The following is a 66,539-nucleotide window of genomic DNA, read 5'->3' as shown; positions in this document are numbered from 1 at the left end:
AGGAGGAAGTGGGTAAAGGATTAGCAGGGGATCAGGTGAAGCGATGGATAGGTAGGTTAGCAGTTAAAGATCAAAGTGAAAAACAAAGGCAGATTTCAAACGGCCCGGAGAGCTTGGCAACAACCCGCAGCTCCTCTGATAATACTTAGATCTATAAATGTTTCCTTTTTTATTTATTTATTTCCTTATTTATTTTTAAAATTATTCATCGCCATAATAATTTGGGCCTAACAAGCACTTGAGGGAGAAGGCTTCCTTTTGCATCTTTCTCCCCCATTTCTTTATTTCCCGCTCCATGTTGCAGGGAGCTTGGGGATTTGGGGGCACTATTAGAGAGAATTTCTTTTATTTGCTGCTAATGAATGATATGCATGCTATTTTCTTTTTTCTTGTGAAGTTTGTGGGGGTAACTGCAAGGATTTGGGGCAGGAGCTAGAGAATTAGACTCTTTTTCAAGGTTTTGTTTAACCCTCTTCCTGCCTTTCCTGCGAGTGCTCAATGTTGTTATCATCACTTTATTATCATTGCAAATGTTTTATTTTCTTTATTTTGACGTGGGTAATATGTTACAGTTTGTCATTATTTATCTTCATGTTTTTCTATATTATTATTGGAGTTGTAAATAATTCTGAGATATTAAACCCAGGGGTCTTCAAGAGGAGGACATTATATGTTACTATATACTACATTGGAGGTATTTGATTATAGTCTAATGCGATAAATAAGCCATTTGAAGTGACTTGTTGAATAATTTATCTATTTAATTGCTGCCAATTATCTGTACTAGTGTGTAGCAGCCCTAACCAAGCAATGCTACCCTACACGCATTTCATTCTATAGTGTGATTAGTATGATTATAGTATCATTCTATAGTGTGATTAGTATGATTATAGTATCATTCTATAGTGTGATTGGTATGATTATAGTATCATTCTATAGTGTGATTAGTATGATTATAGTATCATTCTATAGTGTGATTGGTATGATTATAGTATCATTCTATAGTGTGATTGGTATGATTATAGTATCATTCTATAGTGTGATTAGTATGATTATAGTATCATTCTATAGTGTGATTGTCACGCCCTGACCTGAGAGATCCCTTTTATTCTCTATTTGGTTAGGCCAGGGTGTGACTAGGGTGGGAAATCTATGTTTCTATTTCTTTGTTGGCCTAGTATGGTTCCCAATCAGAGACAGCTGTTTGTCGTTGTCTCTGATTGGGGATCATACTTAGGCAGCACTTTTTCCCACCTTAGATTGTGGGATCTTGTTTGTGTGTAGTTGCTTTCTGCACTGCATATAGCTTTACGTTCGTGTTTGTATTTTGTTGTTTTTTCCGGTGTCATTTTTAATAAAAGTAAAATGTACGCGCACCTTGGTCTCATTCCAACAACGAGTGTAACAGAAGATCCCACCACAAAAGGACCAAGCAGCGTGGCCAGGAGGAGCAGACATCCTGGACATGGGAGGATATCTTGGACGGAAAGGGATCCTGGACGTGGGAAGACATCCAGGCAGGAATGGATTGCCTTCTATGGGAGCAGACGGAGGCAGCAAGGGAGGATCAATGGCGACTCCGAAGTTCACGACCATGACGGAAGCCCGAGAGGCAGCCCCCCCAAAAAAAATTTGGGGGGGGCACACGGGGTGGTTGGCGGAGCCAGGTTTCAGACCAGAGCCAACTCCCCGCACTCGCTTTAAGGAGCGTGTGACCAGTCAGGCACTATGTTTTGCAGAGATACGCAATGTGTCTCCAGTGTGCATCCACAGCCCGGGGCATTCTTTGCCAGCTCCTCGCACTTGCCGTGCGAAAGTGAGCATTCAGCCATGACGGGTTGTGCCGGCTCAGCGCTCCTGGTCTCCAGTACGCCTCCTCGGTCCAGGATATCCTGCGCCAGCTCTACGCACTGTGTCGCTAGTGCGCCTTCACAGCCCAGTGCATCCTGTGCCAGCGCCCCGCACTTGCCGGGCTAAAGTGAGTATCCAGCCAGGACGGGTTGTGGCAGCTCTGCACTCCAGACCTCCAGTGCACCTCCATGGTCCAGTATATCCTGCACTGGTTCTACGCACCAGGTCTCCAGTGCGCCGCCACAGCCCAGTACGTCCTGTGCCTGCTCCTTGCACTCGCCCTGAGGTGCGTGTCACCAGTCTGGTGCCACCTGTCCCGGCTCCACGCACCAGTCCTCCAGTGCGCCTTCCCAGTCCGGAGCTTCCGGGGACAGTTCCCAGTCCGGAGCTTCCGGCGACAGTTCCCAGTCCGGAGCTTCCGGCGACAGTTCCCAGTCCGGAGCTTCCGGCGACAGTTCCCAGTCCGGAGCTTCCGGCGACGTTTCACAGTCCGGAGCTTCCGGCGACGTTTCACAGTCCGGAGCTTCCGGCGACGTTTCACAGTCCGGAGCTTCCGGCGACGTTTCACAGTCCGGAACCTCCTGAAACGGTCCACTGCACGGAGCCTCCAGCGACAATCCGCGGCCCGGAGCCTCCAGCGACTTCAGGAGATAAAATCACAATAATTTCTCACATGGTCATCCCCTGTGTCTACTGTGTCTCTTTCATTACTACCAACAAAAACCACAGCTATAGCAACAACACACACACACACCACCACATAAGGTATTTTGGCTGCGGTGGATGCATGCAGCAGCAGCAAATTCCAAATGTTAAAACAGCAACAGACATCAGTGTCTGGACGTAAACATGGACCCGTAATGACCTCCCAGCTGAATAGAGAGTGCTGCTCCTGTGGTGTCCCTCCACTGTGATATGTGTGGATCTGGACCCCGGGCCCTAACTTTGAAGTTTCCTCCCTGCCATCTCTGTGTAAATAGGTTGCTTTAGTGAGAGAGTGAGAGCTGGAGAGGCAGCATTGTCTCCCTTTGGAACACGCTGCAGGAGAGCTGTGTAATGAATGTTTGAGCAGCGTTGATAAAGCTGCATTTTCCCCTGCTGAGAGTCATACCAGAGGCTCCACACACAGACCCAGGGCTCGGTCAGGAGGAGAAAGCTGGGTCTGCCCGCCCTGATCTGCACCTCCTAGGGTTGTAGGGGTAGAGAGGTGAGAGGGCAGCAGTGTACAAGTCCAAAACTGACATGGTAGTGGACCTCATAAACGTGTGTGTGTGTGTCTGTGTGTTCGTGTGTGTGTGTGTGAAAATACACGACTATTGGGCTGACCACACACATAAATGCTATACTTTAAACATGCATTCGAGTTAGGAGGTAGACACAAATTCATTTTTAATTCATGTTGATAAATAACCATAAATTATTATATATGAATTTATTAATATGAACACTAAACTTCAAAGTCCTCTCCGTGTTCCATGAGAAAACATGACACTTTTAATCTTGCAGGGCGAGTGTAAACACATGCTTAAAATGGGAATTAAAACATACTACAGCTCAAGGCATGACATTTTGTTACATAAAAATATTGCACTTGTTTACTTGGGAATGATATACAAATATATAATAATTATGTTAGTGCCAAAAGTGTGATTGTACATACTGTCTCTCAGTTCTTTCTATTTTGATGTCTTCCATTGAAAATGAATGTCGTCAAATCACACTGTCTTTGTTTGTACACACCACAGCTTGTTGCTCCCCATACCATAACATCTGTGTGGCGGAGGTGGGAGGGGGTTGATGGCAGCCCTCTTGGGGCGGGCCCCTCTGCCTCCCTCAAGTCTGTCAGCCCACCTGACTGCTGCTATGGCAGGCCTGCCCAAGGCAAGACCACAGGCTAGGAGAGGAGGGCCTCCTGTGGGCCTCCAACAGGCCCTGGCAGCCTCCCCAAGCCCATTAGAGCACCCCCTCCTACCCCTACACCTCCCTGACACCCCCTTCCTCCAGCCCTCTACCCCGGGATGCCACCGCTCAATCCCACTCCGCACCAGAATAACTCTATTGTTTCCAGTGAGCATATTATCCCGTTAGGAGGGTTTGGGGGGCATAGTCCTCAGGCAGCGTGGTTTGAGATGGGTTCCTGGGTGGCTCTTCTTGGTGTAAAGAGTATTTTTAGGGAACAAATCCCAAGTATGCGGTTTTCCAGTCATTGTGCTAACGTGGTGTGTTCCTTATGTGGCTCCTGGTCCCCCGCGGTCGCCTGCGAGGCTGGGAGGCACGGAACCTGGAACCTGACCCCCCCCTCTCTCTCTGTCCTGCGCAAAGAGGAGAAATCTGGGGATGTTGTTGTATTTTCTCTCACTTCATTTTTCTCCCCCTCTGTTATTTTTTCTGTAATTCGAGGATCAGCTTTAATGAGATGTGCACGGCACGGGGCTCGGGTAGAATTTTCAAAGGCAAGGTAAGGCGGAAACTATCAGATATGCTGGAAATCATCTGATTCTCCATCTATTGGAGTCTTATTTTAAAATCTAAATTCAACTACAGGGTGCTGTTGAATCAGAATGGGCCCTGCATGTGAATAAGCCAGGCCCAGAGAACCCTGCTCCGCTCTGGAAGCAGGACTACCCAGAGATCACATCTATCTGCAACCCAGTTATGGATGCAATTTGTGAACGTGAGGTTCTGAAGCACGCTGCTATAATAGTTTAATTTATAATTAATCATATCTGATTTGCCTGATTGCCGTAAACTTGGGAAATATACATGGGGGGGTTGGGGGGGGGCAGCTGACTTTTTTAAAGCATTAAGTATTTATGATGCTTGATAGACGTATAAACTGCGATAAAACCATCGCCTTGAGTATTGATTATCACTAATTAAATATGCAGTTTGATAAGGAGGTTAATATCCAACAGCTTCCTCTGGACAGCCCTCCTTTTCACAACACTCCTATTCATTTTTTCCTCTGCCTCCTCGTGGCTTTTCTCTGCCTGTGGTTCAGTTTAGCAATTAGCTGTGGAGAGCTTAACGAGACAGTCATTAGTTCTAATTAGGAAGTGGTTAATTGCGATGCATTAAAGGCGAGGACCATCACGGTGAAAGATGGTTGTTGTCACCACTAAAGCTGACTGGAAACAGCTGTTAACTTTCCTGAGAGGGTCACGCTCACAACAAATACTCCCCTGGTGCAGCAGAGGCACAGAGAGAGAGGGGAAGTACCTGTGATAAAGTGCCACTGCTTTCTACCTTTGTTTCTATATTGGCTTCTCTCCCTCTTTGTCATGTTAGGGCCTCAGTTTTTTATTAACTTCTACCTGAAGCTCTCCTGTGGTAGAAACCCTCTCTAGTACAGTCATTGAGCCTCCACAGATGGGAGATGCAGTATCATTAGACTGAGTCTGGAGTCTAGAACATTGGCCATACATCTGCTTAACAGGGGCGCAGGGTGGAAGAAGGGTACACATGCAACAGAGACTGAAATCATTCAGTGAGTCTCTCCACGTGGGATCGGGGCTCTGCATCACCTTGTGCTCAGTCTCTAGTGTGCTGTGGTACGGTGGAGCACGTCAGACAAAGACATTAAAGATGGCAGTTAACAGGGAAACACAGACTTCTCTGGGTAACACAGCCCTAAGAGAATTTGACAAATTGATTTAAAAGGATGAAATAAGTACCCCAACCCACAAACGTTCCCTTCACCTTTTAAAACATATTTATCTCATTGTCTCTCTCCATCTGTCTCTTTGGGAGTGTGCACGCTGTGTGTGTGTGTGTGTGTGTGTGTGTGTGTGTGTTGATGTATTCAGTATTACTCCATGCATTTTTAATGTCGCAACAGCACTTTCATCAACTGCTGCTATCAATCTGTATATTTTTTAGAATTTTTTGCACTGGCATGTTTGTGTGAGAGTGGGTGTTACTAAATTGCTCCGTCCCACATGTGCAAAGTGTGTGTTTCCAAACGGGAGACTGTGGCTGTTCCTTTGTTGCTCTTCGCTGCCCCACATTAGGAATCAGCATTTATTCCCCAGGCAGCCCACGGTTTCAGAGGCCCCACTAATTGGCTGTAATCTCCTTTAAAACTTGAAAGCCTGCTAGCCTCCAGTCTCACAGTTTACAAGCAATTAATGTGTGAACACCAATGTCGCTGGTCGCACCTGTTGTCTCGTTATTCCTGGACTTCCCTGTGATCTGATCCCTGCCCATTTCTGGGGTGGTCGACTCTTTCAACGTCATGGACCTAGTGTAAACAGACAGTCAGTGGGGGCTGATGGGGGAGAAGTTAGGCGGAGGGATTTGGTCGGAATCTTCAAGTGTCCGTGGGGACTTGGGCTTTTGGAACAGAGGGACTCTTCCTAGGCGCTGATGAAATAATAATGCACACAGAGTTTGGCGGGGCTGAAATTTGCACATGGAAATCGTCTCCCTTCGCGCTCCTTGCGTCTAATGTGCCGCCGATGACAATCCCTGCCTCTCACAGTTTATATGCAAATGACTTCCTCTCTGCTTCTCTTCCTCAGAGATTCATCAGCCAAAAGAGATAGAAGAGAAATAGAGATAAATTGGAAGAGACAGAAGAGAAGGGCTTTTTTGTTGTGTTTTGTTTTTGTTTGTCTTGTTTATTTTTAAAAGGATATTTAAGAGATGATAATATATTTAAATTTTTCCCTTTGTTTTTCCTGAAAGGAGATGAAAATATGCAGATTCTCTCTAGATTTTAGGAATGCAAGACTTTTTCTTTGTGTTTAATTGGAACATATCGCTGGACAAAAAAAAACTAAATAGATCTGTTGTGTAAAGTAACTGTTAAATAATGATAATATTATTTTAGGCTACAAACAAGTCTCATCACCACTGTTTTTTGTCTTTCTTCCTCTTCTGTCCACTTGTACTTTGTCTCACCCTCTCTGGTCTCTCCAGTCTCTCTTCTCCTTCCTCTGTCCCTCCATCCACCGCCATCAGCCTCCCACTAGGCCTTCCTGTAGAGTTCTAAAGCCTACTCTCCTCAGTCACAGCTAGTTAGTTAAAGCAAACACGGATGGGCCCCCGACAGACCGCGGGGTGGAGAAGAGTGCCAACCACGACCATTCTCAGGGCATTCCCAAGCAGCACTCCCTTGAGCAACTTTTATTAATTTATTAAACATCCCAGAGCGATGGCCTGGTGTGGAACCACATTTGCCTCCTCCACTCTGACACCAGCCAGCAGCCACCAGCCACCACCAACCTTCAGCCACCAACCACCAGCCACCACCAACCTTCAACCACCAGCCAGCAGCCACCAACCACCAACCACCAGCCACCAACCACCTTCCACCAGCCACCAACCACCAGCCACCAACCACCATCCACCAGCCACCAACCACCAGCCACCTTCCACCAACCACCAACCACCTTCCACCAGCCACCAGCCACCAACCACCAGCCACCAACCATCAGCCAGCAGCCACCAACCACCAGCCACCAACCACCAACCACCAGCCACCAACCACCAGCCACCAAACCAACCACCAGCCACCAACCACCAGCCACCAGCCACCAGCCACCAACCACCTTCCACCAGCAACCAACCACCAGCCACCAACCACCAGCCACCTTCCACCAACCACCTTCCACCAGCCACCAGCCACCAGCCACCAACCACCAGCCAGCAGCCACCAACCACCAGCCAGCAGCCACCAACCATCAGCCACCAGCCACCAACCACCAGCCACCAACCACCAGCCACCAAACCAACCACCAGCCACCAGCCACCAACCACCAACCATCAGCCACCAACCACCAGCCACCAACCACCAACCACCAGCCACCAGCCACCAACCACCAGCCACAAGCCACCAACCACCAACCACCAACCACCAGCCACCAACCACCAGCCACCAGCCACCAACCACCAACCATCAGCCACCAGCCACCAGAGACAACAATGAACCCCACGGATACAAACTGATACACACTCACGCATACTGTCTTTCTTTGTCTCAAAAACACGCACACACGCACACGCACGCACGCACACACACTAGATGTAGCCAACAATTTTAGATTTTACATAATCTCTGAATTATTACACTCCTTTCTCACATACACACACATTTACTGAGCAAGTAGACCGTCGTACATTCGGTGAAACAAACTCACTTATTTATCAAAAACCTCTGACCGTATTCATTATAATTCTGTGGGCATTGTGTTATGCACCAGGGGTCCGACAGAGAGCACGTAGCATTAGGAAAATAATAATGATCTCACTTACGGGGATGTTTTCTTTTTGTCCTGGCTGCTTTTGGTGGGTGGCAGTGGCAATGGGAGTCATTAAGGAGGTAACACACCTCTCAGCTGATAAAATGAGCAGGAGCAGAGGACCATGGGAGTGTGAGGATACAGCATGCTAACAACCAGCACAGCAGCACACACACCTGCACAGGGGAGACGCAGCCAGGCCCCTGTCAAACACTGGAGGTGCCCATTCACCCTGTAATATGTGTGTGTGTGTGTGTGTGTGTGTGTGTGTGTGTGTGTGTGTGTGTGTGTGTGTGTGTGTGTGTGTGTGTGTGTGTGTGTGTGTGTGTGTGTGTGTGTGTGTGTGTGTGTGTGTTGCCATCTACATTTCTTTTTTTGGCGCTCTGTGGCCCTCTGACAATATCTCTTCTTCTCGCCTTTCCCATTTCTCTGTTTTTTCTTTGTCTTTCTGCCATCTCTCTTTCTCTATTTCTCACTGTATCACTCCATATATTCATGAATTCCTGTTTGTGATGAAAACTTATGCATGAAAACAGAGGGTGGAAAAAACAGAGTGAATGTTGACGCAGGTTTGTCTCGTCTGGTGCCGCGCTGCACAGAGTGGCAGAGGCAGGGTGGTCCTGAGGGACATGCCAATGCGGGAGACCCTGATTCCATCTCTCTCTCCATATTCTTTGCCCTCCCTCCCTCCCTCCCCCTCTTTCTTTCTTTCTTTCTTTCTTTCTTTCTTTCTTTCTTTCTTTCTTTCTTTCTTTCTTTCCTTCCTTCCTTCCTTCCTTCCTTCCTTCCTTCCTTCCTTCCTTCCTTCCTTCCTTCCTTCCTTCCTTCCTTCCTTCCTTCCTTCCTTCCTTCCTTCCTTCCTTCCTTCCTTCCTTCCTTCCTTCCTTCCTTCCTTCCACCCAACCCGTCCTTCCTCCCCCATCTTTCTCTAACTCTCATTCCCCCACCTTATCCCCCTTTCTCCTCTCTCTCCTCTCTCCCTCACAGTGTCAAAGCAAGTTACAGGCAGAAGAGCACTCCTTCTTAAATAATTCACAAGTTGATTAATAGACTCACAAGGGTATAATTAGACAGGGGAAAGACAGTGGCTAGTGTAACCAGTACAGTGCTTAGGGGAATTGGAGAGGGAGCGGGGTTACTGAGGAAATGGAGAATATCAACCGGTAGCAGGGTATAAAACCGTGGTGGTGTTGGAAGGACTAGGGAGGGGGGCTGGGTGGGGCACCTTTCTGAGGCTAGGCAGTGTGTGAAGCAGCCTCTCCAGGAGCATGGAGCCATGGCTTGTTTGATGTGGAAATTGGACAGTTTGAATCCGTCTCCTTTAATTTTTCACAATTTACAGGGCCCCCTGGGTAATCCACCACTACTCTTATAGGAAATAAATGATTTTTTTTGTCCTCTCATCTTCTCATATTTTTTCTATTAGATGTATTATCTCCATCCTTTTCAGTTATTCTCCTCACTGTACCTGCTCTGTCTACTCTCACCGAGCAGAGTAGCAGTTTCACCCCTATTCGTGTCATGCAGCCATCAGCATAAAAATGCACTTACATTGCCTCTGAGGCATCTTTTGTATTCTGAAAGGGATGTGCTTCCACTGCTAGACCTGTCTTCAAAACAAAACAAACAAACAAACAGAACAATGAAACAACAGATCTCACTTTTCAGCCCAGACATCATTTTGGTTGCTGCTGATCTCTGTCTGCTTCACTTTCACTGTTAAAACTAAATACAAAGAATCTACTGAAATACACCCAGACAGATACACAAAAACAGTGTCTTTCCTGGGGTTTTCTCCCCTTCGGCAAAGTCACTTCTGACTAACTTATGATACTCATATCGGGGCACATGTTGTTCTTCCTCCCCGTTCTCTCCTTCTTTGGTGTTTCATTGTCAATTTCTCAGATTGCTTCTGCAGACAAACAGACAACCCTCTCTGGTGTGTGTTTTCAGAGTTAGGATTGTGGTATCCAAACAGGCCTGGTACGTCCATCCAGCTCTGGGCTCTGATGTGCTGCGTCTCTACCTGCATGTCGGCTTGTCAGCTCTAATTTATCACTCTCTGTTCTTTCTATTTTCTCTCGTCTGTCTCCTCCAGATGTTGCGCCCGGCGTCAAAATGGATCTCTAGATTCTCCACCGCCGAAAAATGGGAAACGCAACACATTCCTCTGTTTGTACAAGCTGATAGATACACTTTGAAATTCAATTCCGTTTTCTTTCATGCCACAAGCCACGCGGGTGGAGATGAGCCCAATTTGCTGAGATCCTGTCTGATGCCACAGACGCTGTCTTTCAGGTTATTTTCTTCAGGCGTGTGGACTCATTGGACTTGATCGTCCAAAATATATTGCTTTACTCATTTGCTCGTTAATCCAGTACTCTGCCTGTCTGAGTCTACTGCCATTGATTATTATCATCACCAATTATGTACAATGTAATTGGCCCTTTCATTGTTGTCACCTCCAGCAATACTAATGATGTTCTGGCACCAAAAAGCCCCGTTCCTTGTTGTTCTCCTGCCCCGCCACCAGGAGGTGCTAAGGAGAGCAGCAGCCCCTGTATGTGTTGATTTATTTATCTGTGTCTGGATTAAAGCTTGTATACCTGATAAAGGGGATGTCAGAACAACTTTGACAGCCACAGAGGCGGCAGAGTGTGCACGATTTGGTCGCCGTGCCGGCAGATACAAGGAGTGTCGCTGGGATCTTTCAAGTCTTGACAGACAAGAGCCTCTGAACATTCCCTTAATCTTGCCTTCCCTCAGAGAAGCAACGCCAGGCAGGTTTATGAGTGCGTTCAGTTCTCTATTTGACATGTTCTCTTAATGACACAAACCACTCAGCGACCACGCACGATAGCATTTCATCTAGCATAATGTGTGGTGGCTGCTTTCTTCAAACGCCCGTGCCTCTCTCTGCATAAGCCAGCTGGAGATAGCAACAGACACATACAAGGCTTTTTCTATTGGCACACTGGGATATTGTGTGTTGTGTACGCTGTTGGATTGTGCCTCATTGTTTTTGTGAGCCCACTAAAAGCAAATACAAGGAAAATGTTGTGTCGGATTTGATGGAAAACAGATCAGTGGAGATGTGCTTTGTACCTGGATAGCTGTCTGTGCCTGTTCTGGCCTGTAATAGACATTGACAACATGTACGTACTTATCATCATGACAGTGTTAATAGGGAGCCCTGAACCATTAACCATCATTACCACGCTAATACTTCAACACTAACTGTATAGTCCTACCTCTCACACTGTATACCTGGATGATATATGAACCTGTTAGTGAGGGATATAATATTGATGTCCTTCACATTGGTTATTCTCTACCATATCTATCTCTCCTCAACATTGATCCTCTCTCATTCCATCCCTTGCAGTTTTCCGTTACTCTATCATTCTCTGTGGTTGAGGCTGGAACAGGGGCTGCTGGAGCTGTGTAGAGTAGGGGTAGTTGAGGTGTAGTGCTGCTGAGGCTGCAGGAGCTGAGAAGACTTGGTGGAGGTGTAGAGCTGCTGGGCAGGAGAGGGCGCTGGGGTTAATTACTCCATTACTGGGTAGCTCAGGCAGTAGCTGTTTAAACAGGCCCTAGTCAGCAGGGGATTAGGCCTCATTACTCCAGCTAAAGCTACGCCCGCGACCCTTCCCCACCGCCTAGCCACCGCCTCTTACCATGGGTTTGTTAGGCGTGCCAGAGAATATTCATACAGCAGAGGTGGAGAGAGAGAGAGAGAGGGGGGAGGGGGGTGGCAAGAGGGAACGGAGGAAGAGGAAGAAGAGCAGTAAAACAGAGCATCTTGGGGGGGTCTTAACTCGTGTGGATCTTTTGCATCATCACCTGAGCTGCGGCAGGGCTACAATTATCCTCCAAAAACCCTGGCGTAGCTAGATTAGCATCTCCGATTACCACCCCCCCACCCACCCCCCCACCTGTCTTCCTCAGGTGTCTGATGGCACTATGTGATAATGATGGTGCTCTCATTTGCAGAAAGGACAGTGAGTTGAAATGGGGTCGAGGCTGTCAATGAGCAGGACACGCTGGAACGGTACAGCGCTTATACCTGTCAGTTTACTTGGTTGTCTGTGTATCAGTTACTCTTAGTTTAAATTCCCAGGAGGCACGAGGGCAAGTGCTATAACTTTTCATTATTTCATCCTCTTAACATTTTGTCCCGAGTCGCCTTAAATGAACGTGGATGGGTATGCCAATATAAGTTTACAGTTTGTGGCAATTCGTTTGTCTGACTATCACAGGAAATACCAAAAACCCCTGAAATGGAAATATAACACAGGTGTGTATGAAATGTATTTGATTTGTTCATCTAACTATAGACAGAGACTATCCTCATTCAGAAGACTTTAATAACAATAGAATAAAGTTGTATTAGTAGGTATCAAAAGCCCAAACAAACAGCCAAAACATGTGTTTTCCCCAATTATAAATAAGAGCTGTGTGTAGGAGAACTAATGCAAGGGTTTGAAAAACATATTTGTTGTAAAGGCCTCAGATGTGGCCTGCTGAACTGCATGATCAAGTTTCAAGTCAATTCCTCTTTCTGTTCCTAGAACTCAACTAAAAATAACATTTAATTTTGAAAGAAAGACACACACACAGACACACACACACACACACACACACACACACACACACACACACACACACACACAAGTCTCCGTAGAGGTTGTCAAACACTGTCGATAAAAATCCAATTTGATATGAGGGAAAACGCTTGATTTATGGGAGACGTTGGCTTTCCAAACTATGTGATTTTAGCTCAAATCCTGAACAGAGCTTCCATTATATAATTGAGGGCAGAAATCAATAGAAGCAGCTGGATGTGGCTGGCAGTGAGCTGCTGTGAGCACAGGCGCATCCATATTGAGAGTTTTGGCTGTTCGATCTGTTTCTAGGATAGGCTCAGCTTCACTACCCTAATCACACACTACGCGGGTCGATGCCAGGACTTAGCCATTGGCACTCACCATTAGCATATGTTAAACATGACTCTCCCTCTCCCCTCCCTGTTTCAAAAGCTACACCTGAGATCCTTGGCCATTTAAAGCCCAAAAACAGGGATTATTTTAAACATAGCCCGAGGTGAGGGTGAAATTCACCGCTCCAGTGACCTGGATGTGAGGGATGTGCTGGTCTGACGGCAGAGTCGAGAGGGACACACAGGATATTTATGGTATTGATTTTTCAAAGTAGAAACAGGGAGATTTAGAGGGGCTTGACTCTTAAAATTCCCAAGGAGCCACGCTCACACACAGTCTTTTCTCTGAGAGGTAGGAGGGAGGTTTGTGGGCCTTCAGCTGCAAAGCTGTGCTATGTTGTGGAATGATGTGCCTCAATGTGTATCAGAGGAATCATTAAACCAGGGTCAAGATAGACACCTGGTCAGCTTAGCCTCTGCTAGCTAGGTGGATGTGAAGTAAGTGTAAGATGTGGAGGTGGAGGTGAGAACTGACAGGATGTCTTAAGGAGTCCGCATGCTTCCCAGCCGAAAAACTTTGGAAAGGTTTGTGCATATATTATGGCAACATTTTGTGACGTTTTTTTTGGGGGGGGTAAGGTTTTTTTCAGTTGTTTGGGCACATCAATTTTTTTTCTTCAGGCAAGCCGAAGTCCTTAGCTGAAGTCTACGCCCCTTCGTCGTTGATTGGTCAACAGTAGGGATTCTTCAGTAGTCTTTGCTGTCATTCAATGAGAGACGATTCATTTTCATGCACATTTTTTCATTGCGAAATATGGCACCAAACATCTTAGATAGACGAAAAATTGCACAATTAAGATTAATGACAGATTTCTTGAGTTATCTTAGATTATTTCTGACTATTTCGAGGAAATGTATACTGGTTACGGCATCTCAAAATGCACAAACAGTACTATTGCTTATTCTTTCTCGGCTTTCAAGCGAAAAAGTGGCTGGCAATCTTAGTGGCCGGGAACTTAAATGCAGGGAAACTTAAATCAGTTTTACCTAATTTCTATCAGCATGTTAAATGTGCAACCAGAGGGAAAAAAACTCTAGACCACCTTTACAACAGGACTGTTTTGCTAGCACAGACTGGAATATGTTCTGGGATTCTTCCGATGGCATTGAGGACTACACCACATCAGTGCATTGATGACGTCGTCCCCACAGTGACTGTACGTACATACCCCAACCAGAAGTCATGGATTACAGGCAACGTTCGCAACTGATCTAAACGGTAGAGCTGTCGCTTTCAAGGAGTGTAACGCCCTGGCCATAGAGAGGGGTTTTTTGTTCTTTATTTTTGTTAGGCCAGGGGTTACATTGGGTGGGCGTTCTATGTTCTTTTTCTAGGTTTTTGTATTTCTGTGTTTTGGGCCGTGTGTGGCTCCCAATCAGGCACAGCTGAAGTTCGTTGTTGTTGATTGGGAGTCACACATAAGGAGCATGTTTTTCCTTTGGGTTTTGTGGGTAATTGTATTTTGTTAGTGTGTTTTCCTAACAGAACTGTTTGCTGTCGTTTCTTGTTTTTTGTATAGCGTTCACGTGGTTCTATTAAAATTCTAATGATGAACACATCCTCCGCTGCGTATTGGTCCACCTTTTCCGACGATGACTTCTCTGTTTCATCTGATGACGAAGACAGCCGTTACAGAATTACCCACCAACAACAGACCAAGCAGCGGAGGAAGGAGAAACGCCAGGAGAGGAGCGTTCAGGATTCTTGGACTTGGGAGGAAATCCTGGACGGGAAAGGACCATGGGCTCAAGCTGGGGATTATCGCCGCCCGCAGTGGGAGATCGAGGCGGCGAGAGCTGAGAGGCGCTGGTATGAGGAAAGGGAGCGCAGCAGACATGAGAGGCTGCCCCACCGTGTTATGCTGTGGAGCGCACGGTGTCCCCAATGCGCGTGCATAGCCCGGTGCGCTACATACCAGCCCCCCGCAAGTGCCATGCGAGTGCAGGCATCGAGCCAGGGTGGATGGTGCCAGCTCAGCGTGTCTGGTCTCCAGTGCGCCTCCTCGGTCCAGGTTATCCTGCGCCGGCGTTGCGTACTGTGTCTCCAGAGCGCTGGGAGGTTCCAGTTTGCCCAATGCCTGCTCTCCGCCCGTGCCAGGCCAAAGTGGGCATTCAGCCTGGAGTAAGCATGTCGAGCGTACATACCAGAACTCCAGTGCTCCCCCACAGCCCAGTTTATCCTGTGCCTCCTCCTCGGTCCAGGCCTCCAGTGGGTCTCCCCATCCTGGTCCGTCCTGTGCCTCCTCCTAGGTCCAGGCCACCAGTGGGTCTCCCCATCCTGGTCCGTCCTGTGCCTCCTCCTAGGTCCAGGCCACCAGTGGGTCTCCCCATCCTGGTCCGTCCTGTGCCTCCTCCTAGGTCCAGGCCTCCAGTGGGTCTCCCCATCCTGGTCCGTCCTGTGCCTCCTCCTAGGACCAAGCCACCAGTGGGACTCCCCATCCTGGTCCATCCTGTGCCACCTCCCAGGACTAGGCTTCCAGTGGGTCTCGCCAGTCCGGAGCTGCCAGAGCTGCCCGCCAGTCCGGAGCCGCCAGAGCTGCCCGCCAGTCCGGAGCCGCCAGAGCTGCCCGCCAGTCCGGAGCCGCCAGAGCTGCCCGCCAGTCAGGAGCCGCCAGATCTGCCCACCAGTCAAGAGCCGCCCGCCTGTCCGGAGCCGCGAGGCCGCCCGCCTGTCCGGAGCCGCCAGAGCCGCCCGCCTGTCTGGAGCAGTCAGAGCCGTCCGCCAGCCCGGTGAGTCCTGTGCCTACGCCTAGGGCCAGGCCTCTAACATGTCTCCTCAGCCTGGTGAATCCTGGGTTAGTGCCACCGGAGCAGCCAGGGACACCCGCCAGCCGGGCGCAGCCAGGGACGCCCGCCAGCCGGGCGCAGTCATCGCCGCCCGCCAGCCGGGCGCACCCATCGCCGCCCGCCAGCCGGTGCGCAGCCATCGCCGCCCGCCAGCCGGGCGCAAACAGGGTCGCCCGCCAACCGGGTGCAACCATCACCGCCCGCCAGCCGGGCGCAGTCAGGGTCACCCACCAGACCTTCGGCGCGGCCAGGTCCGCCACCTAAGAGGGCGATGCCGAGGGTGGTGCAGAGGCCACATCCCGCACCTGTGCCGCCGCCGTAGGAAGGCCCACCCGGACCCTCCCCTTCAGTGTCAGGTTTTGCGGCCGGAGTCCGCACCTTGGGGGGGGGGTACTGTAACGCCCTGGCCATAGAGAGGGGTTTTTTGTTCTTTATTTTTGTTAGGCCAGGGTGTTACATTGGGTGGGCGTTCTATGTTCTTTTTCTAGGTTTTTGTATTTCTGTGTTTTGGGCCGTGTGTCGCTCCCAATCAGGCACAGCTGAAGTTCGTTGTTGTTGATTGGGAGTCACACATAAGGAGCATGTTTTTCCTTTGGGTTTTGTGGGTAATTGTATTTTGTTAGTGTGTTTTCCTAACAGAACTGTTTGCTGTCGTTTCTTGTTTTTTGTATAGTGTTCACGTTGTTCTATTAAAATTCTAATGATGAACACATCCTCCGCTGCGTATTGGTCCACCTTTTCCAACGATGACTTCTCTGTTTCATCTGACGACGAAGACAGCCGTTACAAGGAGCGAGACTCTAACCCAGAGGCTTATAAGAAACAGGACTAAGATCGAATCATACCGACGCTCGTCGGATGTGGCAGAGCTTGCAAACTATTACAGACTACAAAGGGAAGCACAGCCGAGAGCTGCCCAGTGACACAAGCCTACCAGACGAGCTAAATAACTTATATGCTCGCTTCGAGGCAAGTAACACTGAAACATGCATGAGAGCATCAGCTGTTCTGGATGACTGTGTTATCACGCTCTCCGTATCCGATGTGATTAAGACTTTTAAACAGGTCAACATTCACAAGGCCGTAGGGCCAGACGGATTACCAGGACGTGTACTCCAAGCATGCGCTGACCAACTGGCAAGTGTTTTCACTGACATTTTCAATCTCTCCCAGACCACCATAGTCCCTGTGCCCAAGAACACTGATCTGTAGCACTCATGTCTGTAGCCATGAAATGCTTTGAAAGGCTGGTCATATGATGCAATCTCTATTTCACTCCACACTGCCCTTTCCCACCTGGACAAAAGGAACACCTATGTGAGAATGCTATTCATTGACTACAGCTCAGCGTTCAACACCATAGTGCCCTCAAAGCTCATCACTAAGCTAAGGACCCCGGGACTAAACACCTCCCTCTGCAACTGGATCCTGGACTTCCTGGCGGGCTGCCCCCCGGTGGTAAGGGTAGGTAACAACACATCAGCCATACTGATCCTCAACACAGGGGCCCCTCAGGGGTGCATGCTCAGTCCCCTCCTGTGCTCACTGTTCACTCATGAGTGCATGGCCAGGCACGACTCCAACACCATCATTAAGTTTGCCGATGACACAACAGTGGTAGACCTGATCACCGACAATGATGAGACAGCCTATAGGGAGGAGGTCAGAGACCTGACCGTGTGGTGCAAGAACAACAACCTCTCCTTCAATGTGATCAAGACAAAGGAGATGATTGTGGACTACAGGAAAAAGAGGACAGAGCACGCCCCCATTCTCATCAACGGGGCTGTAGTGGAACAGGTTGAGAGCTTCAAGTTCCTTTGGCATCCACATCACCAACAAAGTAACATGGTCCAAGACAGTCATGAAGAGGGCACGACAAAACCTATTCCCCCTCAGGAGACTGAAAAGATTTGGCATGGGTCCTCAAATCCTCAAAAGGTTCTACAGCTGCACCATCGAGAGCTTCCTGATAGGTTGCATCACTGCCTGTTATGGGAACTGCTCAGCCTCCGACCGCAAGGCACTACAGAGGGTAGTGTGTATGGCCCAGTACATCACTGGGGCCAACCTTCCTGCCATCCAGGACCTCTATACCAGGCGGTGTCAGAGAAAGGCCCTAAAAATTGTAAAAGACTCCAGACACCCTAGTCATAGACTGTTCTCTCTGCTACCACACGGCAAGCGGTACCGGAGCACCAAGTCCAGGTCGAAGAGGCTTCTAAACAGCTTCTACCCCCAAGCCATAAGACTCCTGAACATCTAATCAAATGGCTACCCAGGCTATTTGCATTGCCCCCTCCTCCTCTTTTACGCTGCTGCTACTCTCTGTTAATATCTATGCATAGTCACTTTAATAACTCTACCTACATGTACATATTACCTCAATTACCTCAACTAACTGGTGCCCCCGCACATTGACTCTGTTCCGGTACCCCCTGTGTAAAGCCTCGCTATTGTTATTTTACTGCTGCTCTTTAATTACTAGTTATTTTTATCTCTTACTTTTTGGGGGGTATTTTCTTACAACTGTGTTGTTGGTTAAGGGCTTGTAAGTAAGCATTTCACTGTAAGGTCTACACCTGTTGTATTCGGGGTCATATGACAAATACAATTTGATTTGATTTGATTTGAATGTCTTGTGAGTGTGCGAGCACACTTGTTCGGCTAGCCGCCAGCCGAACTGAAGCATGCTAACGCCTTTAGTGTTGTAGAGATGGTGGTAATTACTCTTTTGGGAGAGCAAGTAGAATCAGCATCTTATAGCCTATTTTTAAAATCTGATTGTGTAATACTAATATTTCATTAGTCCAGACCTTAATGTCTATGGTCCAGACAGTCCTCATATTAATTCAAAGGATTTACCTACTATCCTCTCTGTGCATGTAAGCTTACAAAATATTAAATTGTTGATCGATAGGAAGAGGAACAAGCTCTTTAGGTTAGACATAATTAAACCCTTTTCACCTTCAATCCCTACTCCCCTGACTACAGGTGGACTATTTGTCCTACCTCCACCTAGCAACACAGTCCCTGCTCCCCAGCTGGTTGGGGGGTGGCAGACACCCACCTGGGTCGATTCCCTGCCATGACTCCTCACCCTCCAGTTACGACTCAAGTCTGTGACGCCATATTTAGAGATGATGGGGGATCTCATAGGCGCGGGCGGTGCAATAGTAATTGTCCTTTGGAGTGCCTCAATGATGCCATTAAGGGCCCTTCAGTGATGAGGCTAATGGAGGGAGACCTCGTTTGCATAACATTATCTTAATTGAGCCCAAGGCCTGGCATGAAAACAAGGCTTTGATAATGTTACTGATGGAACGGGAGGATGTTGATCTGACCGGCGGCAACCATTTACCCGACAGCTACATTAATTAACGGCTATCCCGTTACATGGGCTTTAGGAGGGATGAATAAGTCAACATGGTGACGTGTGTGCCCATGTGTAGGGCCCTTGTCTAGGTCTGAAATGACACCCTATATAGTGCATTATAGTGACCATAGGGCTCTGGTCAAAAGTAGGGCACTATATAGGGAGTAGGAAGCCATTTTGAAAGCACCCTATGTGTTCTAATGGAGAAACCACAGTCCTATAGGAGAGGTTGGAGGACAAGGATGGCCTGGCACATAGGGTGGATCCTCTTACCCCTCATTCCCTAAAGGAGGAAACCCGGCCTCTGCCAGCACACAAAGCCTCCACTAATACTTTTAATTGTGAATTAATTAGACTGCTGTATCAATATTTTGGTAAGACCCAACAGCCAGGTCTTAGTTTACATGTGCATGAGCTGTGTTTGTGGACACTGTTTCCATCCAAAGCAGCTTCGATATTCAATTCAGATACTGTCATCAGAGAGTTATAATTTAGAGTACAGAAGTTAGATTTCCTATTTAATTAAGACAGCCTCTCTCAGACCAGGTGTGCCTGGGATGACACGAGATGAGTGTGTGTGTGCTTGTGCATGCGCGCGGATCAGGATGTAGCTTAACTGAAGCAGGTCAGCCAGGTAGCTCTTTTGTTATGTAAAGAGGTGCCATGTGATCCTGCAGGATAAAAGAGGAGAGGAAAAGAAACCGTTCAGATAAACTTCCCTCATCAGATAATTAACCATGCCTTTGCTCCAGTTTCCCCTCCTTTGCATAAGTGTCTGATCGACTTTCAAATTGCTGATCAGTCAGAGAGAGATGCTTCTTCCTCTGAGCTATCCTTTGGGGCTCCAGCAGAATGTTACAATGTTACAGCAGGGGGTGGCACACATTTAAAACATGCTAAACTTATAGATGTCCATGTGGAAGCCAGCAAGGGAAAATATAAGGACACATTTAGATAAAATACATTATTTATCCCTGTCTACAGTTTTGAGGCCCTTTGGTTCAACATGGCTCAACATCATACACAAAAAAATGCTAATATTGGTACCAGGACTTGAATAAGATTTGTGCCACATATGCTAAAATGACAGCATATGGAAACAGTGCCAGGGAAACTAAACCAAAGCATGGATTGCTGTCATACCTTGTCCATGGACTGCTCACAGAATAAGAATACCATTTTGTAATTTAGGTGAACTATCCCTTTAAGCTGAATTTGCTGTTTGGGGTTTTAGGCTGGGTTTATGTATAAGCACTTTGTGACATCGGCTGATGTAAAAAGGGCTTTATAAATACATTTGATTGATTGATTGAAGTATGCTTTTCAGATATTTTTTGCCCTTTCCTCCCTGTCAAAACTTCCCCTGCACTTGTCACAATGACAGAGTTTTGAATAGCCCCCCCACTCCCCCCTCGCTTGCCCCGTGCCCCTTCCGAGCTCCCCTGCTGCCAGTTTTTAACTACACTCCACTCTGGCCTCTGCTCTACTTGTTACAGCCCCAACATGAGTGCAAACAATCAAAGTGTTTGGGAACGTTGAAATATGCATGGCTATCCGTGACAGACAGATAAAGCAGGGCAATTAGCCACGTAATCCTAGAGCATCGTACGGAATCATCAGCCTCAGCTGTCCTCTCTCTCTCTCGTTCCCTCCTTCCTCTCCTCTACTCTCTTTCTCTCTATTAGTTAAATGTACTCTGTGTGTCGGCTCCCCATCAAATCAAGTAACACTTCCCCTAATTGGCTTATAAATAATACAGCAGGCCTACATTATAATTTCATCAGTGGTAAACATTGCGGGGGCAGTTGGTAAAGAACCTATCCCTCATTAATTTCTTAATTTGGGTAGATGGAACGAAGGGGAAATGAGGGAGAGAAAGGTAGGGATGCGCGTGAGAGAGAGGGAGAAAGAATGTGAGAGATGGGGAGACCGGGTGAACAGGGGGACTCATATCACCTCAGGCAGAGGAGGGAGTGAGGAAGGGATGGTTGAAAAAACAAGGGGAGGAAGAGGCTATTGCTGCTGCTTTTGTTAATAAATGTCAGATATTCAATCCAAGGGTTTTGTCAGTAGCTTTCTTGTGTGATAGGCGATGTGGACCTACAGCCACTTTCCAAAACACACACCACACACTACACACACATACACCACACACTACACACCCCACGCACCACATACTACACACACACCACACTAAACACCTCACACTACACACACACCACACACTACACACCTCACACCACATTCTACACACATACTATACACCACACACATCACACACCACACACCACACACACACCACACATCTCACACCACACACCTCACACCACACACACACTACACACCACATACACTACACACCACACACTACACACACACCACACTCTACACCTTACACCACACTGCACACACACACACACACACACACACACACACACACACACACACACACACACACACACACACACACACACACACACACACACACACACACACACACACACACACACACACACTACCTACCTCACACTACACACACACTACACACCTCACTCCCCACTCTTGTTCGTTGTTCTTTTTTTATACCAACTTAATGAATATTTCATAACAAGAAACATAAATATTAATTCTAATGGTTTTGCACAGTAGTTATTACCGGTATTTCTTACAAAAAATGCAAATAAAATACTAATTATAATTTCTGCATAACCAAACCCTGAAATACTCTCATACACTCTCAGCCAAACAGACACTTAAACAAACACAAACACTCATGATTATGTGCACTGCCAGTAAACTATTTCACTTTTTAGTCAGAACAAAAGTAAGCCAATGCCTTCTACATGCATCTCACTTTATCTTCTTTGTTGATTGATTATCTTTCCAAAGATGATACAGTAGCATTCCTATGTTGAAGAGTTGAACTCTTCAACCTGTGATACAGGCCTATGTGCGAGACACAATACAGTAGACAGCAGCCTCTTTGTATTTACTTCCAGCACTTGCTATACAATTCAGTTTAGTCAAAGAAGAAAGGTGACTTTAAGTTTCCCTTGTCAGATAAAGTAATGGAAAGCAGCCGTTATGATTCTATTATACTGTTTAAGGGACTGTTACACATTGTGTGATACGTCAGGTATGAGGTGTATGCATATGACATGTTCTGATCTCTGAAAGACTGATATTAAAGCAAACACTTAAATGAGTCATTTCCATTTGTCTTTTGGCTGAAATGTGGGAATATAAAAGGCACAAAGAGCCCTTCAGCCTTCAAAAGGAGAGGAAAGCGTCCTAGGTACGATTCTGGATCCAGTCAGACACTTGAAGGCAATCTTTCTCAGCTGTAACTCAACGCTGTCACTATTATCGAGAGCTGTCACCTCACGGTGTCATAAGTGATGGAGAGAGACATCCTAAAAAAGCGACTGTCGAGGTTTTACAACTACAACACATGTACTGTGTCTCACACAAAGAAGAAACGAGCTGAAGAAAGCCAGGTGTAAGTTAGGCTTCTCTTTTCAACTGACATCTGATTCATCCAGACTGATCCAGTAAATGACTCACTTACCAATGACGGGGCAATACAACTCTCCATTCACATCAACTCCATATCATACAAATCCTATTAGTTAGATGGACATTCTGGTCGCTAAGTGGAGCCAACATGAAACCACACACATAACACCCCCTTAGACTTATTTAACTCTGGCTGAGAGTGGCGGGTCCCGTGTTGAGAATGAGCTTAATTAATGTAGCAGCAAAACACAAACCTCCCTGCTCATGCCCTTTCTGCTGCTACTGCTCAGTATTAGTTCCACTTCAGTGGCCCCATGCTTAGCAACAAGAACAAGCAGCGTCTCTAATGACGGACGTCCCCTTCTCTCCACATATCCCCACCACTGGTCCCGGGTCACTGCCCCCGCCCCTCTAGGGACAGGAAGAGGAGAGAGGGGAGTCTACCCGTTAAAGGACCTTGTTAACAGCCTGCCTAGAAACAAACCCCACAGACTCACTTCATTAGCAGGGACAAGTTAGAAGATGTGCCTTAGTTTGGAATAGTTTAAAACCTGAGGAGAGAAAAGTATTCTCTCAGGGGTTGGAGTGTGTGAGCAGAACGGCGGAGGGAAGTGACTTCAGAAAAGCGTTCGTTCTCCAAAATGTTGTGTTTATTTTTGGGGTCCAAACATTGCAGACAGTCATGTTTATCTCAGAGTTAGGGGACTGTCTGTTTCCTGCATAAACAAACATCATTGTTTAGGGTAATACAATTACTACGGAGGATTCAATTTTTATGACTACATATTAGAATCTTTAATTCAATGGAGAAAAAAAAATGATGTACAAAGACAAAAAAAAATATTCACACAACATAAGGAAAATATAACTCTTGGTTACAAATATTTTGGGTCACGGGAAAAGTCCAGACGACCCAATGAAATGCGATAAAGGAGACACTGAACTTGTGAAACGGCACTGTGACAAGGACACAAGGTTTCACAGCGCTAGATGAACGAGGAGTGAGTTCTGTCATCTTGTGGTACTATAGAGATCAGTGTCTCTGGGTTGACAGTCCACTCTGTTAGTTGACATGCAACTGTCAAATAGGACTTAAGGACAGAAAACTGGGTAGTCCAGGTGAGACATTCTAATGGAAACCCTTTGTCCAACGTTGGCCTTCCATCCCAAACTATGACGTGAATGTAAAATTAGCTGACTGAAGTTATCGAAAAGACTCAAAACACAGCAAAATACAAGAGTGAGAAATCAACATGAAAACATAAAAAAAAGATGGAAACGGAAACATGGATTTGATCCCATAAGGACTTTCCAGTGAAATGAGGCAACTGCTGTGCAAATGGGTGGAGATGGAGATATTTGGGTACTACAAAATGCATCTGTACACATAAGAGTAGATACAGTATATTGTATCATATTCAAACTAGATAAACAAAAGGAATAGCATATTAAATAAAAGTGTGAAAAGGTGCTATGAATGTTTTATGCGATCCAGCCATTGACATGAAGGCTATAAATATTGTATGCATAGAGAAGAATCCCTCTTTGAAGTCTTGTGAGAGCTAAGACTGAGGAAGAAAGGGAGGGGAGACGGTAATTACTGGTGGAAGTGCTCTTTGACAGATTATTCTATTAAAGCAGGAGGAGGTTCAACCAAACACAGCTAACCTCTAACAGCACTGGTCTCCACCTATCAATGACAAGAACATTCTCACCTGAAGACCCACTTCCACTTGACAAACACGCTTACTGGGAGCCAATCACATGATGAAAAAACCTGTATGCTCTTCATAATGTTGCAGCGTTTGCACATTGTCTAACAATATTGAATGGTAATAATTAGCAAAGTACTAGCTTCTAATGAATGATAAAAAATTTGAAGACATATTTTCAGTGTGGATCGCCAAAATACGTTAGCGTCACACATACTACCGCTATATCGACCACAGACAACCTTAGATCAGACAAAATTAGCCACTTTGCAGAAAACAGGCAAATTATCATTATTTCCACAAATAAATTTAAATTCTTAACAGATCTGCTGTCTGTCTAGAAAAAGTGTTGACAATGGGATTAGGATTCTGGGTAAAACTCTGGCCCTCTCATTAAGTGTTGAGAACCGAGAGCCAGGGCCACTTCCTGACGCAGGGCTAGCCCCAGAGCAGCCTCACCCCTCTGCCTGGCCGGGGCTGTGCATGGGGATATGCTGGGGATGTAAGGGATGAGAGAGGACATGATAGAGAGCAGTACTGCTACTAGCCCAGTCTCCCAGGTCCAACTCCATCTTTGATCACTGGCCACTGACATCTATGTCTCTGAGATAGGGGGAAGGTGCAAGGCACACCATGAGTGCACATCCTTCCCCATGGAACATTGTTCTCCCCAAAATAAAAAAGGGTTTATTGTATTTAACAATATCAACTCTAACCCCCCCCCCCCTTGATTAGAATTAGTTTCACATCTGCCTGCCGCCCAACTCTGTCCCTCATTACTGTAGAATCTCATTACAATCAGCCCCCAGGGGAGACATGCGTCAGTTTTAAACACACTTTCTATCCCTCTCTTACTGCCTCGCGCTCCCCTCGCGCTCCCCCCTCTCTCCGTCTACAGTAGTGGAAGTCCTCATCTAAGAGGATGACAGTCTTTTTTCTCCTACATGCAGCATGGAAATTGTTTTACACTGCCAATTAAAATAACAGATACGGGTACATTTAGATTGTTTTCTCTCAGTCAGTTAGGATATGTATTTGGCAAAAAAAATAGACCAAAATAGGGCTGACACTCCAAGTCCCCCCTCCGTTTTTACCTAACAGAATAACACACAAAAGTGTTTGGAAATGCAGTCAAGATGTGGAAAATAATACTTATGGGGCTGTGAACTCCGAGAGAAAAGGTTATATCCATCTCCACACACTCCACTTCCTCTTATTAAACCATAGTTACATCAGTGGGGTTTTAAATGTATATTCAAAATCTTTATTTAGAAAATGATACGGTTATGTGCTATAATTCATTTTAAATATATCAATTATGCTTGACAATAAGTAACAGGTAAAAATAAGCAATAGTGGTGTCCGTTGTGAAAATTGTCCATCTAGTCCGAGCAGGCACACAACCGCTGCAGGCAGCGTAACCCCGGCTCTCCACTAGCATGTCCTATAGTCCTAGAGGAGAGGAGAGTCGCAGAACGTACAAGGACCCTGCAGTATCCTCTTGATCCAGTCTGGGTCTGCAGTGAAGAGGGTAGGAGGAGGAAAATAAGTAAACATTGAATATTTTATCAGATTCATCTGTTCAATCACAATCATCTGCTCCACTATTTGAGCAGTAAATAGACAACAGCTTGATCACTCAGTAATGTTAAGCTTATTGAAAATCGTTTATGCAGGCAGTCTGTGACAATTAAAGAAAAAAGTTTTTCAAAAATAAAAAATAAAGGACTTTCTTATATATTGTCAAGGAGATATGCTGATCAGGGAGAAGGATGAGTGAGAGAGCTGACAGTGAATAACAGCCCTGGGAGAGAGAGAGAGAGAGAGAGGGTGGAGTGAGATAGAGGAGGCAGAGAGGTGGAAAGTGGCGCTAGCTGCTTACCCTCAGGCACTGGCAGTCTGGCAATGCTATCCTGCAGCAGGCAGCGTCTGTACGTGAGTGTCTGGCACGCCTGGTAGGATAATACACACCTGAAAGAAACGGGCACGCTTCAGACAGACACTGACACTGAGTGGGAGGGGTATCAATAGTCTAAAGTGGCTTCCTTTGCTCATATTGTTCCCTTCATTTGCAATGACTGGAAAGAACGGAATATGTGAAAGTGAATTCCCAGTAGACATCATTATTCAAGACATCCCTAGGACAGGAGTTCCCAAACTTTTTTGGCCACACAACCCCATTTTCATATCAAAACTTTTTCACAACATCACCATGTAAAAAAAAAAAAAAAGTTATGTAATCAGGCCAATGGTAACTTTTTTAATTGGGGCTTTGACAGTCTACTACAAATCAGTCAAAGTATTTCATTCTGAAGGAGGTATGGTTTGAAGTGACTGAAATGCATCAGAAAAAGGAATTGGGAAGTTCAGGATATCATCAGGCAAACATTTTGTATGAAATTCTTTGTAGAAAAGAATATCATTGATGATATTTTATGAAAATGCTGTCTGCAACATGAAAGCCAACTGACACACGAAGGCAACTGTGGCATAAACATTGGACTAGCATAGCAAAAATTACAGTATTTAGATTATGGGAATCGGGTGACTCGCGGTTAACGCAAATAAGGTTGATGACACTTTACCTGAGCCACATGTGTCCATTAGAGCAGATAGCCTGTTTGCGGTCTGTGAACGGTAGCACCTCCTTACACAGACTACAGTACTCTGGGAACGTCTGCTTGTTCATCTTCTTCTGGATGTGACCTATCAGGACCTGGGGTACAGAGAGCAAGACGTGAGAGGTGCTGAATAATGCACAACAGGGTTTAGCCTAATGTTGAAACACTTGATTATTGCTCAGGCTATGGAATAGGATAATAGAAAAGGTGTAGGGAGCCTAGTCCAACCTTGGCAGCCCTGTCCTCGTATGTAGGGTCGCTGGTGAGGAAGTCACAGACCCCCCTGGTGGGGATACTGGTGTTCTCTGTGATCCAGGTGTGAAGGTACACCTCCCCCAGAACCCTCTTCATGTGCTCCCTGGTCAGGTGGGCCTCCACCGCCTCGATCCACGCTAATACCTCTCCCATCTTCTCCTCCAACGCCTGGGATTCTGGGTCCTGTAGCTTCGACACCCCCTCTTCCCCTTCTCCACCCCCTTCCTCCTCCCCCACAAACACCTTGGAGTCTTCATGCGTGGGGCGCCAGCGCGCCTCCACGGGGGCCTTCTGCAGGGACTGGTAGAGCACGCGCACCAGGAAGAGTTTTAACCTCCACAGGTAGGGGGAGCCTGTGTTGTGTACCTTTTTGTCCAGCTCCTCCTGCAGCAGAGCAGGAATGCATTTCTCCTTCAGCACCCTCCAGCGCACCAGGTCCAGCAGGTCAGTCTGTTTGAACAGGCTCTGGACCTGGGACTCCAGCAGCTCTGCCGCCGCGTCGTTTGGCGTCTTCAGGGTCACAAACTGGACCTGGTACGGCCTGGAGACCAGGTGCTGACCATTGGTCATCCCTGCAGTACTGACCAGGGCCAGGTAGGCCCCGTTCGGGCTGACCGCGATGCCATGCATCCTCCGCCCTGCCATGCCTTCTGGCAGCACAATCTCCTCCTGCTTAAAGGCCACGGCCATGTCGGTAAAGATGGGCGTGAGCTTCTTGACCGTCCCGTCCAGGGAACAGGTGTAGATGGAGCCCCCCTGGCGGCTGGCTGTCATGGAGACGATGGGGGTGGAGTGCAGGCCTGTGACGTGTGAGTTGTGCACGTTGAGGCCCGCCTTGGAGATGAGCAGCAGGCACCAGAAGAGGTAGGAGCCCCTGGCCGCCACCACCAGGCTACAGTTACAGTTCTGTTTGGGGTGGAACAGGGAGATACACTTGATGTTGTGTACGGGGATCTGGTCTGACTCCTGCCAGAGGACCACTGGCTGGCGCAGGGTGAAGTAGCCCTTCACCGCCTTCAGGTTGACGGGCAGGATCTTGACAGGCCCCACCGCACTGCCCACGATCAGTCCGCTCATCTTGCGCCCGCTGTGCTCGTACTCCCACCATGCCAGCACACTGGGGGACGACACCCCAGATTGGATGGTGTTACAAGACACCACTGAATCCTTCCCCAGCATGGGCAGGCAGAACTGCCACACCACCAGGTCTCCGTTCTCCATCAGCACGGCCAGCAGCACCGTCCCCACGTCCTTCCACTTGTTGTTGGTCTGGACATGCTGCGTGGTGCACACACTGGACCACTCCATCCGTACAGGGGTCTGCATGAGGTAGCGTCTCTGAAGCTCAGCCAGGTCCAGGAGATTAGCCTTGGGGGGCTCCCCACCCTGCACTGAGTAGCCTCTGCTCTCCAGGCTCTCTCCATACAGCTGGGTCAGGTCAGCCACCACTGTCCACTGTAGACGCTTGGTGCTGCTGTGGACGGTCAGCTTGTGGTCCAGGGTGAGGGAGGCCAGAAGGCTGAGGCCATTGCCGTCACAGCCCAGGGGGGACCAGCTGGTGTACATGATGCCCTTATGGACGCCTAAGGTGGGGTTTAACACTCTGTCCAGCAAGAAGGACTGGCTCACTGAAGGGTCACTGGAGAACTTGTCTTTGGCCCTCAACAGCTCCTCTGCTGGACCCACCTGGACACAAAAACAGCTACCTTTAAAAGTAGGCATCCGAATGCATTTAGTATACCATACTGAGAAAACTAAAACGACTTTCAGATAATATCTAAATCCCAAAGTAAGTGCATCAACCTAATTTGCTAACCTAAATATGTTTTACTTTGGGATAAATGGTTAACTGCTGCTAGCAGTTAGAAACAAATAGGCAGCAGTCATCAGCCAGGTAAAAACAACAACCTCACAACTTCAATTTCTGCCATACGCGGTTTTGAGGTGTGGAATGAACGCCTAAGTAAGAAAGTTTGCTAGCTACGTGTGTCCAATATTCACCTTCAATTCACAGACTTTGTCCGGCACGGGGATGGAGGTCCGATGCAGCACCAAGTCTTGGTTGTTGCCGTGAACATCGCACAAGACCTCCATCAAAGAAATGCCACTTGCAGTAGAGGCCGAGAGTCGGTGGTCCTCAGACCACGTGAGCGGCTCAAAACCGCTGACCGGACTCGGGAGCTGTATTACCGGATCCCTCTTCACAACTGGACCGAGTTCTGCCCAGGGCTCATCCTCTGGTTCGGCTTCGGTAAGCTGTCCTTCCTCTACCCCGTCCGTAACACGAGTTGGGCTGCAAGCAGCCATTTTCCATGTAAAAAATAAAACAACGCGTCACTACGGCGATGGAGTAGGGACACACCACAATGAAAAACATAATCAAGCCTCTCGGGTTGCAGTGTAGATATCTGGGTTGAGATGACAGCAAGACGGACTGTCTGTGCTTGGCTAAAATAAAAACACTAGCCCGATTACCTCCCAGCTAATTACAAACGTTCCCACCACTTTTTTCCCGTAAGAGTCTCATTAGGTCCTTAACTAACTTTTTCTTGTGTACTTATTTTCTTGTGTACTTATTTTCTTGTGTACTTTTAACAGAGCTGAGATTTACTTCAAAGTGCATTCGACATATTGCTTACACCTATCAAGTTGTTTCAGATCTACACAAGTGCCTAGGAGGAGGGGTTAGGATTTATTCTGGAACTGGCCTAACTATACTGGCCCAATAAACTCCCTGGAGATATCTGATATTGGAATAGTGGTTAGGGCTTTCATCATTGGTGCTGGTGGCTTGGGTTCGAGACCTGCTAGGTGAATCACCCTACTGTCACATTCTTAGCAATATATGTTATAGTCATTATTTGGCAACAATTACAACACACTTATCTGATCAAATGAAAATTAGTTTCTCATTGAAAGATGGGAATCTGTAGGATTATGCATTGAGAATGAATTATGACCACATTTCTACTACCTCTCTTAAGTTATCAGTATTTATGGATTCTATATAGCTGAGTATCTCTCCATCATCTTCTTGAAATCCACACCACATACTTAAAAAGTTAATTACTTAAAAAGTTCAAGAATGGATGTAGCAACCGCATATTGCCCCTTTAACATATTGTGATTTCTGTGATTTGTCCCTAGTGAATCTGTTGCAATTTTTCTGTTTTTCCAAATAAGAACTTGGAGATGGACTCTGTAGTGTATTGTTTTGGTTTAACTTGAATCATTATTGCTTAAATGGCAAATGTGAGAAAGTACAGACATGCTACTGTAAATATGGCAACCATGTTCTGGGTATGTTTCTATCAGAAGCAACACTACCACCTGGGCCATGTTTTGGCAACAAATTAGGAATGTTACAGATAGAAATGCAATGACAAGAGCTCATGTGATTCCTAATCAGAGACACATATTTGTTCTATATGATGTACTGTATGTGGTGTGGGTTTCAAAAAGATGATAGAGTTCCCCTCGGGTTCGTGGGGTGGAGGAGATCTTCGTGGGCTATACTCAGCCTTGTCTCAGGGTAGTATGTTGGTGGTCTGTTGATATCCCTCTGGTGGATGTGGGGTCTGTGCCTTGGCAAAGTGGGTGGGGTTATATCCTGTCCGGTTGGCCCTGTTCGGTGGTATCATCGAACGGGGCCACATTGTCCCCCGACCCACCTCTGTCTCGGTCTCCAGTATCTATGCTGCAATAGTCTATGTGCCGGGGTCAGTCTGTTATATCTAGTGTAATTCTCCTGTCTTATCTGGTGTCCTGTGTGAATTTAAGTATGCTCCCTCTAATTCTCTCTTTCTCTCTCTCTCCCTCCACTCCCGGAGGACCTGAGCCCTAGGATCATGCCTCAGGAATACCTGGCCTGATGACTCCTGGCTGTCCCCAATCCACCTGGTCATGCTGCTGCTCCAGTTTCAACTGTTTTGCCTGTGGCTAGGGAACCCTGACCTGTTCACTGGACGTGCTACCTTTTCCTGGACCTGCTGTTTTCGACTGTCACTCTCTCTCTCTCTATCACACCTGCTGTCTCAACCTCTGAATGCTTGGCTATGAAAAGCCAACTGACATCTACTCCTGAGGTACTGACCTGTTGCACCCTCTACAAACACTGTGATTATTATTTGACCCTGCTGGTCATCTATGAACGGTTGAACATCTTGAAGAACAATCTGGCCTTAAATGGCCATGTACTCTTATAATCTCCACCCGACACAGCCAGAAGAGGACTGGCCACCCCTCAGAGCCTGGTTCCTCTCTAGGTTTCTTCCTAGGTTCCTTCCTTTCTTGGGAGTTTTTCCTAGCCACCATGCTTCTACATATGCATTGCTTGCTGTTTTGGGTTTTAGGCTGGGTTTCTGTATAGCACTTTATGACATCTGCTGATGTAAAAAGGACTTTATAAATACATTTGATTGATTTGAGATTCTCAGCTATCTAGAATTCTACCTATTCCCATCTTTCACTAGCTAGGATTCCATCCAATTGGCGACAGATTTTCATGCAAATAATACAAATCCAAATGAAGAAAATATGTGAATTTTCCCACCGGTGGTGTGTTTCCACCAGTGGAGGCTGCTGAGGGGAGGACGTCTCATAATAATGGCTGGAATGGAGTCAATGGAATGTTATAAACCACATGGAAACCACGTTTTTGATACCGTTCATTTGACTCCATTCCAGACAATGTTATGAGACATCCTCCCCTCAGCAGCCCCAACTGTTTCCACCAAACTGAATTGTTGCCGATAAAAATCAGTGCATGAGGACATAGTGCACACAAAATGCACTTTTCGTTTACCGAATAACAATCTAATGTCCAATGTATTTCCAACTATACCTATATTTCTGTTACAAAATCTGTTGCTTTAAATAGCGAATGTGCCTACTCTGGTCTTGGCACATGCGCTCTAGACAACAGCTGGCAGATACAGTGTGAGTAGGCTCTGCGGGTAGGTCACACTACAATACATGATGGGATTATTATGGATAAAAACGATACTTTTAATTTGTCAAACGGCAATCAATCATCGATTTTATCATGTCACCAGAATAAGACCCTCTGCATTTATTGGAAAGGAGCATCAAGCTCATACCGTGCACTTTCACCACCCTGTGAAGTTCATGATAACTTATTTCATCTGTAGTCTAATAAACCGCATGGTTTCCAAAATTGTAGTGGGAGGACCACACACCAAGTCATGGCGTTACGCCACGTTTACTTCGATATGATTGTTATATATCAATATTTGGGCATAAAGGCGTTTCCACCGCCATTTCTCGCATTCATACATTTTACAGACACAAAAAGATCCCATTGTCTAGTGTATTTTGTTTTGTCAATGTTTGGATTCATCAGGCCTGTCATTACATTTTTTATCGGACATGTACTTTACTCGCATAAAAAGGTTGGATGGAAACCTGTTTACTAATCACGTTTCTGTTAATGTTGCGACAGTTCGTTTCTGGTAACAGAACAAAATAGTCAGCACATAGTAACTTCTGATTTAGCTGTACTTTAATTAATGCAAACACGTGTGTGGTTCGTATATATACGGTCTCGCTGTTTTACCTCGCAGGGCAAACAGAGAAGAGCGCGTCACATTCTATTGTTCTCTCTTTTATACTGAGAGATAGTTCCCGCTCAATGCTGGCCTGTCAGAGGGAGGAGGAGCGTGGTTTAAACTTGCTCCTCCTGTCGTCGGCGTGCAGGCTGATCCCAGCGTCGTGACGCACTTCCTGTTGCCGGTTGTAGTTCTTCTTGTCTTCAACAGTTAATTTACCCGTAGTTTATATACTTAATATTGTAGCATAGCTTCCCCGGTATATTATATAAGTTATGCATACAAATAGCCAGTTCAACCCTAACATTTCCATCCAACCATTTCATGCAGATGAATTACCTGTTGCATGAAAAAAGTCACGACATGGCTGATGGAAACATGAAATGCCAGTACAATTTTATAAATTCCAACAGACAATTTGTTCATTCGACATGGTGAAATCTTTTTGTGTCCGTAAAATGAACTATGCGAGAAATGGCGGTGGAAAAGCCTTTATTCGCAAATATTGATATAACCATCATATCGAAGTAAACTTGGGAGTCACGAGATGATATGTTGTGTGGCCCTCCCACTACGACTCGGGAAAGCATGCAGTTTATTTGGCTACAGATGAAATAAATGATGATGCACTTCACAGAGTGGTGAAAGTGCAAGGTGATGTACTTGATGCGCCTTTCCAACAAATATCGAGGGTCTTATTTTGGTGATTATGATGATCGAAGCTTGGCTGTCATTTGACGAATATAAATAATATCGCTCTTATCCATAATAATCTCATAATGTAAGTAGCCTACCCGCACTGTGTCTGCGAGCTGTTGGCTAGAGTGCATGTTCCAAGACCAGAATGGGCACATTTGCTATATAATACAATAGTTTTAGTGACAAAACCATCAGTAGAGTTGAAATGTGATGGAAACCCATTTAACTTGTATTTTTCTTTCAGGACATGGGCATTTTGCTGCAAAAGTAATTTTTATGTGCACTATGTCATCACAACAAAAGTACACTATATATACAAAAATATGTGGACACCCTTTCAAATGAATGGATTCAGCTATTTCAGCCACACCCGTTGCTGACAGATGTATAACATCCGGCACAAAGCCATACAATCACCATAGACAAACATTGGTAGTAGAATGGCCTTACTGAAGAGCTCAGTGACTTTCATTGTGACACCATCATTGGTGCCAACCCCCCCCCCCCCCCAAAAAAAGGCAGTTCATAAAATGTATGCCCCGGTCAACTGTAAGGGCTGTTATTGTGAAGTGGAAACATCTAGGAGCAACAACAGCTCAGCCGCAAAGTGTTAGGCCACACAAGCTCACAGAATGGGACCGCTGAATGCTGAAGTGCGTAGAGCGTAAAATTGTCTGTCCAAGTTTGTAACACTCACTACCGAGTTCCGAACTGCCTCTGGAAGAAACTTCAGCACAATAACTTTTCGTCTGGAGCTTCATGAAATGAATTTCCATGGCCGAACAGCTGCACAAAAGACTAAGACACCGAGCGTTGGCTGGAGTGGTGTAAAACTTGCTGCCATTGGACTCTGGAGCAGTGCAAACGCATTCTCTGGAGTGATGAATCACGCTTCACCATTTGGCAGTCTGACTGATGAATCTGGGTTTGGTGGATGTAGGAGAGCGCTACCTGCCCCAATGCATAATGCCAACTGTAAAGTTTGGTGGAGGATGAATAATGGTCTGGGGCTGATTTTCATGGTTCGGGCTAGACCTCTTAGTTCCAGTGAAGGGAAATCTTAAAGCTACAGCATACAATGATATTCTAGACAATTCTGTGCTTCCAACTTTGTGGCAACAATTTGGGGAAGGCCCTTTCCTGTTTCAGCATGAAAATGCCCCTGTGCACAAAGCGAGGTCCATACAGAAATTGTTTGTCGAGATCAGTGTGGAAGAACTTGACTAGCCTGCACAGAGCACTGACCTCAACCCCATCGAACACCTTTGATATGAATTGGAACACTGACTGCGAGCCAGGCCTAATCGCCCAACATCAGTGCCCGACCTCACTAATGAATGGAAGCAAATCCCCGCAGCAATGTTCCAACATCTAGTGGAAAACCTTCCATGAAGAGTGGAGGCTGTTATGGCAGCAAAAAGGAACCAACTCCATATTAATGCCAATGATTTTGGAATGAGACGGTCGATGAGCATGTGTCCACATACGTTTGGTAATGTAGTATATGTTTGATGGAAACACATCTCTGGTGGGATATTGCGTGTATTGTTTTATGCAGATTTTTGAATATTTGCATCAAAATCTGTTGCAAATTAGATGAAAACCTATCTAGTGAGAAACGCATTTTAATTAGATCAGATAGGTGTGTTGTAACAGTTGCCAAAAAATGACTAGCATATGTAACTAAGAATGTGAGAGTAGGGTGCCTCCCCTAGTGGATCTCGAACCCAGGCCACCAGCACCAATGACGAACACCCTAACCACTGTCCTAATAAGGGATCACTTTAGGCTAGGCTATGTGCTTATTGGGCCAGTATAGCTATGACCTGTCCAGAATAAACCCTAACCCTTCCTTCCTAGGCACTTGTGTAGATCTGAAACAACTTGATATGTGTAAGCAATAGGGTGGATGCACTTTGAAGTAAATCTCACTCAAAAGTACACTCAAGAAAAACTATTATTGATCATAGTGATTGAGGAGTATCGTTAAAACAGGTAAATATGCTCCACCAACATTATATAACAATACAGAAAGCCCTTAAATTGTTGAAATAAGTCAATCAAATCAATGACGAGAGAATAGTCAAATTAACTGATAACTGACAGAGACATGGTGGATTAGCAGGAAGTTCTGAATGCCGTGAACCAAGAGGTTGTGAGTTCAAATCCCAGGTGAGTACATGTTGAAGAGTAATGACTGTATAAATGAACATGCACCAAGTAATCGTGTAAAACGAAGTATGACATATATATATATACAGTTGAAGTCAGAAGTTTACATACACCTTAGCCAAGTACATTTAAACTCAGTTTTTCACAATTCCTGACATTTAATCCTAGTAAAAATTCCCTGTTTTAGGTCAGTTAGGATCACCACTTTATTTTAAGAATGTGAAATGTCAGAATAATAGTAGAGAGAATGATTTATTTCAGCTTTGATTTCTTTCATCACATTTCCAGTGTGTCAGAAGTTTACATACACTCAATTAGTATTTGGTAGCATTGCCTTTAAATTGTTAAACTTGGGTCAAACATTTCGGTTAGCCTTCCACAAGCTTCCCACAATAAGTTGGGTGAATTTTGAACCATTCCTCCTGACAGAGCTGGTGTAACTGAGTCAGGTTTGTAGGCCTCCTTGCTCGCACACGCTTTTTCAGTTCTGCCCACAAATGTTCTATAGATTTGAGTTCAGGGCTTTGTGATGGCCACTCCAATACCTTGACTTTGTTGTCCTTAAGCCATTTTGCCACAACTTTGGAAGTATGCTTGGGGTCATTGTCCACTTGGAAGACCCATTTGCGACCAAGCTTTAACTTCCTGATGTCTTGAGATGTTGCTTCAATATATCCACATAATTTCCCTTCCTCACAATGCCATCTATTTTGTGAAGTGCACCAGTCCCTCCTGCAGCAAAGCACCCCCACAACATGATGCTGCCACCCCCGTGCTTCACGGTTGGGATGGTGTTCTTCGGCTTGCAAGCCTCCCCCTTTTTCCTCCAAACATAATGATGGTCATTATGGCCAAACAGTTCTATTATTGCTTTATCAGACCAGAGGACATTTCTTCAAAAAGTACAATCTTTGTCCCCATATGCACTTGCAAACCGTAGTCTGGCTTTTTTTTATTGCGGTTTTGGAGCAGTGGCTTCTTCCTTTCTTCCTTGCTGAGAGGCCTTTCAGGTTATGTCGATATAGGACTTGTTTTACTGTGGATATAGATACTTTTGTACTCGTTTCCTCCAGCATCTTCACAAGGTCCTTTGCTGTTGTTCTGGGATTGATTCACACTTTGCGCACCAAAGTACGTTCATCTCTAGGAGACAGAACACGTCTCCTTCGTGAGCCGTATGACGGCTTCGTAGTCCCATGATGTTTATACTTGCGTACTATTGTTTGTACAGATGAACATGGTACCTTCAGGCGTGTGGAAATTGCTCCCAAGGATGAACCAGACTCGTGGAGGTCAACAATATTTTTCTGAGGTCTTAGCTGACTTCTTTTGGTTTTCCCATGATGTCAAGCAAAGAGGCACTGAGTTTGAAGGTAGGCCTTGAAATACATCCACAGGTACACCTCCAATTGACTCAAATGATGTCAATTTGCATATCAGAAGCTTCTAAAGCCATGACATAATTTTCTGGAATTTTCCAAGCTGTTTAAGGGCACAGTCAACTTAGTGTATGTAAACTTCTGACCCACTGGAATTGTGATACAGTGAATTATAAGTGAAATAATCTGTCTGTAAACAATTGTTGGAAAAATTACTTGTCATACACAAAGTAGATGTCCTATCCGACTTGCTAAAACTATAGTTTGATAACAAGAAATTTGTGGAGTGGTTGAAAAATGAGTTTTAATGACTCCAACCTAAGTGTATGTAAACTTCCGACTTCAACTGTATATATACGTTGAAAAAACTGTAGAGTTCATTCGGAAAGTATTTGGACCCCTTGACTTTTTCCACATTTTGTTACGTTACAGCCTTATTCTAAAATTGATAAAATATTTTTTTCCCTCATCAATCTACACACAATACCCCATAATGACAAAGCAAAAACAGTACTTTATTGAAGCCCCTTTGACAGTGATTACAGTCTCGAGTCTTCTTCGATATGACGCTACAAGCTTGGCACACCTGTATTTGAGGAGTTTCTCCCATTCTTCTCCGCAGATCCTCTCAAGCTCTGTTAGGTTAGCTATTTTCAGGTCTCTACAGAGATGTTCGATCGGATTCAAGTCTGGCTGGGCCACTCAAGGACATTCAGAGACTTGTCCCGAAGCCACTCTTGCATTGTCTTGGTTGTGTGCTTAGGGTCGTTGTCCTGTTGGAAGGTGAACCTTCACCCCAGTCTGAGGTCCTGAGCACTCTGGAGCAGGTTTTCATTAAGGATCTCTCTCTTCTCTGCTCCGTTCATCTTTCCGTTGATCCTGACTAGTGTCCCAGTCCCTGCCACTGAAAAAATTCCCGTAGCATGATGCTGCCACCACCATGCTTCACCGTAGGGATGGTGCCAGGTTTCCTCCAGATGTGACGCTTGGCATTCAGGCCAAAGAGTTCAATCTTGGTTTCATCAGACCAAAGAATCTTTTGTCTCATGAGCTGAGAGTCCATTAGGTGCCTTTTGGTAAACTCCAAGTGGGCTGTCATGTGCCTTTTACTGAGGAGTGGCTTCTGTCTGGCCAGTCTACCATAAAGGCCTGATTAGTAGAGTGCTGCAGAGATGGTTGTCCCATCTCCACAGAGGAACTCCGGAGCTCTGTCAGAGTGACCATCGGTTTCTTGGTCACCTCCCTAATCAAGGCCCTTCTCCCCCGATTGCTCAGTTTGGTCGGGAGGCCAGCACTCCGAAGAGTCTTGGTGGTCCCAAACTTCTTCCATTTAAGAATGATGGAGGCCACTGTGTTCTTGGGGACCTTCAATGCTGCAGAAATATTTTGGTACCCTTCCCCAGATCTGTACCTTGATACAATCCTTTCTCAGAGCTCTACAGACAATTCCTTCAACCTCATGGCTTGTTTTTTGCTCTGACATGAACTGTCAACGGTGGTACCTCATATAGACAGTCGTGTGCCTTTCCAAATCATGTCCAATCAATTGAATTTACCACAGGTGGACTCCAATCAAGTTGTAGAAACATCTCAAGGATGATCAACGGAAACAGGATGCACCTGAGCTCAATTTCGAGTCTCATAGCAAAGGGTCTGAATACTTATGTAGATACATTTTTATTATTATTTTATACATTTGCAAAAATAAAAAATAAAAGTTTTTGCTTTGTCATTATGGGGCATTGTGTTTAGATTGATGAGGAATGTTTTTATTTAATCCGTTTTGTTCTCGCAACGTCCCATAAAATGCGTCTAGAACAGTAATGTTGTATATTCTGAGAAAATTGTAACCTCGTTCTAGATAAGTTCTGTTTGACATTAAAGGAATTTTCTCCTAACTTTAACAATGAAACGTGCTAAAGGGGTTTCTGCTAACATTTTGCTAAACCGGTTTTTGCTAACATAGATAGAATGTTCCCCTAATTAATGGAAAACTGGACACTCAAAAATTAGGGGAACATTAAGGGGAATATTACAAAAATGTTATCTCAGTTTCCCTAGAATTGTAAGCTGGGCTGGAGCAAGATATTCACTCTAATCTTATTGTTTTACCAGATGTTTGTACATGAGTGTTGATTTGGGTTTAGTGTATTTGCAGTTCAAATTAATTTCATATTATCTATTTGGTTCTACATCAAGACCCTAACACTGACTCAGCCACTGTAGAAATGTGGTGTACAATCACCTCCAAGGATAAAACACTGGGCCCAATGGTATGCATTAGAGTGACATGCTCTTAAATAATGAGTTATTCCTTACCTGACAAGCGACACACCAGTCTGCCTAGTGGCCTTTGCAAAGGTCACCAAGTGGGATCATTAATTGTAGTGAAAATATCAAAGTGATCATGTGCTCTGCTGTAGATGTGGACTCAGGTTTGTGTCTCTCTGAGACACATCAGCATGCATTGTAAGATGAGGCACTGAACGCTCCTGGACAGGGCAAAGGGCAAACTGCTGTGGTCTCCTGAAGAGCACAGAACTACAGAGACAGACAGTGATTTGTTACAGCCCAGCAGTAACAGGAAAGTCTCTCTCACTCGCAGCCACAGCCTGATTCTCGCTGAGATGACAGTGGGATTTTACCAGTTATTTATCACAAAACAAATTGTTACAAATCTGTGACACAAAAATAGAATAGCGCACCCCGACCGTGTTTTAATCAAAAAATGTTCTGTCTTTTGTTTCGCTAATCGAAATTAATAAATAAATGCAGGGACCTTGGTATGTTTCGTTTGTAATGAAGCGTGTAGTGTATTAATATTTCAGACACCTGCTGTGTGTCTTTGGTGGTTTTTGACTTGGGATGATCCCAGCTAGAGATGTATGGGAATGTCAGATTAAACATTAATTGAATGCTGTCACATAAACTCACTTCACTTTCTGCCATCACATGTTGGGGGAGCCCAGTACAGGCAGAAGACAAAGCCCTCATCATATATTGTGTGATAGTGAGTTTATTCCAAGGGCTATACAGTATTAAGAGTCATGTCCAAAGGTATAGGTTCGATATAGTGTCAGGCTAATAAGGTTATGGATATGGATGGGTTCAGCAAAGGTAAATTTTCTGCATTGTTAATATCCACCAGCTGTCATATTATCCTGTAGTTTTTACCTTTAACCCCCCCCCCCCCCCTCAATCCCTTGTTATTTGCTTGCATAAAGTATCAGTGGATGTGGTTGGCTGTATGTTGTAGGAACCCCACAGGGATGTTTTGATGCATGGTTCATCATACGTGTTTTAATTCAGTCGCACAGACACCTCCCAGGGGGGCGCTGCTGCAGCACATTACCAGCTACACACAATCACGGCTATAATCATCATGATGATAATGAAATGTATTTAGAGCACATCAGCATGGCTTATTCGGCTCATGAGATGGAGGAGACGTCAGTGAGCGGGACGGCATCCTTCAGGCAGCTCGATCGGGTGCTCAGGACCCTGACGGTATCCCTGTGGAGACTGGCAGTGCCCAGCGGGCTGGCACATGGGAGATTAGCAGTCATAGCAGAGGGCTTTGCACACCTTGTGTGCCGTCAACTGTGAAAGCCTTACCTGACAGGTGTTGCTCTCAATCAGTGCTCCTCTGCCCCCCCGTGCTGTCCTTGGGGTGAAGTTGGGGACCAGGCAAGCCCCCTATCCCTTCCCTACCATGGTAGGTAGGCCACTGAAACACCCCGGGGCCTACTGTAAATCCCCTTTCAATGAGAAGTCAATGATTTCTAATCAGTGGGAACCAGAACCACAACACCCTAGTCAGTTTTTTTTAGTTGTTAAGTCACCCCAAGAGAGGGGAAGGTGACACAATGTCATGATCTGTTGTAGGCCTATTTTACCTGGTTGGTTGTCCTGTAATATCCTGTTAAAGTATATGTTCGTTTGAATGAGAGTGTGTGTAAAATGTTCACCTTAATCCTAAAGTTATAGGCTATAACAATAATCTTGTCTTCTATGAATTCTCTCATTCAGCCAGGTCCAGGTTTAATATTCCCTTCACGTACACCTAGAAACAACTTAGAAACTTCACAGTTAGCCTAGGTCTAGTTGACATTTTGTCATTTGGGAGTGTATATTTGAAACGCAAAGATAACTAGACATTTGATGACGAGTTTGAAAGATTTCTGCTCTGGAACAGCAATATAATATTTTTTATTGTGATGTATTTGTATCTCTAACTGGGAACTGTAGCTTATTAAAGGAAACATGAACATTGATTGGAAAATAAGTTCCTTGGAGACTAACGAGCCATTCTATATATCCACACTGATAATGGCTGAATTATTCATTGTTTGTAATGATTAATTAAAAAAGGCCTCAGGTCCTGTGGCAGGTACAGGCTGCTGAGGCACACACTGACAATCCCATGCGATGTGCTAAACATTTCTCACTCCCTCCCCCTTTCTCTTTCTCTTTCCCTCTCTCTCTCTCAATAAATTACACAAAAAGGGGCTTTATTGGCATGGGCAACATACATTGCCAAAGCAAATAGACAATCAGAAATTAACAGAAAACTTCAAAATCATTTTTCCTACCCCTCATGCCTTTCTTCAGTGACTGCAGACCTACAGTACCAGTCAAAAGTTTGGACACACCTATAGTTATATAGTTTTAAGTTTTTCTTTATTTTTACTATTTTATACATTGGAGAATAATAGTGAAGACATCAAAACGATGAAATAACACATATGGAATCATGTAGTAACCAAAAAAGTGTTAACCTCTCTAGGGTATATGGGACGAAATCGTCGCACCTACTCAACAGCCAGTGGAATCCCGTGGCGCGATATTCAAATACCTTAGAAATGCTATTACTTCAATTTCTCAAACATATGACTATTTTACACCATTTTAAAGACAAGACTCTCGTTAATCTAACCACACTGTCCGATTTCAAAAAGGCTTTACAACGAAAGCAAAACATTAGATTATGTCAGCAGAGTACCCAGCCAGAAATAATCAGACACCCATTTTTCAAGCTAGCATATAATGTCACAAAAACCAAAACCACAGCTAAATGCAGCACTAACCTTTGATGATCTTCATCAGATGACACTCCTAGGACATTATGTTATACAATACATGCATGTTTTGTTCAATCAAGTTCATATTTATATCAAAAACCAGCTTTTTACATTAGCATGTGACGTTCAGAACTAGCATACCCACAGCAAACTTCCGGTGAATTTACTAAATTACTCACGATAAACGTTCACAAAAAACATAACAATTATTTTAAGAATTATAGATACAGAACTCCTTTATGCAATCGCGGTGTCCGATTTTAAAATAGCTTTTCGGCAAAAGCACATTTTGCAATATTCTGAGTAGATAGCTCGCCATCACGGGCTAGCTATTTTGACACCCACCTAGTTTGGCACTCACCAAACTCAGAATTACTATAAGAAAAATTGGATTACCTTTGCTGTTCTTCGTCAGAATGCACTCCCAGGACTTCTACTTCATCCACAAATGTGGTTTTGGTTAAAAATAATCCATAGTTATGTTCAAATATCCTCTGTTTTGTTCTTGCGTTCAAGACACTATCCGAACGGTGACGCGCGGACGCGTATCGTGACAAAAAATTTCAAAATATTCCATTACCGTACTTCGAAGCATGTCAAAAGCTGTTTAAAATCTATTTTTATGCGATTTTTCTCGTAAAAAAGCGATAATATTCCGACCGGGAGACGTCCTTTCCGTTCAAAGACTCAAAATCTAAAATGGACTCTTCACGTGCACGCGCGCCCCCGTCTCATTGTTCTCAGATCGACCACTATCCAAATGCGCTTCTGTTTTTCAGCCATGGGCTGCAAAGTCATCATTCAACATTCTGGCGCCTTCTTAGAGCCTATGGGAGCCTTAGAAAGTGTCACGTTACAGCAGAGATCCTTTGTTTTCAATAAAGAGACTGTAGAAGGCCAAGAAATGGTCAGAGAGGGCACTTCCTGTACAGAATCTTCTCAGGTTTTTGCCTGCCATATGAGTTCTGTTATACTCACTCAAACAGTTTTAGAAACTTTAGGGTGTTTTCTATCCAAATCAAACAATTATATGCATATTCTAGTTTCTGGGCAGTAGTAATAACCAGATTAAATCGGGCACGTTTTTTATCCGGCCGTGCAAATACTGCCCCCTATCCCCAACAGGTTAAACAAATCAAAATATATTTTATATTTGAGATTCTTCAAAGTAGCCACCCTTTGCCTTGATGATGACCTTGCACGCTCTTGGCATTCTCTCAACCAGCTTCACCTGGAATGCTTTTCCAACCGTCTTGAAGGATTTCCCACATATGCTGAGCACTTGTTGGCCGCTTTTCCTTCACTCTGCAGTCAAACTCATAACAAACCATCTCAATTGGGTTGAGGTCGGGTGATTGTGGAGGCCAGGTCATCTGATGCAGCACTCCATTTCTCTCCTTCTTGGTCAAATAGCCATTAGAGAGCCTGAAGGTGTGTTGGGTCATTGTCCTGTTGAAAAACAAATGATAGTCCCACTAAGTGCAAACCAGATGGGATGGCTTATTGCTGCAGAATGTAGTGGTAGCCATGCTGGTAGGTGTGCCTTAGATTCTAAATAAATCACAGACAGTGTCGCCAGCAAAGCACCCCCACACCATCACATCTTAAAGTTCTTGAAATGTTCTGACTGACCTTAATTTCTTAAAGTAATGATGGACTGTCGTTTCTCTTTGCTTATTTGAGCTGTTCTCGCTATAATATGGACTTGGTCTTTTACCAAATATGGCTATCTTCTGTATACCACCCCTACCTTGTCACAACACAACTGATTGCCTCAGATGCATTAAGAAGGAAAGTAATTCCACAAATGAACTTTTAACAAGGCACACCTGTTAATTGAAATGCATTCCAGGTGACTACCTCATGAAGCTGGTTGAGGGAATGCCAAGAATGTGCAAAGCTGTCATCAAGGCAAAGGGTGGCTACTTTGAAGAATTTCAAATATAAAATATAATTTGATTTGTTTAACACTTTTTTGGTTACTACTTGATTCCATACGTGTTATTTCATAATTTTGATGTCTTCATTATTATTCTATAATGTAGAAAATAAATAAATAAATAAATAAATAAAAACCCTTTAATGAGTAGGTCTGTCCAAACTTTTGACCGGTACTGTAAGTTCAGATTTTTTAAACCTTTATTGATCTAGGCAAGTCAGTGAAGGACAAATTCTTATTTACAATGACGGCCTACCCCGGGCCAAACCTTGAGGACGCTGAGCCAATTGTGCGCTGCCCTATGGGACTCCCAATCATGGCCGGTTGTGATAAAGCTGGGAATCAAACCAGGGGCTGTAGTGACGCCTGAGCTGCAGTGCCTTAGACTGCTGTGCCACTCGGGAGCCCCAATCATTGCAACCCCTACTTTAAAACATAAGAGAATTTTGGGAAATTCATTTCACCTCCATCCGTTATAATTCCTATACTAGGCATCCAAATAAAGTAGCACTGTCAGCTACAATCATTTTCTTTACGTGCTGGACAACATGTATTTGTTGTAGTGTCATTAGGGCGATTCCACGGCAGAACTGGCCGAAAATATTTTTGGTATCTCAGTTCTGTCAATTTTCACATAGAAACTTAATTGGGAGAAAGGATGCTTGACATGTTTTGTACATTTAAATCACAAACAAGTTTTGAAAAAATCATGATGAAAATGGCCTTTTTAGAACCTTTTAGACTTATACAGTGGCTTGCGAAATTATTCACCACCCTTGCATTTTTCCTATTTTGTTGTCTTACAACTAAAATAGATTTTTTGAGGGTTTGTATCATTTGATTTACACAACAGTGTCGCCACTTTGAAGATGCAAAATATTTTTTATTGTGAAACAAACAAGAAATTTATAAAAAAAAAAAGAAAACTTGAGCATGCATGACTATTCATCCCCCCAAAGCCAATACTTTGTAGAGCCACCTTTTACAGCAATTACAGCTGCAAGTCTTTGGGGAATGCATGTATAAGCTTGGCACATCTAGCCACGGGGATTTTTGCCATTCTTCAAGGCAAAACTGCTCCAGCTCCTTCAAGTTGGATGGTTCCGCTGGTGTACAGCAATGTTGAAGTCATACCACAGATTCTCAATTGGATTGAGGTCTGGGCTTTGATTCCAAGACATTTAAATGTTTCCCCTTAAACCAGTTTAGTGTTGCTTTAGCAGTATGCTTAGGGTCATTGTCCTGCTGGAAGTTGAACCTCTGTCCCAGTCTCAAATCTCTGGAAGACTGAAACAGGTTTCCCTCAAGAATATCCCTGTATTTAGCGCCATCCATCATTCCTTCAATTCTGACCAGTTTCTCAGTCTCTGCCGACGAAAAACATTCCCACAGCATGATGCTGCCACCAACATGCTTCACTGTGGGGATGGTGGTCTCGGGGTGATGAGAGGTGTTGGGTTTGTGCCAAACATAGCGTTTTCCTTGATGGCCAAAAATATCAATTTTAGTCTCATCTGACCAGAGTACCTTTGGGGAGTTTGGGGAGTCTCCCACATGCCTTTTGGCAAACACCAAACATGTTTGCTTATTTTTCCTTTAAGCAATGTTTTTTTTTCTGGCAACTCTTCCGTAAAGCCCAGCTCTGTGGAGTGTACAGCTTAAAGTGGTCCTATGGACAAACACTCCAATCTCCGCTGTGGAGCTTTGCAGCTCCTTCAGGGTTATCTTTGGTCTTTTTGTTGCCTCTCTGATTAATGCCCTCCTTGCCTGTTCTGTGAGTTTTGGTGGGTGGCCCTGTCTTGACAGGTTTGTTGTGGTGCCATGTTCTTTCCATTTTTTAATAACGGATTTAATGGTGCTCCGTGGGATGTTCAAAGTTTCGGATATTGTTTTATAACCCAACCCTGATCTGTACTTCTCCACAACTTTGTCCCTGACCTGTTTGGAGAGCTCCTTGGTCTTCATGGTGCCGCTTGCTTAGTGGTGCCACTTGCTAAGTGGTGTTGCAGACTCTGGGGCCTTTCAGAACAGGTGTATATATACTGAGATCATGTGACAGATCATGTGACACTTAGATTGCACACAGGTGGACTTTATTTAACTAATTATGGGACTTTTGAAGGTAATTGTTTGCACAAGATCTTATTTAGGGGCTTCATAGCAAAGGGGGTGAATACATATGCACGCACCACTTTTCATTTTACATTTTTTTGAATTTTTTAAACCAGTTATTTTTTCATTTCACTTCACCATTTTGGACTATTTTGTGTATGTCCATTACATGAAATCCAAATAAAATCCATTTAAATTACAGGTTATAATGCAACAAAATAGGAAAGACGCTCAGGGGGATGAATACTTTTGCAAGGCACTGTTTATGCCTCCTTTAAGACCCTATGATCTGTGAACCGTACATGACACAGAAAACATATTGGTGTCATTATACTCCTTGTAGTGTTCTCTTAAATATGGAGCATGTCTATATTCTTAAAGAAAAATGTTTACATTGAACTTTTCAACATTAAAAATATTAATATCTCAAAAGTACCCTTTTAGATTTTTTTCCATGTTAAGACATATTGTTTGGAACAATATAACCTAGAAGGACATTGAATTTCCAGAGTGGGCTCTCTTCTAACTTTGAAGTTATGATACATTTTATGGGCACCACCAACACAGTGAATGGGAAAATGGATTCAAAGGGAACTGCAGGTGATTTGCTGTATGCGCAATCTAGACATACAGTATGTAGTTCTGTCCTTGAGCTGTTCTTTTCTATTAATGTTCTGTATTATGTCATGTTTCATGTTTTGTGTGAACCCCAGGAAGAGTAGCTGCTGCTTTCGCAACAACTAATGGGGATCCTAATAAAATAGAAAATGCAAAAAATCCTAAAGGAGCTCTGTGATTGGTTAATAATCTATAATGTCAATGTCTATGTATAAAATGGGTCATATCTTCAAAGGTAACACAGACAGAGCACACTCTGGAAATGTGACGTGTTTCAAGAATGTATCATTCCAAACTATGTCTACAATATAAAATCATTAAAAAAGGTATTTTTGAGATATTTACATGTTTGATGTTGATTCAGAATCTAGACATACAGTACTCCACACATTAGAGAACACCATAAGGAGAATAATGACACCAATATGTTGTCTGTATCATGCACAGATCACAGATCATATGGCCTTACAAGGGGCATGTATAGGTCTAAAAAGGGCCTAAAGTGGATACAAATCTAAAAAGAATTGCCAGAACAATCTGAGAAACCTAAAATATTTCCAGGCTGTCCTGGAGTGGAGTCTCCCTTTATTATAATTGTATCAAATCTCTATGACTACACATATTGTTCAGTTTCTTTTTGTCTGTCCAATAATCTCCTCTCCAATGTGTCCCAGTGTTGCCAGAGGCTTGTGTCTGGTTGTTGGTTGCTGGCAGGGCCAGGTGAGGTGGCTGTGGCTGTGGCTATCCTGTCCCCTCTCCCCTGCCCTGGTCTTGGCAGCTGGTGGTGGGCAGACCATGCCCTGTGGCTGTGCCAGGGGAGGGCCGGGGTCTGTGCCTCTGTTTGGGCCCTGCTAATGGAATGGGGCTGGGCAGCCCATATGGCACTTGTGGGAAGGTTGGTGCTCTGGAGGTTGGAACACAGAGCCACCAGTCTCCCGTTAGATATTGAACAGGACAGGGCCAGACCTGCGGGCTCACCCATTACCCGCCCAAAATGATTCATGTGTTTGGTGATGGGAGAGTAAAGATGAAGTAGATAAAGACCTGTGCATGCCTACTCTGAGAACACTGAAGAAGCTACTACGCTCTTAGAAAAAAAGTTGCTATCTAGAACCTAAAATGGTTCTTCGGCTGTCTCCATAGGAGAACCCTTTTGAAAAACCCTTTTTGGTTCCAGGTAGAACCCATTTGGGTTCCATGTAAACCATTTCCACAGAGGGTTCTACTTGGAACCCAAAAGAGTTCTACCTGGAACCAAAAAGTGTTCTACCTGGAACCAAATAGGGTTCTCCTATGGGGAGAGCCGAAGAACCCTTTTGGAACCCTTTTTTTCTAAAAGTGTACATACAGACGCTACTACAAGCACACTTAAATGACAGATCTCATAATTTAGTTGCCTTTTTTGTAAAGTGGTATTTACTGACCAGTCTCCTCTTACTAAAACTCACTATTTTGTCCATGTAAACCCAGACAAACAGGTTCAGTGAAACAACAACTGAGAGGATGTCCTTTATTTTTGTATTATTTTTTATTTAACCTTTATTTAACTAGGCAAGTCAGTTAAGAACAAATTATTATTTACAATGACAGCCTAGTAACAGTAACTGCCTTGTTCAGGGGCAGAACGTCAGATCCTTACCTTGTCAGCTCGGGGATTCGATCTAGCAACCTTTCGGTTACTTGCCCAATGCGCTACCACTAGGTTACCTGCCGCCCCTTTAGATGGAGGTCAAGGAAAAGTTGGTCAGCCAGGATCCATGATAGGCTAACCTAATGTACAGACTAGAGTGCAGCCAGGCCGTGATGGGAAAGCAATGAGATGGACGGGGGAGAGCAGTACCCAACCACCATCCTTCACTGGCACAGGACCTCTCTGGCTCTGCTCTGTGCAGCATGGGACTGGGGGGAGGAGAGACACATGGGATGGGAGGATGTACGAAGGGGGAGGAAGGAGGGAGGGTGTGTGTGTGTATGATGGAGCTGCAGTACAGTATGAATGAGTGCACAATGTCCTGAGCTGATGCTTACCCTCTAGAATACCTTTGTGCTCCTTACCACACGCACTGTCGCAAACGGAACTAAAATAATCGCTTCAAGGTGACACCAGCAATTTGTAACGCAGACCTAAAATAGATAAGTAGAGAAGGTAATTACTATGAAGTCAGCAGAAGCATACAGCTTGATGCATCCTGCCCTGGTTTCCTCCTAATACACCATTAAAAAGTGAGGCCAGACTTTTAAACAGGTCACTCACTGAACTCCCTCCTCTTCTCCTCCTTCTCTCATTCTCTCCTCCTCCTCCTCACTATCTTCCTCCTGCACCACCCAATTCCCTGGAACTGGAACAAAAGCCCCCACCACCGCCTCCCCCCACCTCCCCATCTCCGGTTTTTCCGTTTTATTGGTGACAGCTGCCGCGAAACAAACTCGCGGAGCGAGAGAAATGATGTGTCAGTAGAAGGTCCTTTAGCCCGCGCTGCTAATCTGTCACACGCCGTTTGTTGTTTACCGTTCCTCACTGCTCGCTCGCCGACTGGCCAGCATCGCGCACGGTGCCGTAATGGCGACAGATGCTGACCCGCAGAAGTGTGAATCTTGCAGATTTCTCCCCGCTGTCAACCTGTAAATTACAGCTATCGAGAGTAATTAGACCCGATAAAATCCTTCCAAGCTTCACCCTCCTGGCCCTGCCACACACACACACACCCAACACACCCCACACACAAACACTGTTGGCCTGGCAGTGACCTGAGAGTGGAGGATTATGGGATAGAAGACTCCCTGACACACAGGGCCGTAACCAAGGTTTGAGTTAATGAGGTCTGGAAGGGGGAAGCTCATTTACTGCATTTGTATACAATTAATAAACTTTAATGTGCTATTTGGAAACAGCAAAAACAAGCCCAAATTACCCCAGCCATTATCACATTGGCTGCTGTAGGTTCATTCACCTCAGTCGATCTCCAAACACATAGACTATTAGCTATGCAATTGTAATGTTATACTCGTGAAAGGTCGGAAATATGATCAATTATTCACAGTGACATGAAACAAAAACATTTGACATTTTTTAACTGTATTGTTTGCATTGTAATGTAGGCCTATAGGGAAGATGGGCCATGTTCATATTGAAACCTATCTTATTTTTTTAATTTCCAAACTTTTTTGATAAGATTAGTACAGATTTTTTCAGGGGACCCCATATGTGGCCCCGACCCCAAGTTTGGGAACCACTGTACTAACCTCTCTCTTTGCTCGCTTGCTTCTCTCTCTCTCGCTCTCTCTCTCTCTCTTTCTCCTCCGCTTTCTCCTGCATGCATTGCAGCCTGACTCAGCCTCACCACTGAGCGCCACATCACTTTCTTTCTCAGTACCCTACTCTCTGTAAAGCAAAGTTATTATGAGAACTTAGTAGGGTATGTTTTACTCCTGCTGAGGTAGGCTCTGTTTAACATTAGCTTCACCCTTCTAGCTGGCAAAGTAATACTAGCCAGAGCCCTTCAACGTTACTGCAATAGAAGTCTCTGGCAGCAGCTAGCCACCTTACTGACAGATACATCTGTAAGCGACTATTTACCAGCTGTGCACTCATTCTCCGAGAGTTCATTTTTGTTTGTTTGTTTGGGGGATGTTGCGAAATGGTTTTAAAATTGCCTTTGTCCGGCAACTCGCAAACACAATAACCCGACCGCGCTCTGGGGTAGTTCGATGCATGTCTCAGGCCCTCGGCTTATGCCGCAAGACGGCGGAGTGAGCCGTTTGAGAGAGTGGTGAATGTGCTGCTAAAAAGACAAATCCAGGAGGCAAATCTGGGGGGACACAGGTGAACATAACAAACAAAGCACTGTTCATGATTCCACTCGTTCGTAAAGAGCTAGGCGCGATTACAACCAATGTTTTAACAATACACATCATTGCTTAGAACAGTCAGATCAAGAATATAAGTGTTCTTTGCTTTGATCAACGATGGGAGCAACATTTAGATGTTGACCCATAATTTATTTAATTTTTTGTGTACTATTATATATATATATATATATATATATATATATATATATATATATATATATATATATATATATATATTGTATATGGGTCTTTCTTGCAGCGTCACATGTGTAGTTACAGGAATAAGAGTCTAGATAGGCACAATGAGACCATAACTCCTAGCAACAACAAATCATCTACATGTCATTCAAAATGTCACGTGAAACATGGACATTGCATGTTTCTTTGTCATGCCTAGTAGCCAGGTCTGTTTTGCTTTAGTCAACTTCTCTATCATGTATAGCCATGCTAAACCTTCCAGAATAATTAAAAAGATAAGCAACAGCATTTCTATATGTTTTAAAAGTTGATCTAATAATTTCATACTACTAGAAGCACAAGCATTTCGCTACACTTGCATTAACACCTGCTAACCATGTGTATGTGACAAATACATTTGATTTGATACAATATTATAATACAATGGGTCCTGTCAACAAAATCATTGGCAATAATAATAACCAATAATGAAATCATTATAGCTGGACACACCCACGGTACCCTATCAAGCTGATCAGACAGGTCTGGGTAGCTGGAGACCTGCTGTAAACAGTGAAAGGGTATATTTACATGAATACTATTTGCACCCTAGGTTCATTCCAGCTATTTAGATGTGCAACCACTGACTAACTATAGCTAAGGCATATCTCTAGTCTAGCAGTAGATACTGTTGTTTTGGCTGTATAGCATCATTTAATAAGATTACCAATGGTTAGCTAGGTAAGTAGCTAGGATATATCAGACAACTAACCATTTACAGTAACAGCATTTCACACGCTAAATCTTATGCGTAAATTGAGAAATCTTAACTTATATGGTATTGTGGCACAGTATGGGCATCAATTAATCAATTCATAGATAGATAATAGATTGATAGAATGGAGTTAGAAAGGTGACATCCTACTTTGGAAGGAGAGAAAGTGTTGGCTGTGCACTTGACCAGGCATTCCACCTTTAACCCCACCGACATTTGAACATCTAAATATCGAGTTGTTTTTTGGTTTTATATGAAAAAAAAGCAATAAAAAAAAGGATTTGTATTTAAAAACGAATGAACAGACTGTTTTCACGTTCCAATTGCTGCATTTTAACTTGTAAAATAAACTAGCAAAACGTGCACAAACTGTAATCTTATCTCGGGAATCTTTATTTAATGTTGTCCATGAAGTAGGTTCTCTATTAGCCGTGGTAACAACATAATCACCAAAAGGTTCTGTCAATCCTCCAGATCAACATATATTCCTGCACTTTGGCTGGTTTTAAATCGTGTGCAGTGTCACACAAGCTTTTTATCACCTGACTGTCATTGATAAAATCCTTTCTAGAATCAGCTAATGTTGTGCGATAATGTAACTAAACCCATGTAACTAAACAGCTAGACATCAAATGTGCATCAAACAAAGGAGATTGGTGGCAACTTAATTGGGGAGGATGGGCTCATGGTAATGGCTGGAGCGGAATGGCTGGAATGGTATAAAATACATCAAACACATGGTTTCTATATGTTTGATGCTATTCCATATACTCCGTTCCAGACATTATTATGAGCTGTCCTCCCCTCAGCAGCCTTCACTGGCATCAAACATCTATTATGCATAATTATTGAACCCATGACTGTATCGATTTTTTATTTATTAATCATATTAAATTTACTCTTTCTGTTTGAGGCATTGGATTTTTCAATCACATACATCATTCTTTGGGGGATATGTGTGCCCATCAAAGCTGTTTTCACACCGTAACATAGGGAGATACTAAATGTTACGAGGTTACAGTGCACATCTGAGATCTCCATACAAAAAAAGAGTCTGACAGCAATATCCAGGAATTTCACAGGATCAAAGTCAATGTGTAATTCAATTTTGAAATGCTTAGTATACAGTATTATATAACAACAAACAACAGTATTGTAAACGCAAGGATAGAAAGATAATAAAATGAAGTAAAGATTTGTGCCAGATCTGTGAAGATTCCAAGCATGATGAGAAAGGGTTTGAAAATAGGTTTTGATTCAGTGAATTATATTGAATGTATCTATGTTCCCCCTTTATATCTTAATGTATTCAAATGTTCATTTCTCTACCAATGTCGTTTTAGAGAATTTGGCAGTATGTCCAACCGGCCTCACAACCGCAGACAACGTGTAACGACGCCAGCCCAGGACCTCCACATCCGGCTTCTTCATGTGCGGGATCATCTTAGACCAGCCATCTGGACAGCTGATGAAACTGTGGATTTGCACAACCAAAGAATTTCTGCACAAAATGTCAGGGAAGCTCATCTGCGTGCTCGTCGTCCTCACCAGGGTCTTGAAATGACTGCAGCGGTGCGAGTGGTTTGCTGATGTCAACGTTGTGAACAGAGCGCCCAATGGTGGTGGTGGGGCTATGGTACGGACAGGCATAATTGATGGCAATTTGAATGCACAGAGATACCACGACAAGATCATAAGGCCCATTGTTGTGCCATTCATCCGCCACCATCACCTCATGTTTCAGAATGTTAATGCATGGCCCCATGTCACAAGGATATGTACACAATTCCTGTAAGCTGAAAATGTCCAAGTTCTTCCATGGCCTGTATACTCACCAGACATGCTCATCATTGTTTGGGATGCTCTGGATCGACGTGTACAACAGTGTGTTCCAGTTCCCGATACTATCCAGAAGCTTCGCAAAGCCATTGAAGAGGAGTGGGACAACATTCCACAGGCCACAATCAACAGCCTGAACAACTCTATGCAAAGGAGATGAGTTGTGCTGCATGAGGCAAATGATACTGACTGGTTTTCAGATCCACACCCCTACTTTTTAAGGCATCTGTGACCAACAGATGCATGCATATCTGTCCTCATTGAAATGATGATGATCCATGGATGTTTTAAGTAGCCTCTTAGTAGGGATCTTCAGTAGAACTCTGTCTGGTCTTCCATTGCATTAATACCAGTAGTAGTGGACCTTCTGACATCAAAAAGTTTCACATAACCTTGCAGAGGTGAATCTGACTTGGTCTACAGTTTGGACCTCTACCAACTCTCTGGGTTTGTGGATCTGAGTAAGACCTGTATACACAGATCAGTCCATAGACAGCGACTGTCGTCCTTTACTTCTCCTCTCAGGGCCATACTGTCAGGCTGTAGTTCATAGTGACAGCAGGCCCATACGGGCAAAACCAGAGAAGTCATCCCCTGCCCTCTCCGTGCCCTGGCATCCGTGTACAAGCCGTCTGCACCACAGTTCCCACCACTGCCAAGCATGCTCTTAAAAGCAGGGCCTCTGCCCCTTTAAGTAACTCACCTAATACGAAAGGTCACACAGCCAGGTCTTGTCATCCTCTCCCTGCCTCTCTGTCATCCTCCTCCTCTTCCCCCTCCTCCCTTCGCCATCCCTCAGTGCCCACTTCCTGACCATCAGAGCCAATCGCTTTCCAGCCTCACCTCCTTCGCCACAAATGCCGCGCGACAATCTGTCACCCGGGCACGGGGGGATGCCACCCCGCCGGCCACCTTCCGTACACTGCAGTAATGGCTTCTGGCAGCCACAGAAAGATAAGTAACCGTCAAAAAACAACAGAGCGAGAGGGAGGGAAACGGGAGGAACGGGTAAGGGGCAGTTAGTTGAAGACCCACTCTCACTTTCAAACTGCCCCCTCCTCCTCTGCCGTTATTCGACCCTCCTCTCCCCACCCCGTCTCCCCCGGCTTTGGCCTAGTCGCTTTGCGCGATACTTCAGTGAATAAATGAGTCGTTTTAATCCGACTGACAAGCTGGCATTGCCCAGCCCTGCCCTCCATCTGTACTGGCGGCCAGCACAGCAGCAGGCCTCAGGCAGCCCGATGTGCCAATCCAACACACAGCTTATCCTGGCTGTAGCTTCAGGGACAGAAGGGTTAGAGCTCCATGCGGCAGCTACACTCTCCACCAAAGAGCTATTTATATAAGAAAGGGATTAGCTGCCGCAAGCTTTGATGGACTGGAAAATAGAACAACATTTAGAGCTGTTTACTCATTGTCTCATGCAAAGCTTCTGTTATCTTTACAGTAAAGATAATGTAAAATACAATGTTATATTTACAAAAGGGAAGCATATAAACTCAAAAGGCTGTTTTTCCAATGTATTGCACAATGTCATAAATTCATCAATTCCAGGTATGTAAATGTCGTAAATCAATAGTGACTCAATAATTGCATATGATGCATGCTACTTGTGAAAATACTTATCAGGTCTTAGACAAGTCCACCGACGTAAAACCGTGGCAATACCATGGTAAACAAATGTTTTTTCGGTGACCCCAACATGATGGGCTCGCCTAATCAGCTGCTATATTAGAGATTATCATATATTATGATAATCATATAATGCCTCAACCCCGGACTCCATCCATCCTGCCACTGAGGGGTTAATTTTGCCATGTCATCTTTGGCACAGCTAAAAACCAAATGTACCATCACTCTCTCCATCCTTCATCCACCCAAAAACCCAGAGAGAGAAAAAAAAACTGGCCATAGGAGGTGCTAAACCCTCTGTTCCATTTCCTATCTCCTCACACGCTGCTCTATTCCCACCCTGGGGCCTCTCTCTCTCTCTCTCTCTCTCTCTCTCTCTCTCTCTCTCTCTCTCTTTTCTCTCTTTCTCTTTCTCCCTCTCTCCCTCTCTCCCTCTGCCATGTGTCACCTCGAGAACTGTTGGGAAGAGACCCGATAGCATTTGAGTGCCCAATTAAGCGCAGGAGCTCAGCTTGCCCTCCTCCCGTGGCCCGTTCAGGCACGTCACAGGTGAGAGGGGTGCCATCTCCACCCAGAGGCATCGCTGCAGCTTACCCCCCCCCCCACACACACACACCCCTCACCCTCCTGCCCCCTCACTACTCTCCCTGCTCACTTCCCCTCGTCTGTTTTTCGTCTTCTATCTCTCTCTTCCCTGTTTAAAGCTCCCCCACAGATCCGATTGCAGCTTATCCCTGGAACAGGAGGTTATGACTGTTTGATCCATGGATGCTGAAGCCTGTGCCAGTGATACACTGGGGTCGGGATGGATTCAGCTTATTAGCAGGAGAAATACTCCGAGAGTCTTTTGCTGCCTTTGGTGTAAGATTAATCACTGTTGTCTTGTATTAGCCTGGAAAATACATAAAGGGAAAATTTGTTTGTAAGCAAGGTCAACATGTACTCATTATCACTAGGATTCAATAATAGCTTGATTTAAGAGAAAATAACAAGCCTGATTTGATGAAACAGCAAGGCCATTTAAAGTGTAAAAGGAGTAAGGCATTTCCATGTAAAAAGCCCCATGAACACAAACATATGAAGTTCATAGGAACACATCATATTGGGTGTCAAGTGGAAGATAAGCGTCTATAATTTTGAGACAATAAGGCATGAATACATTTTTCAACAACTTTCCATCCCAAAAATGTGGAATAAGCCAAGGCTTTGATTTCTGGTCAAACAGATGGAAAAAGGGACTTAGAAGTCTTTTAAAAGTTTTAAAAGGTATTAGAAATACATCAAAACACAATAACGTTGAAGTAAAGACCCCTGCCAACTAATATCGACACATGTTTAGTTTTGCATGAAATATTTGCCTTCTGTAAGTTTAGTGTCTTGTCATTCAGTTACCAAAAACCCACATATCTTTAAGATATTTTCTAATTTATCTCCCTCTTGAGAAGGGAGGATAATGAATGTTCACAGAATTATCAAGTAAAGGTAGACCTATCAATTAGTTATAGTGTTTTTACTGGTATCAATTTTGGTCATGAATTATTAAGTGATTAAAACGTCGGCAACAGAATTACCAAAAAATCAGTAAGAGAATGACTGCAACTGAATTGGCTACAATGGGAGTTCATAGTAGTCACAGACCACAATTAGATCATCTGCTACTGTCTTACTGACACCTACCCATGAGCCCCCTCCATTTCCATTTACTGTAACCAGACCTCTTCCCCACTGAGCACCGAACAACACCAGACATCCATGGACGTTGAAAAGTGGTTGACATTTTGTGAGTCCGAATCTGAACCAATCATAGATGTCTGTTTAGGGCTCCCGAGTGGCGCAATGGTCTAAGACACTGCATCTCAGTGCAAGAGGCGTCACTGCAGTACCTGGTTTGAATCCAGGCTACATCACATTCGGCCGGGATTGGGAGTCCCATAGGGCGGCGCACAATTGGCCCAGTGTTGTCCGGGTTTGGCCGTGGTAGGCCGTCATTGTAAATAAGAATTTGTTCATAACTGACTTACCAGGTTAAGTAAAATAAATAATGTTTCACAAGTTTGGACAGCAGAGTACAGTATAGTAGAGCACAGTACAGTGCAGTAGACTAAGATGGAGTATATGACAGTAGAGTTTAGTACAGTACAGTATAATTAAATGTACTGCACTTTTCTTAACTCTACTGTAGTAGAGTTCAGAAATGTAACCGAAAGGTCACTGTTTAACCGAAAGGTCGCTGAAACCGAAAGGTCGCTGTTTCAAATGCCTGAGCTGACAAGGTGAAAAATCTGTCTATGTCCCTTGAGCAAGGCACTTAACCCTAATTACTCCAGGGTCGCCATTGAATAACACCCTAGCCATGACCTCACTCTCCGAAGGTGTCTCAGGGAGATTGGGATTTGCAAAAAAAACACATTTCCAATTCCCATATGTGAAATAGGACAAATAGAAGCAACCACCAAGTTAAATATTATTATTACTATTATTATACTGTACTGAACTATACTCCACTGTACTGTGCTGTACTGTACACTCTACTGGGCTGTACTGTGCTGTACTGTAAACTCTACTGTGCTGTACTGTGTAGTACTGTACACTCTACTGTGTTGTACTGTACACTGTACTGTGCTGTACTGTACACTCTACTGTGCTGTACTTTACACTCTACTGTGCTGTACTGTACACTCTACTGTGCTGTACTGTGTAATGTACTGTACACTCTACTGTGCTCTACTGTGCTGTACTGTACACTCTACTGTGCTGTGCTGTACACTCTACTGTGCTGTACTGTGCTGTACTGTACACTGTACTGTGTTGTACTGTACACTGTACTGTGCTGTACTGTACACTCTACTGTGCTGTACTTTACACTCTACTGTGCTGTACTGTACACTCTACTGTGCTCTACTGTGCTGTACTGTACACTCTAGTCTACTGTGCTGTACTGTACACTCTAAAGTGTTGTACTGTACACTCTACTGTGCTGTACTGTACACTCTACTGTGTTGTAACGTACACTCTACTGTGCTCTACTGTGCTGTACTGTGCACTCTATGCTGTACTGTACACTCTACTGTGCTGTACTGTACACTCTACTGTGCTGTACGGTGTTGTACTGTACACTCTGCTGTGTTGTACTGTACACTCTACTTTGTTGTACTGTGCTCTACTGTACACTCTACTGTGCTGTACTGTACACTCTATTTTGCTGTACTGTGCTCTATTGTACACTCTACTGTGTTGTACTGTACACTCTACTGTGCTGTACTGTACACTCTACTGTGTTGTACTGTACACTCTACTGTGCCGTACTGTGTTGTACCGTACACTCTACTGTGTTGTACTGTGTTGTGCTGTACACTCTACTGTGCTCTACTGTGCTGCACTGTACACTCGACTGTGATGTACTGTATACTCTACTGTGTTGTACTGTGTTGTACTGTACACTCTACTGTGTTGTACTGTCTTGTGCTGTACACTCTACTGTGCTCTACTGTGTTGTACTGTACACTCTACTGTGTTCTACTGTGCTGTACTGTTGTACTGTACACTACTGTGCTGTTCTGTACACTCTACTGTGCTCTACTGTACACTATTGTACTCTACTGTGCTCTACTGTACTGTACACTCTGCTGTGCTGTACACTCTACTGTACTGTACTGTACTGTACTGTACTGTACACTCTACTGTGCTGTACTGTACACTCTACTTTGCTGTACTGTACACTCTACTGTGCTGTACTTTACACTCTACTGTGCTGTACTGTACACTCTACTGTGTTGTATTGTGTTGTACTGTACACTCTTCTGTGCTCTACTGTGGTCTACTGTATTCAAATCAAATCAAATCAAATGTATTTATATAGCCCTTCGTACATCAGCTGATATCTCAAAGTGCTGTACAGAAACCCAGCCTAAAACCCCAAACAGCAAGCAATGCATGTGAAAGAAGCATGGTGGCTAGGAAAAACTCCCTAGGAAAAACTCCCTAGAAAGGCCAAAAACCTAGGAAGAAACCTAGAGAGGAACCAGGCTATGAGGGGTGGCCAGTCCTCTTCTGGCTGTGCCGGGTAGATGTTATAACAGAACATGGTCAAGATGTTAAAATGTTCATAAATGACCAGCATGGTCAAATAACAATAATCATAGTAGTTGTCGAGGGTGCAACAAGCACGTCCGGTGAACAGGTCAGGGTTCCATAGCCACAGGCAGAACAGTTGAAACTGGAGCAGCAGCACGGCCAGGTGGACTGGGGACAGCTAGGAGTCATCATGCCAGGTAGTCCTGAGGCATGGTCCTAGGGCTCAGGTCCTCCGAGAGAAAGAAAGAAAGAGAGAAAGAGAGAATTAGAGAGAGCATATTTAAATTCACACAGGACACCGGATAAGACAAGAGAAATACTCCAGATGTAACAGACTGACCCTAGCCCCCCGACAAACTACTGCAGCATAAATACTGGAGGCTGAGACAGGAGGGGTCAGGAGACACTGTGGCCCCATCCGATGAAACCCCCGGACAGGGCCAAACAGGCAGGACATAACCCCACCCACTTTGCCAAAGCACAGCCCCCACACCACTAGAGGGATGTCTCCAACCATCAACTTACCGTCCTAAGACAAGGCTGAGTATAGCCCACAAAGATCTCCGCCACGGCACAACCCAAGGGGGGGCGCCAACCCAGACAGGAAGACCACGTCAGTGACTCAGCCCACTCAAGTGACGCACCCCTCCCATGGACGGCATGGAAGAACACCAGTACGCCAGTGACTCAGCCACCGTAATAGGGTTAGAGGCAGAGAATCCCAGTGGAGACAGCAAGGGCGGTTCGTTGCTCCAGCCTTTCTGTTCACTTTCACACTCCTGGGCCAGACTATACTTAATCATAGGACCTACTGAAGAGATAAGTCTTCAGTAAAGACTTAAAGGTTGAGACTGAGTCTGCGTCTCTCACATGGGTAGGCAGACCATTCCATAAAAATTGAGCTCTATAGGAGAAAGCCCTACCTCTAGCCGTTTGCTTAGAAATTCTAGGGACAATTTGGAGGCCTGCGTCTTGTGACCGTAGCGTACGTGTAGGTATGTACGGCAGGACCAAATCGTAAAGATAGGTAGGAGCAAGCCCATGTAATGCTTTGTAGGTTAGCAGTAAAACCTTGAAATCAGCCATTGCCTTAACAGGAAGCCAGTGTAGAGAGGCTAGCACTGGAGTAATATGATCAAATTTTTTGGTTCTAGTCAGGATTCTAGCAGCCGTATTTAGCACTAACTGAAGTTTATTTAGTGCTTTATCCGGGTAGCCGGAAAGTAGAGCATTGCAGTAGTCCAGCCTAGAAGTAACAAAAGCATGGATTAATTTTTCTGCGTCATTTTTGGACAGAAAGTTTCTGATTTTTGCAATGTTACGTAGATGGAAAAAAACTGTCCTTGAAACAGTCTTGATATGTTCTTCAAAAGAGAGATCAGGGTCCAGAGTAACGCCGAGGACCTTCACAGTTTTATTTGAGACGACTGTACAACCATCCAGATTAATTGTCAGATTCAACAGAAGATCTCTTTGTTTCTTGGGACCTAGAACAAGCATCTCTGTTTTGTCCGTGTTTAAAAGTAGAAAGTTTGCAGCCATCCACTTCTTTATGTCTGAAACACAGGCTTCTAGCGAGGGCAATTTTGGGGCTTCACCATGTTTCATTGAAATGTACAGCTGTGTGTCGTCCGCATAGCAGTGAAATTTAACATTATGTTTTCGAATGACATCCCCAAGAGGTAAAATATATACTGAAAACAATAGTGGTCCTAAAACGGAACCTTGAGGAACACCGAAATTTACAATTGATTTGTCAGAGGACAAACCATTCACAGAGACAAACTGATATCTTTCCGACAGATAAGATCTAAACCAGGCCAGAACTTGTCCATGTAGACCAATTTGGGTTTCCAATCTCTCCAAAAGAATGTGGTGATCGATGGTATCAAAAGCGGCACTAAGATCTAGGAGCACGAGGACAGATGCAGAGCCTCGGTCTGACGTCATTAAAACGTCATTTACCACCTTCACAAGTGCAGTCTCAGTGCTATGATGGGGTCTAAAACCAGACTGAAGCGTTTCGTATACATTGTTTGTCTTCAGGAAGGCAGTGAGTTGCTGTGCAACAGCTTTTTCTAAAATTTTTGAGAGGAATGGAAGATTCGATATAGGCCGAAAGTTTTTTATAATTTCTGGATCAAGATTCGGCTTTTTCAAGAGAGGCTATATTACTGCCACTTTTAGTGAGTTTGGTACACATCCGGTGGATAGAGAGCCGTTTATTATGTTCAACATAGGAGGGCCAAGCACAGGAAGCAGCTCTTTCAGTAGTTTAGTTGGAATAGGGTCCAGTATGCAGCTTGAGGGTTTGGAGGCCATGATTATTTTCATCATTGTGTCAAGAGATATAGTACTAAAACACTTTAGTATCTCCCTTGATCCTAGGTCCTGGCAGAGTTGTGTAGACTCAGGACAATGGAGCTTTGGAGGAATACCCAGATTTAAAGAGGAGTCCGTAATTTGCTTTCTAATGATCATGATCTTTTCCTCAAAGAAGTTCATAAATGTATTACTGCTGAAGTGAAAGCCATCCTCCATTTGTGAATGCTGCTTTTTAGTTAGCTTTGCGACAGTATCAAAAAGAAATTTCGGATTGTTCTTATTTTCCTCAATTAAGTTGGAAAAATAGGATGATTGAGCAGCAGTGAGGGCTCTTCGATACTGCACGGTACTGTCTTTCCAAGCTAGTCGGAAGACTTCCAGTTTGGTGTGGCGCCATTTCCGTTCCAATTTTCTGGAAGCTTGCTTCAGAGCTCGTGTATTTTCTGTATACCAGGGAGCTAGTTTCTTATGACAGATGTTTATAATTTTTAGGGGTGCAACTGCATCTAGGGTATTGCGCAAGGTTAAATTAAGTTCCTCGGTTAGGTGGTTAACTGATTGCTAACTGTATTGTACTGTACACTCTACTGTGCAGTACTGTACACTCTACTGTGCTCTACTGTGCTGTGATTTACTGTACACTCTACTGTGCTGTACTGTACACTCTACTGTGTTGTACTGTACACTCTACGGTGTTGTACTATACACTCTACTGTGCTGTACGGTGCTGTTCTGTACACTCTACTGTGTTGTACTGTACACTCTACTGTGCCCTACTGTGCTGAACTTTGTTGTACTGTACACTCTACTGTGCTCTACTGTGCTGTACTGTGTTGTACTGTACACTCTACTGTGCTCTACTGTGCTGTACTGTACACTCTACTGTGCTCTACTGTGCTGTACTGTACACTCTACTGTGCTGTACTGTACACTCTACTGTGCTGTACTGTTCACTATAATGTGCTGTACTGTACACTCTACTGTGCTCTACTGTGCTGTACTGTACACTCTACTGTGCTCTACTGTGCTTTACTGTACACTCTACTGTGCTGTACTGTGTTGTACTGTACACTCTACTGTGCTCTACTGTGCTGTACTGTACACTCTACTGTGCTGTACTGTACACTCTACTGTTCTCTACTGTACACTCTACTGTGCTCTACTGTACACTCTACTGTGCTGTACTGACTGTACACTCTACTGTGCTCTACTGTACACTCTACTGTGCGCTATTGTGCTGTACTGTACACTCTACTGTGCTGTACTGACTGTACACTCTACTGTGCTCTACTGTACACTCTACTGTGCTGTACTGTGTTGTACTGTACACTCTACTGTGCTCTACTGTGTTGTACTGTACACTCTACTGTGTTGTACTGTACAGTCTACTGTGCTGTACTGTGTTGTACTGTTAACTCTACATTGCCCTACTGTACACTCTACTGTGCTGTACTGTTCACTCTACTGTGCAGTACTGTGTTGTACTGTACAATCTACTGTGCTGTACTGTGCTGTTCTGTACACTCTACTGTGTTTTACTGTACACTCTACTGTGTTGTACTGTACACTCTACTGTTTTGTACTGTGTTGTACTGTAAACTCTACTCTGCTGTACTGTACACTCTACTGTGCTGTACTGTGTTGTACTGTACACTCTACTGTGCTGTACTGTACACTCTACTGTGTTGTACTGTACACTCTACTGTGCTGTACTGTGCTGTACTGTACACTCTACTGTGTTGTACTGTACACTCTACTCTGCTGTACTGTGTTGTACTGTACACTCTACTGTGCTGTACTGTGTTGTACTGTACACTCTACTGTGCGCTACTGTGTTGTACTGTACACTCTACTGTGTTGTACTGTGCAGTCTACTGTGCTGTACTGTGTTGTACTGTACACTCTACTGTGCTGTACTGTGTTGTACTGTTAACTCTACTGTGCTCTACTGTACACTCTACTGTGCTGTACTGTTCACTCTACTGTGCTGTACTGTGTTGTACTGTACACTGTACTGTGTTGTACTGTACACTCTACTGTGCTGTACTGTGTTGTACTGTACACTCTACTGTGCTCTACTGTGTTGTACTGTACACTCTACTCTACTCTACTGTGCTGTACTGTACTGTACACTCTACTGTGTTGTACTGTACACTCTACTGTGCTGTACTGTACACTCTACTGTGTTGTACTGTACACTCTACTGTGCTGTACTGTGTTGTACTGTACACTCTACTGTGCTCTACTGTGTTGTAGTGTACACTCTACTCTGCTGTACTGTGTTGTACTGTACACTCTACTGTGCTGTGCTGTGTTGTACTGTACACTCTACTGTGCGCTACTGTGTTGTACTGTACACTCTACTGTGTTGTACTGTACAGTCTACTGTGCTGTACTGTGTTGTACTGTACACTCTACTGTGCTGTACTGTGTTGTACTGTTAACTCTACTGTGCTCTACTGTACACTCTACTGTGCTGTACTGTTCACTCTACTGTGTTGTACTGTACACTCTACTGTTTTGTACTGTGTTGTACTGTACACTCTACTCTGCTGTACTGTGTTGTACTGTACACTCTACTGTGCTGTACTGTGTTGTACTGTACACTCTACTGTGCTGTACTGTACACTCTACTGTGTTGTACTGTACACTCTACTGTGCTGTACTGTGCTGTACTGTACACTCTACTGTTTTGTACTGTACACTCTACTGTGCTGTACTGTGTTGTACTGTACACTCTACTGTGCTGTACTGTGTTGTACTGTACAGTCTACTGTGTTGTACTGTGCACTCTACTGTGCTGTACTGTGTTGTACTGTACAGTCTACTGTGTTGTACTGTACACTCTACTGTGCTGTGCTGTACACTCTACTGTGTTGTACTGTACACTCTACTGTGCTGTACTGTGCTGTACTGTACACTCTACTGTGTTGTACTGTACACTCTACTGTGCTGTACTGTGTTGTACTGTACACTCTACTGTTTTGTACTGTGTTGTACTGTGCACTCTACTGTGCTGTACTGTACACTCTACTGTGTTGTACTGTACACTCTACTGTGCTGTACTGTGTTGTATTGTACATTCTAATGTGTTGTACTGTACACTCTACTGTGCTGTACTGTGTTGTACTGTACACTCTACTGTGTTGTACTGTACACTCTACTGTGTTGTACTGTTAACTCTACTGTGCTCTACTGTACACTCCACTGTGCTGTACTGTGTTGTACTGTACACTCTACTGTGTTGTACTTTGTTGTACTTGTGAAACACAGACGTCCATCAACATTAACCAAATTTGTGTTGTTTGGGGGTGGCGCTCATTAAAATAATAGCCAGTGTGAAGAACAATACCCAAAGAAGTAAGATATTACATTTTCTACTTTTGTTTACCTATTCAGGATACATCACCATGAATAGAATCACGTTCATAATTATGCATTTCTGTATAGTACAGATCAGGAACCCATGGTGTCATTATGTTACCCTCATTCTGTTACTGGGTGCTAATCCACTTCACTAACTGTAGTTCAATAACCAACATAGATTTTTTTCAAACTCAAGGTGTCATGTTATATCTAGCACCTCGTTCTTTCTGCAGACATCTTTGAATCTTAACTGGAGTTTTTGGAAAACGTGGTCACAAAAAACTGAGGGAAATTTTACAGTCATTCTGTTACCAAATTTTACATCTGCACTGATCTTTTTAAAGTAGTCCTTGTACATAGAGTTTTATGGTTTGTTTAAAAACCTCTAAGGTTGTTGTCCGCCCCCTTGCGGAAATCTAATTAGCATAATACAACAATCCACATAAAAATATGTCCGTTTAAACTAGAGATATCTGGGGGGTTTTGCATTGGATGATAGACATTTTTTGAGATATCTCAATCCACAGCCTCTGCCTATGTCACACTTCTGGATCTGCGTTAAAAGGTGACAGAGCTAGAGCAGTGTTTGTCAGACCATGAGACATCGCGAAAATCGGTCTTCTCACAAAATCATCTGTATTGTCTGAAAGGTTTGACCTACAAAACTATAGGGCCTAGAAACTCTGTGGAAAGACGAGACTCTCCCAAACACGATGATGTTCTCCGTTTTGGTCTATGACCTCCACAAGTTTCAGGAGACTCGTCTGAAGTCGGTACAGCCGATCTGCCAACTTCTGTCTATAACGTCCAAACCGTTTGGCTACAGACTGATGATGATCACATTTTGTTACGTTACAGCCTTATTATAAAATTGGTTACATTATTTTTTTCTCATCAATCTACACACAATACCCCATAATGACAAAGCTTTTTAGAAATGTTTGCAAATGTATTAAAAATAAAAAAACAGAAATACTTACTTACATAAGTATTCAGACCCTTTCCTATGAGACTCGTTATTGAGCTCAGGTGCATCCTTGAGATGTTTCTGCAACTTGATTGGAGTCCACCTGTGGTAAATCCAATTGATTGGACTTGACTTGGAAAGGCACACACCTGTCTATATAAGGTCCCACAGTTGACAGTGCATGTCAGAGCAAAAACCAAGCCATGAGGTTGAAGGAATTGTCCATAGAGCTCCGAGACAAGATTGTATCGAGGAATAGATTTGGGGAAGGGTACCAAAACATTTTTGCAGCATTGAATGTCCCCAAGAACACAATGGCCTCCATCATACTTAAATGGAAGAAGTTTGGAACCACCACAACTCTTCCTAGAGCTGGTTGCCCAGCCAAACTGAGCAATCAGGGGAGAAGGGCCTTGATCAGGGATGTGACCAAGAACCCGATGGTCACTCTGACAGAGGTCCAGAGTTCCTCTGTGGAGATGGGAGAAACTTCTAGAAGGACAAGCATCTCTGCAGCACTCCACCAATCAGGCATTTATGGTAGAGTGGCCAGATGGAAGCCACTCCTCAGTAAAATGCACATGACAGCGCGATTGGAGTTTGCCAAAA

The 66,539-nt window shown here is 44.5% G+C and overlaps 1 protein-coding gene across 1 annotated transcript; it reads right to left on the bottom strand.

Moving 5' to 3' along the window:
- Nucleotides 1-23,399: 23,399 nt before the first annotated feature.
- On the bottom strand, nucleotides 23,400-29,738 carry LOC106565445 (general transcription factor 3C polypeptide 4). The gene is made up of 5 exons (XM_014132596.2): nucleotides 29,361-29,738; nucleotides 27,333-29,045; nucleotides 27,069-27,199; nucleotides 26,366-26,454; nucleotides 23,400-26,000 (listed from the first exon to the last, which is right to left on the bottom strand). Exons 1-5 carry the CDS (start codon nucleotides 29,664-29,666, stop codon nucleotides 25,936-25,938), a joined length of 2,304 nt encoding a protein of 767 aa, XP_013988071.1. The 5' UTR covers nucleotides 29,667-29,738; the 3' UTR covers nucleotides 23,400-25,935.
- Between the last annotated feature and the right edge of the window lie 36,801 nt (nucleotides 29,739-66,539).

The sequence above is a fragment of the Salmo salar genome, chromosome ssa01 (assembly GCF_905237065.1).
Source record: "Salmo salar chromosome ssa01, Ssal_v3.1, whole genome shotgun sequence".
Lineage (NCBI taxonomy): Eukaryota > Metazoa > Chordata > Actinopteri > Salmoniformes > Salmonidae > Salmo > Salmo salar.
Note: the sequence above shows the minus strand (reverse complement) of the source record. Positions and strands in the feature narration are given on the sequence as shown.

Coding starts and splice junctions, on each gene's coding strand:
- LOC106565445 (XM_014132596.2), bottom strand. CDS start 29,666: ATGGCTGCTTGCAGCCCAACTCGTGTTACGGACGGGGTAGAGGAAGGA. Junction 26,455..27,068: donor AATGGACACATGTGGCTCAG/GTAAAGTGTCAT, acceptor CGTTTCTTTCAG/GTGTGTATTATCCTACCAGG. Junction 26,001..26,365: donor CAGACTGCCAGTGCCTGAGG/GTAAGCAGCTAG, acceptor TCTTCACTGCAG/ACCCAGACTGGATCAAGAGG.